The sequence below is a fragment of the Leptonotus elevatus genome, chromosome 1 (genome assembly GCF_054856555.1).
Source record: "Leptonotus elevatus isolate MCC_2025b chromosome 1, RoL_Lele_1.0, whole genome shotgun sequence".
Lineage (NCBI taxonomy): Eukaryota > Metazoa > Chordata > Actinopteri > Syngnathiformes > Syngnathidae > Leptonotus > Leptonotus elevatus.
In genome coordinates, this window is record NC_141239.1 from 41,533,565 (window position 1) to 41,605,653 (window position 72,089).

The 72,089-nt window shown below is 40.7% G+C and overlaps 3 protein-coding genes across 3 annotated transcripts; 1 reads left to right on the forward strand and 2 right to left on the reverse strand.

Annotated features, from left to right (window-relative positions):
* Positions 1-10,791: 10,791 nt before the first annotated feature.
* On the reverse strand, positions 10,792-43,774 carry ngfra (nerve growth factor receptor a (TNFR superfamily, member 16)). Its single transcript, XM_086078029.1, has 6 exons — positions 43,532-43,774; positions 39,801-39,960; positions 31,774-32,136; positions 23,358-23,601; positions 21,316-21,560; positions 10,792-12,825 (listed from the first exon to the last, which is right to left on the reverse strand). The coding sequence occupies exons 1-6, from the start codon at positions 43,568-43,570 to the stop codon at positions 12,773-12,775; spliced, it is 1,104 nt and encodes a 367-aa protein (XP_085934155.1). The 5' UTR covers positions 43,571-43,774; the 3' UTR covers positions 10,792-12,772.
* Positions 43,775-56,944: 13,170 nt separating this feature from the next.
* On the reverse strand, positions 56,945-63,964 carry LOC147182237 (GTPase IMAP family member 8). Its single transcript, XM_086084019.1, has 5 exons — positions 63,943-63,964; positions 62,448-63,122; positions 61,220-61,930; positions 60,016-60,639; positions 56,945-57,579 (listed from the first exon to the last, which is right to left on the reverse strand). The coding sequence occupies exons 1-5, from the start codon at positions 63,962-63,964 to the stop codon at positions 57,002-57,004; spliced, it is 2,610 nt and encodes an 869-aa protein (XP_085940145.1). The 3' UTR covers positions 56,945-57,001.
* A 1,686-nt stretch (positions 63,965-65,650) lies between these two features.
* Positions 65,651-67,603, forward strand: LOC147182238 (migration and invasion enhancer 1-like). The gene is made up of 4 exons (XM_086080507.1): positions 65,651-65,816; positions 65,957-66,054; positions 66,131-66,207; positions 67,098-67,603. The coding sequence occupies exons 1-4, from the start codon at positions 65,785-65,787 to the stop codon at positions 67,179-67,181; spliced, it is 291 nt and encodes a 96-aa protein (XP_085936633.1). The 5' UTR covers positions 65,651-65,784; the 3' UTR covers positions 67,182-67,603.
* Positions 67,604-72,089: the final 4,486 nt, after the last annotated feature.

Genomic DNA, 72,089 nt, shown 5'->3' on the forward strand with positions numbered 1-72,089 from the left:
TCTTTTTTTTTGTATGTGGGTGAGTACGTGAATGTGCGTGTGTGCGTGCGAGTGTGTGTGTATTCGTTAGTTCACCAAAAACCTATTAAAAAAAAATCCCATACCGTTCACCTAAACCGAACACCGCCGTCAGGAGACCCGAGGAAGGACCAAAGAAAACAAAGGAAAATTGTTATAGTAGTCCTAACCGCACCGGGTTAACAACTTTTTGCAGCGCAACATTTTCACTATCGAGTTTTATTTATTATTCTGCTTGTTTCAGCAGTCTCAGTAGCACCGGAATGGGGGTCACAAAAACACGTATCATAAATACTGGGCTTTTTCAATACATTAAAGTTCAGGTCATAACAGAAGAAACCGTCCACTGTGTTCTATGTCAAAATCTAGTTTATCTTATCATTAGATTTAGCTGTCTTGATCACACAGTTGCTTCATTGAGTCAAAAGAAAGACCAACATTGGCACTTTCTCAAAGAACTTGACGAAACATCCAATCAGATTGTTAATCGAAAGCTATCCTTTGGCAGGTCACCTAACTAACATCTCCCGACAGATGTTAAAGGCCTCGCATAGGAAAGCCAGGCCTGGGTGCGGATTTGTGAAAGAACACCAGAGGACGTGACAGAAAAAGGAAGCAAATTCACTAATTCACCCACAGCGTGATTCCGCCAGGTCGGATTAGCTTTCAAGCCTAATTAGTGGCTGTCGGGCCTTTCTCCGAGACTTGATGGATGATTCCATGTGGGAGTTAACATGACACACTCCGCCGCAACTCAGTGTTATCTTCTGTGTCCAGTTCCTTGAGCTCCAAAACGTTACCTGAGATGTGAGCCTCGCTCGTCAGCATGTGGTGAGCAGCCACTTGGTGTTTGGGCCGGCAACACAGCTTGAAATGGCTTTCATGTCAGCTTTTCGCAGCCTGCCACATCTTCATAGCTGACGCTTTGATTGATGACTCGGGAGTCACCTCTGTTTTTTGGAAGGGGTCGTCTCAAGTTTGCCGGCGTCCCCCTGGGTGGAATTTGCCATATCCTGTAAGCGTAGAGCGTGCTCAGGCAGATGTTTGCGTTTTAAATGTACATGAACAGGCATACAGGTGCAATAGCGAAACCGACAAATGGGCTTGTACAGGTCCAAAGATTAAGAATTCAAAAGTGTACAGTGAGTAAGTGCAGAGACATATGATCTCTTGAGTTCTGGTCAGGGTTTGAGCAGAAGCATTTTGGACCTTCTGGATGAAACGGCTCTCTCATCCATTCCTCCATTTTCTCCTATTTATGAGTGACACTAGAAAAATATGTTGTTCTAGTTCTTGTCGGCAGCCGAGCAGCAGCATTTTGGAGTCGCTAGAGGGTCGTTTGCCACTCAATAGAGCAACTCTCCATTGATCCAGCCATTCAGTCAAAGCTGAACTGGAGTAATATGATCTTCTTGTTCTCATCAACACACCTCAGCATTTTGGACCCGTGAGATACAGTGGCTCCTTATCCGTAAATCAATTTCCTACTGCTTACCAGTGAGGCTAGTACAGTACTAGAAAAAAAGATGCTTGATTTATTCTAGTCAGCTCTGGAGAGGGCAAATTTTAAGGCCTAGATACACCAATCTGACATCGGCCAAATGTGACCAACGCCTATCCCGTGGCGTCGGCCCAGACGTCGGCACGTCGCATAGAAAAATGACGTAAATGCACATCGCACTGACCCCAAATATTACGTATCTTCAGCGCACAAGAATTTCCCTCCTTACCATCGGCGGCGGTAGTCATTATTCCCAGGCTTGGGGATTAACGGAATACATGTACCATCATTACATAATCAGATTACAATTTTTTTTTAATTACAAATGGGGATTACTTCGAGGGATTACAATTTCTACGATGAGAGAGATAGAGAGAGAGAGAGAGAGAGAGGGAGAGATGATGTATTTATTTATATTTGTTCTTAGCTAAAGCACAAAAACAACTAATACATGAATTGATGTTAACTACACCCCCCCCCCCCCCGAAAAAACACAAAATAAATAAAATAATAAAGATTGGAGATGTTTCCATGTTGTGCTTTAAAAGAGCTGTCAGCATTGTGTTTTTGGCTGCCAGGTTTTTTTGTTTTTTTTTTAATTAATATTAAAGCTGTTCACCAGTCATGGTTGATTTTGTCTCAGTCTTGGTCTTCACTCAGCTTTGGCTCCCCAAAGTTTTGTTTTTGTCTTGGCCTCTGTCACTTCTGGTCGTGGGCAAGTAGGGTTAGGGTAGGGTTAGGGTTTCCAACCCTTGGTCTTGGATAGTGTGGTCTTGGGCTCAACATTAGGCACTTGATGGAACAATTATCCATCAGTTCATCCATCCATCCTCTTTCCCAAGAAGAAATCACTGTACACTCTAAAAACAGTTGAGTCAAAAGTAACCCAATTATGGATCAAAGATTTACCCATCTACTTTATGGGTCAATTTGATCCAACTTTCTGGGTTGTTTTATACAAAATGACCCAATGTTTTGACCCAAGTAAAGGATCTGACAAATATTTACGAGTTGTTTTACACTAAAAGACCCATTTCTTGTCTCAAAGTTGGGTCAAGTAGACCCAAGTAGATTTTTAACCCATAGTTGGGTTATTTTTTTACCCAACTGTTTTTAGAGTGTGAAAATATAATCTTCCTGTTGTATTCAGCACTTGAGCGTCCGTTTTTTGGTCTCACTGGATGGAGCAGCTCTGCTTCCCTTCAGCCAAAAACTTTCTACCACCTTTCTGCAAAGCTAGTGCGAGAAAATGATCTAGTTCGTAGTCAGTACTCAAGCATGAGCATTTTGGGATCTAAATAACTTTTTATTTTCACAAAAGCTACGTTCTGGGAGTCTTTTTAAGAGGAGTTATTGTTTGAATTAGAGAAAAAGTAGTGAAACGATGTAGTCAGCACTCGAGGAGCAGCATTTTTTGGTCCACTGGAAGGACTTTAGAGACTTGCTGGATCAGCGATGTACACTATTGGAAAGCCGAAACGCAGCATTTTCTCACACAACAGAATACAAAATATTGACTTTTGAAAGTCAGAGAAGTTTATTTCAAAGTTTCCTCATGTCGACTATCATGTACTGCTTCTCCATCTAATGGTGCCCGCAGACTGCCTCAGCTTTAATCACCACTCTATCTCGTTAAGAAGAGTCAGCAAACGGCGAGCGGTCAGCAGAGGATTGGAGCATAGAGAAAGTGACTTGTGAAATATCTCTGCAACAATACGGAAAGGCGGTTTTTGTCCCGCAGTAATTATCCGTTACAAGTGTCCCGTCTGGTCTGTATGCCATTTTGACTAATGGCTCCTCCTGAGCAAATTGATGCTGCAAAGTAGGAATCAATCAAAGCCGCATCCTCTTTAAGTGGCTCCACGCTACGCGCCGTGCGGCTATCGTAGAGCGGTCTCCCTGCGGAGTATGTTTTTAGTAGAATAGTTTTCAAGAGGCCTCGGGTTAGCACCGCTAATGAACAAAGCCTAGCGATATTGCTAACATGCGCGCGCTGGTGTGCTGTTTCTAATAAGGTCACATCAACAACGCAGATGGTTCTTTGTTTCAGTGACAGTACATTTTGGGCAACCCCACCCCCCCCCCCCCCACCCCACCCCCCGGGTCTGAATACGTCGGACAAGGGAGGCCTCATGGCAGTGAAGAAGTAAGACTGGTGGGAGTGAATGGAGGCAAATGACTATTGGTTAAGCACAATAAATGCCTTGCTTGTTAGGCAAAACTGCAAACATTTGCCTTTGATTTGACAAGCAAGCACATATCCAGATGTCTGCTTTTTTTTTCTTTTCGAGAAGGTTTCATTATGGGATCAATGCAGTCTGAAGGAAACTGTTGATTTAGCCAAGTAAGACCCGTGTTTTTTCAAGTGCGGTGGAAGGGCAGCCATGACAAACAAAACGTTCCATAAGCCCTCCAGCCGGCTCTTTCATCCATTTTTATAAAGAGGATTGTTGTGTAAAAACTGGCTTCACAGATGACAAGAAGATGCAAAACAATGGGGAAGTTATTTAAAGCAACGCTCAAAAGTATTCATGAAGCAGACTTAATGATGGGATACTGCAAGGATCCAAACTGGGAGGACTAATAACCCAGCAGCAGAAGCTTTGCAGTCGTTCAAATCGTCAGATGAAATCCTAACTAAGACTAACTAAGTATGACAAACCCAGATACATTTGTTAATTAGTTGATCCAGTATTACACATTTTTAATTGCATTATTTTTACTCATGAGGTACTCATAGTACCAATTAATTCATTAATATATTTTTTTAATTGGATAATTTTTTACTCATGAGGTACTCACGGTACTAATTAATTAATTAATTAAAATAAATTAATTGGTACTGTGAGTACCTCATGAGTAAAAATAATGCAATTAAAAATTGTTTAATACTGGATAAATATAAGAAAAATATAAATATATAATAAAATAAATAAATATAATAATAACAAAATTAACTAAGCCAGATAATACAGGCTTCGCATTAAATGATACAGTCATCCGCAGTTATTTCAACCACTCAAATATTCTAATCAACTCCAGATGAAAAAATAAAAATCCACGGTCCTCCGCATAGTGTTTGACAGCCACCCAAATGTAAACTAACCAACATAAACGAAGAAGAATTAAAGTATGTGTCTGTGGTTCACGTCATCTGTTTCCAATGAATACATCAGCATGGGTCATCTGTAATGCTTTATAAGCACTCCAGCATTCCCTCAACAGTATGGTTTGTGCCTAAACCCCCAAAAGACATTAATCACTCACTCATCATAAATGCGTGCTAAATGTCCACATCTAAAGGATCCATGTGTGGCATATATCCACTGGACACTTTATTAGGTACACCTGCACAATACAAGACCCATTATGTCCACAAGAAATATCTGCCTTTGTAAATATGGAGAGATACTCAGTTAGCGATATGTTTATGGTTGTACTGGTATTTGGCGGTTGCGGCAAAAAAAAAATTGTGTGTCTGCATGTTTTTATTCTGCAAAATATGCCACTTATGGTTTCCACTTCCATGAGAAATAAAACGTAATGTGCTGCCAAATTTCTTTAATATCACTCAACTATTGACTCGGACATATGGTCGCCCCATAATGTTGTGTGTGTCCATATTATTTCGCAGAACGATGCCACTTTTTGGTTCCACTTGACATCAATTGTAATATACAGCTAACATTGTTTAATATTATTACAAAACACGCATTGCCCATGAGATATGCTCGCTCCACAACATTGTTTGTCCAATGCTACACCAGATATGATTTTCAGTTTAACTGGACATAAATTTTAGTATACCATAAAGGTAACAGTGTTGCGTTTTTTTTAAAGGGTCAAATTTATTTATTTGTGTATGTATTTATTTATTTAAACCATAATTATTCCAAAAAAAGCATTGAATCAGACATGTGCTTGCACCAAAATGTTGTGTGTATCACCACTTATTCCATTTAAACTCGACATAAATTAAATTGATATCATTCCAATGAAACCCCGCCTACTGTACGAAGCCAGCTGGGATGGGCTCCAGCACCCCACGACCCTTGTGAGGAATAAGCGGTTAAGAAAATGGAAGGATTATTCCAATGAAAGTGTCGGCTCAGAAATGTCGTCATTGCACAAAGTTGTGTATGTGCATATTTGTGTTCCCACGAGCTACACCGATGGAACAGTAGTTAACCACGTTTTGCTAAATTGTTTTACCATTACGGTGTGGCCAAGGGGGTCCTTCAGCGTTCCCTACGCAGCTGCTAAATGGCTTTGTCCAAAGGTGGGAATAGTTTGGGATACAAGAGGCTCATATTTACCCCAAAAAAGAAATTTTCTGCGCGTCAGTGCACAGGCAGGTCAGCACGCTAAACGAAAGCATGTGCGATTGTTGTTGTAGAGCACGCTTCAAGTGTGACAACACAGTTGGACACCATCTTGCCCTTTGCTTTTTCTTCCTCCGAGCTCACGTTTTGCATCTCATGTACAACCCTGCGCTGATGATGTGTCAATATTTTCAGTTCTGCACCGTGGTCACAAACCCGGTTGTTTAGTTGTTAAGGGCAATGAGCCACAAAACCTCAGTGACATGATGCGATTTTCATGAAAATAAGGCAGACGATTATTTTGTTATTACGATCATTTACAATGACTTTTTCTTGCTGCACTGCACATAAGACATACAAAAAATAAGAAATCAAATAATGTGAGTTGAGTTGCGTTTGTGTTTTGTCCTTATCTGGAAACACAAGAAATTGCTCATTTATATACATGACTACAAAGATAGAGATCATTTTACAATGAACATGTCATGTAGCTTTTCACATACAGTATCTCCAAATATTTCTGAAAACACACAAATAAATAAATGTACATCTAAAGACAAAAATGGGCTTACTTCTATCTTAAAAACATGCAATTTTTTCACATATCTCCAAATACTGGTTGTAGGGCACTGACAGATAAAGTGTTCCGTTGGACAAAAAAATTAAAATAAATACTGTAATTTGTTAGAGCTAAATTTTTGGGGAAAATAAATGTATTGGATTTATATTAAATAGAAAATTATGCTTTCAACCAAATCATGAATATAACGAGAGAGAGAAAATAAAAAAAATAGCTGTAACAAATTACACATTTCCAGTGGGGTTCTTACATGAAAACACAAGCAAAATTGACTATTAAAAAAAAAATAGTCTTTTTTTTTACCACAAAAATAATGCAGTTTTTAAAATATCTCTGAATATAGTTGTTTTCCCTTCTTAGCTGGAAGTATAAAAATAATAAATCACACATCTTTTGACAAAATATAAAAAAAATTAAGTATTTTTTTTTTTTCCTGATATGAAAACACAAGAACACACCTAATTTACCATGCACATATAGTTTTTCACACATCTCCAAATTTTGTGTGTGTTTTTTTCCTATTATTTCAAGTACAGCACATGCTTTTTCTTCTTCTTTCAGTTCTGCTGAAACTGACTAATAATCAGACCACAACAACATCTGATGCCGGTGTATTGATACAATATACACTTACATACTTGCACTACACACTGTTGCTCACATTGATTTGAGCGTGTGTGTTGTGCTTGGCTTTTATGTCATTCCAATTTGGGAGTGTGAGGGGGGTAGCAGGTTCACATGTTCGGGCCATCTTGGACCCGACCAAACATCTGCAACCCTGTAAGTTCTGTGTTACCACGGTGATAAGAATGTAGTGTGTGCGGAGGTGGATTATGCTGACTCAGTGTGACGACGGACATCTTTCTTTGTGGTTTGATCATCCTGATTGAAACCATTTTCCGTGACGTGCCGTCCCCCAACTTGACCCATGCTTTGACCATGTGTCAGCACATCGACTTTGGTTACCTGTCCACTAACGAGTCCATGGTGTTTCGATAAACCTAACTTGAGTCATTGATCCCATTCATAGTGATCCATCATAATGCTAACTCAAGTTAGTCAGTTCAATTGAGTTGTGAGCTTTTGCATGACTTAGAGGTAAAAAACTTTTCCCACCACACTAAGAACCTCTGCAGCATTTAATGAACACCATTGCGTTGTACTGGGAGCTGTTTCTAATATTTTGGGCCTTTAAACACGTGTTTGTCGTTTGAACTGTGGTTTGGCCCGTCGGACTCTCTCGGGGGTTGTGGGAATTATCCCAAAAAGCCGAGACGGGCGAAAAATGCTTGTATGGCGTTTTCATCCCATTGTTGGCTTGACTTTTCACTTTCGACAAAAACACAGCCGACTCATTATGCAAGAACCTCTGCTTTTTTATTTATTCTAGATCTCAGATTTCATGAGCACACTTTATACATTTGTTGTTGTTTTTTCATTTTATTTTATATCAACTCTAAGAAATTCACATTTACACAAAGCATTGTACATTATTAGTGTGTCAGTACAGTGACAAATATCCCTTTGTGGTCATTAATAATTATAATACTGTACTATGAGAGACAATCACAGTGAAGAGTCACATGACATGTTCTATTTACTCCCATCCATGTAAACAAAATGCACATTCAGCAAAAAAGAGGAAAACAAACTACAAAAAAAAATAGACAAAGCTCGCAGGCACTGCGGTGCGACTCTTTGAGTGCGATAGTCTAATAAGTGCTTCAAAAACAATTGAACAAAAAAAAAAGTCTAACACAAAGACATGAAAAGCATCAGTGGTAAACAATCACATTTTTAATGCACTGTAAAATGTCATCTGGTAGCATTAGCGATGAACTGTGACCGGATTTTGAGATTATTGTGAAAATTTGCGTGGATGTAAAATCCTGTTTTCCTGTTTTCCTTATCAAATTACATTGATGCTTATTCAAATAAAGATTTGGTTTGTTTGTTTGTTTGTTTGTTTGTTTGTTTGTTTGTTTGTTTTGGTGGCAGGTAACTGTTTTTTTGTGGTGTTTGTGAGCAGGATTACATGAAATCTTTACTACTGCATTCCACAGAGCTGTGAGAATATAATAATTTGGCTGCAGATCTGGATAAAAAAAAATGTTTTTTTATCGTTTTAGGCATTTTCCTTAACAAATTGCCATGTTTGGTGCTTTCCGTTCCATATCAACACTTTTCTGAACACATCTTATTATTTTTACGTTTGTTTGTTTCTTAGCAGAAATACGTGAAATTTGCTTTAGGGAGAACATGTACAAATTTGTTGACAAAAAGAGTTGATGCCGGAGAGTTTTACAATTTGCAAAATGCGAAGACCTTAAATTTGGTACCAGTCTAAAACGTTTTCTTTTCCAAATTTGGATTTCTCTTTAATCCAGGTTTTATGTTGAAAAAGTCAAACGGGATGCTGTAGGTTATCTTTTGCCGTACAGACGATATGCAAGCAACCATGTGAATATTAATGACATCTTCCAAAATTTTATGAATTTGCCTACTGCTGCCATTTCTATTAGGCTTCACATTTTTACTCCACAAGCAGCCACAGAGAGATCAGGTTTTATTTTGAAGCTGTTGGCAGCAAAGTTGGACTCTCCACTCAACACTGTAACAGTTTCTGCTTGAATGCCACACAAGGATGCGGATGAATCACGCCCACGCTGCCTCTCGACAGGAGTGTGATTCATATCCTCGCCTCGTGCGCGCGTGTGTGTGTGTGTGTGTGTGTGCGCATGTCCGTGGCCGCTGCTTGTTAGCCTCCGACTTGACCACAGCCGTGCATGAATCACAAGTTCATGTAAGAAATAACGGAGCAGACGGTTAATTGTATGGGGACGCGGGCGGCCATTTCATGACTCATTCTTCTGCGTTAGCTCACTATTCCGAGCTCAATCGCACCAGCAGTGCTGGCTAGATTGGATATTACTAATTACAATTAACTAACAGACTTATTCATGAACTAAGTTATCTTTGTATACAGGCAAGTATGAATTTTAAATTGCACTCCCTGCGTTTGCTGCAAGACGCTAGGCAGCATTGGATGAGATGCATCGTAAATAAGAGCAAGAAGCAGAGGGCAGAGAAGGTCCCAAACTGAGCTCCAGAAGTCATTGCTCCCACAGAGCAATATGTATATTAGCTTGCGAGTATTGTTGTATGCTCTGTTTCTATTTGTTGCTGCTCTGTGTACAGTATGTTCAAGTAGAGTTGTTGTTGTGGGTTTATAAGTAACAACTTAGCATTAAGCTAGTATACTTTTGTTAGATGAAATTATATGGTTGGAACATAGAATGTTTAATTTTTTACTTTATTTTGTCAGTGTTACACTAACTTTAAACTAGGAGTGACGAATAAGCATCTTGAAACAAACTCGCTTAGATCGTATTTGGAGAACTGTATGAGTGAGACGAATGAGAACGGGCGCTAAAGTCCGTATCCCACTGAGGGGTGGATATTTGCGATGCAAATTAATGTTGATTTCACGTCAGGGTTCGTCAAGGTCGAAACGTTCTCTAAACGTTCTCTAAATAATTTCATTTTGAACGTGTTCAAAATTCTTGGTGACAAAAAATTCCTTGATCCTTTTTTGTGGGTGTACTCGTGATAGACATGGATACTAGATGTTAATTTTGCTAAAATAAAATGGCTTCCGGGGCTGAATTTTCAAAACAGTCTGGCAGATGCTGTAGATTCAAATGTAAATTTTAACCAGGATGAACCCGCTTGTATTACAGTTTTTGAGTATGCTTAACTCATTCACTGCCATTGACGGCTATAAACGTCAAAAATTCATTTGAACTATTTGTATTAGTTATCACATTTTTTTCCACTTTTGCTAACAAGAGTATAAAAACCGAGAAAAAAAATATTGCACATTTAGAACAGATATAAAATGTGTGATTAATCGTGAGTTAACTAGTGAAGTCATGCGATTAATTAAATTAAAAAAATATAATCGCCTGACGAGATGATTATTGAAAATTAGGGACATCAGGCGATTAAAATTTGTTATTGTAATTAATCGCATGACTTCAATAGCTAACTCACAATAAAGCACAAATTTTATATCTGTTCTAAATGTACAATAAAACAATTCTAGGTTTTCATACTCTTGTTAACAAAAGTAGAAAAAAAATGTTAAACTAATAGGAATAGTTAAAAAGATTTTTTGACGTTTATAACCGTCAATGGCAGTGAATGAGTTAACGTGGAAGTCAACCTTAAACATTTCATGGCAATAATATGTTTTATGTGACCTCACTAGTCTAAACATCACATTCTGATTAATATTACATTTGTGCAATATGAGTTCCATCAGTTTTTCTCCATCTCAGGGGGCGGCCATTTTGCCACTTGCTGTCGACTGAAGATGACATCATAGCTGCTGAGGTCTCAATCACAGCTCACCTGTTTTCTGAAGTTGAGCTATGATTGGTTGTTACCTGAGCCCTGAGCAACTGTGATGTCATCTTCAGTCAACAGCAAATGGCAAAATGGCCGCCCCCTGAAATTGATAAAAACTGCTTGATTTTGCAGCTTAACTCAAATTCCACAAATGTAATATTAATTAGAATGTCATGTTTAGACTAGTGAGGTCACATATAACATATTATTGTCAATAATTATTATTTTTTGATTGACTTCCCCTTTAAGTCTTCATAATGGCAAAAAAGTAAAAAGTAACGTCTCCTGTCCACCAATGACAATACCTGTGCACCACCAGCTTAAAACGCATTGAACATACATTACTGAGACTATAAAAGGTATTACAGTACCAAGAAAACATTTCTTCGTAACGCTTTACCTTTTATGTGTGTAATTTTAATCTTTGATCTTTAAAAGGTATTTATATATGTGATTGAAGGGGGTCGACATTAAAGTGATAAAAGGTTGCCTGTGAAGTGAAGTGCTTTCATATCGGTGCATCCATACAGTAAATGTCAGCAGCTGCTCGTGTGGATAAGACATTGAGAATGTCATAGGCACACACACGCACACACCTGACGAGTGGGTGAAGGATGGCGCAACCGAGTGGTAATTGCTGCCTTGCCTGTAACCACGTCTCACTAATGGACACCCGCATTGTTGACGACGGTCACACGTCACAGGTTAAACGCCTCTTCCCTGTCAATCAAACATAGATGGCAGTCACAAATCATGACTCTGTTTCGAATTAGCTCGAACTGGCTTGTGAGGTCTTTCGCACTGCCCGTTAAAGGCAGATTTTCTACCAAATGTTCTCTGTGTGAAGGGGAATAGCGGAAAAACGGGAGCAAGTTGGTGAATTTTTAGCCTTCTCGCCGCATTTTTGTTCTGTGTGAAAAGTAGTGATGGGAAGACGAAGCTGCGTGAAGCACTTGTGATATTTTTTGACTCCCCTAGATGGTGCTCTTGGTTTAAATATAAAGGCTAGTGCAAAGGAAATTGATTACATTTCCACTGCATCTTTCAACCAAGAGTGGCATCTAGAGGAGTAAAAAAATATTACAAGTGCTTCGTGAAGCTTCATTTTCCCATCACTAGTGAAAAGCACCAACACGAAATGCAGGGTTGAAGGCTTTTTCTCAAATGTTCCATCTTTTGTTATAGAATCAGACGCAGGGCAATAGATGTGTGAAAGCTGAAATCCGGGGCTGGGATTTGTATCTTAACACTGAATGCTAAACTTGTTTTGTACCTATAACCGTATCTGTGCACAATTTCCAAAAGTTTAATGATCAAAGGTCAAATGAAGTCCTTGAACACATCATGTTCACCTTCCACGAGTCCACTCAATTTAAAGCAAGATGCTGCCTTCAGGGTCTTTGCTTACGTCATAACACGTCCTTAGGCTTCACTCACAATGTGTCGGGTCGGCAAAAACAGAGCCTGCTGAGTCAGCGCTACTGAAAAAAATGAAACTGGACCGCTGCAGGAGGTCCGAGTGGAGAAGGTTTCGCAGAAGTGGTTCTGTCACCACGACAACGAAATGCTTGCGAAAACAGAAAGCGAGTCTGATGTGAGTCCGAGAATCTGTAGGAAGATGCATGAGTTGAACCTTCCAGGCACCGGTGGGTTTCAACTAAGGCTAATTCCTTGCGCAGTGGCCAGGAAAAATGGAGTTAGTCGGGAAAATGAGCTTGTGGGATAATTGCTTAGATGCACTTTTTCTTTATCTACATAAGTTGATACGCTAAGAGTCCAGGCACGTGGTTCTATATGAGACTCCGCATGCAGGGATGAAGAGTCAAGAAGAGGCCCGTCCACGGCAAGTCTTGGGGCCCAATTCCAGGTCCATGTGGGCCCCTTGTTGCTTTCTTGAATGAAGGAGCACCATTTTAATGGTCTTCCTCCTCTTCTTCTTCCTCAGACTTCAGGAGGAGGTGTGACAGGCTCGGGACTGCCGTCCACCCTCACCACTGCAGGGAAGAGACAGGAGAAAATGTCAAACTTGAGCGAGACGTGTCACTAATTTGTGCTGATATTTTTAATCAGATGCTTTGCGTCTTTTTTATACCCACTGAAACCTTTTTCACGGCTTACTGTCACTGCAGTTTCAATATTTGTCAAACTGCCGTTGTGATTTGAGTTATGATACTGTGATCCTTCATGTGCTTTTTTGATTATGTTTTTACATGGCCGAAAAAATTACAGGGATCAAGAAGTATGAGGTTAAAAAGAAGTATCATGACTACGTCATTGCTTACGTTTTTAATGGTACATCAAAACGCCAATTGAGGGTTGAGCATTTTCTGGCGATTTCACCTTACAGTTAATGTTGTTCGCACAGGCGGGGACAGATGTGTGCAGCGGGGCAAGGTGTGGCGCACTTAAAATCGGCACATTCACCAACGTTGAAAAATAAATAGCTACATTTGTTCGCACCAGCTAATAGGCTTCGGGAACGGACTGCAAAGTCACACACAGCGTCCTGTACAGGTCTGCCGCCACCCGGAGATAGCGGTAAGTGTTTCCGTGTTTAAAACTGTTGATGGCAATCGTGCTAGTATTAGCTTAAGTATTTAGCACGGCCACCGGGATGTCGTTGAAAAAGTGGAAGCGTTCGAGGGGCTCTTATTAAAAAAAAAAAGGGAAGGCGCTGCCGGAGATTGAGTGTCTCACCTGTACTGCAACACACGGCAGTTCTGTCTTTTTTCGACCGGCCTAAATGTTGTACACTAAGGGAGTCGACGCCCCTCTCCGGTGTGAGCAATGAACCCGGGAGCTGCGACCATCCGGTGCAAACTCACACGGTGAAAAGCCAGCAAGAAGAAAAGGCGGACTCTCACCGCCGCGTTCGCTGTTTAATTCAAACAGACGCTTGCTTGCAGCGTTTTTTTTGCTTGCGTCACCACGACCTATTTTTGCCATATTCTTTCGGCTTTAATTTTAATTTGGCCGAAAATGGCAAAAATAAATAAATTTTCGGTGGCCGAATATTCGGTGCATGACTAGCGCTAACCACTATACTATTCTTTCAGTTAGGTTCAACTTGTGGTTTACACAAGTGTCAGCCAGAAGCCTTTCTGGGTTTTTAAGACGGCATTGCAAATGTGAAGGATTAATTGATTGCTTTGAATTAATTTGGAAAGAATGTTTACTGATAAAGGCTATTTTTGCCACTAACCCATGGAGGTCTCATAGAAAGTGGAAAGGCGGTGCATGGGGTGGGGCCACACCTAATGACGTAAAAAAGTTCCAACAGCTCGTTTTCTCAGGTTGGGAGGGGCTGGTGCTTAGAGAGCAGAGTGACCTAGAATTTCTCACAGATGGGCGAATGGAGGAAAACGCCACTTCGGTGATGGTTTTGGTGAGGAATTAGCATTTTAACATGGCTAGAAGCTCCAAAAAGTTGCTTTTTCACGTTGCTGTCCCTTTAAGTTTGTACTCATATTGTGGATTATTTTAAGATATAACAAGATTTTCTACATTTACAAGCTAACCATTCGTAAGACACTGCTCCCTTATTAGCCTTTGCCCTACGTACGATTGTTCTAGTTACGGTATTTTGTCTGAAAATATGACTGTTTTTGTCTTCCTTTTCCTAATAGGATTTTTTTACCATAATATTACAGCTAAGAAATATCACAACAATTTCCTCGGTATTTATTACTTGTGTCATATTTGCGTGACCTTGGTTTCCCTTGTTACGTAAACTGTCTTTCCCCAAGGGGGCACTGTGTTTTCACTGGCTCTATTCAAACATGATCAAGTGGCATCATTAGCCGAACAAGGATGGGATTCCAAAGCTGCTTTTTCCCACAAACCTCTTAACCTGCTTTGCCACCAGTGCCAGTGCCATGGAAACGCCTGAGGAATGCAGAGGCGTTCTTTATCAATGCTCGCTTTTGCTGAAGAAGAGACGCAAAAACTATCATGTGTGGAGGCTGCTTTTGTCTGCTTCACACGTACATTGTCGTTCATTCATCCTCACCGATGATTATACTGGAGTCTTGCATTGGGTTCTTGAAGGATTAACAGCATAAAAGACCATTTACTGCTGTTTTTTTGCGATTCTTTTGTGTCTTAATACTCAAATGCTACCTCGGAAGCTGTGAAATTTGCAAGTTGCATCCGCCATTTCCAGGGACGAGGGGAGGAAAGCTAACTTTGACAGAGTTTTGCGTCTTATTGTGAGTCATCCAAATGTGCAGACATGCTCGTCCCACACGCAATGAGGAAAACACAAGTTCCTCGCAAATTAGCGCCGTCCATCTGTTTAGCATATGGGGTACAAATTTGCTAGCAATTGGACAACATCTCGAGCATGAGTTTACAGGGATAGTCACTCTAAAATATCAGTTTCCCACAAAATGGCAGACTTCCTGTACTGTATGTTTTTATTTTTTTGTTTTTGTTTTTGGTCTGACTGGGGGACTTTGTGTGGGTTTACTTACTCATCATTGACCAAAGTACACGTTGTTAAGCAAAACTTGTACAGAGGTGGATCTTCAAGTAATGAGTTACTGATGCTTCAAACTAAGATGGCAGACTTCCTGCCATTTGTCTTTTTGAGCATGGCTTTTTTGAGACATTAGGTGGGTTCCATCCACCTATTTGTATTCGAATTTTCAAGAGTTGGGAAAAAGAAACTGAATGGAAACGCCCGAAATTCGAAAAAAAGGTTTAAAATTCACCAAAAAGTTTTTACGCTTGGAGGAGGTTGTTTTTGAAGCGTATCAAAAAAAGGAAAATGCGCATTTTGGCGATGGAAACGTATGTAGTCACAATAAATGGCGGATGATAAAGTAAGATATGTTTGGGAAGACGAAGAAACACGATTATTTTCATGACTAATTAAAGAAAAAAAACATGAATGCAATTGTAGAAGGCTTTATTAAGATCAGCTCTCAAACTACTTCCGTTCCGTCCGTCAAAACCAACATTCCCACCTGGAACTCCCCATTGTCCCAAAGTTCCATCACTACAACGTCATCTCGCGGCGCATAATCGCAAAAGAAGAGCGGATGGAAACGGGCATAAGTCGCATGTCCGTTTTGCGCATTTTCACCAAATTCGCATAAAAATTTCTAAACATTTGGATAGAAACCTGACTAGTGTTGAGAGCCTGCTTCTGATAGACATGCCTACCAAATTTCCTGTTGCTAAGTGCAGCAGGCTTCAGGGTTCTGAATCTACATTGATTTTGAGTTTTAACGGAGAATCAGCTAACTTTGCCTCCATGCTTCATACTACAAGCAATGACATAAAGTCAAATGATTTACAATTCGTAAATCTCCCTCCGGTATTTGGGGTTCAAATTTGGTAGCAATTGGACAAAATGTCTAGGAGGCGTTTGTCTTTGGAGGACCCCTGGGAATGAACTTGAGACTTTTTTGGTGTGGATCTACTCATGATAGACATGACCGCCAAATTACTAAATGAAACAGGCTTTAGGGTGCTAATGAGTTCACATTTAAAGGATCCCCATAAACACCCAAAATAACCTTTAATTTGTCCTTTCAGTGCTAAATTTTCCTCTTCTCTGGTTTGGCTTCTCGAGATGGGAAAGGACCCACTAGCAGTACTCGTGACTCGAATAAGTATCTCAACGTGTTACTCTATTAAATGTACTTTTTTGGAAACGACTACCTCGTCGTCGTCATGGTGCTACTTGGCGAGCTAACTATTTTTCTGGTGTCAAAATATTTGAGAATTGTGCTCGATCGTTTTTTGTGTGTCACAATAAGACTCACTCGCCAAATTTCACATTGCTATGTAAACCTGACTTCAGTCTTATATAAATTTGGCCTGAGAATAATAAGAATGACAAAGAAGCAAAGCCATTGCAAGAGAGGCACTTGGCAATAATAACAGCAACAGTCCGACTGCTAGCTGCACCGTCCCGACGATCAATGCAATCCACCTCCGAGTGGCTCAATCAAAGAGAAGCTTTTGTTACGCACTGGTTGGCTCCCACCCCCTCTCACAACAGAGCTTGCTGGCTGACAATAAAAGTGAGGCTTTCATGCTAAGAGGAAACAATACACTTGCCTATTATAATTGCGGTGCATAATTAAAGTACTACATCATGTGTTTGTCTCTCTGGCATACTCTCTCATTGTGATATTATTGCACTTCATACCTGTCATGGATATATATACCTTCTATTTGTTTTTATTTAATCAGTGAGTTATTTGACAACATTTTGCTTTCAATGTTAGAGTTAAAATGTAAGATTTTGTCTTTGATCGGAAGCCAGGAGAGAGGAGAGGAAAAAAAGCGGCAAAGTGCGGCACAACAAAAGCAGCAAGCACAAAGAGTGAGTCATCGTGTGTGCGTGTGACTGTACACTCGCAGAACACAATATTAGGTACGCCTACAAACTCTAAATGACAGCTATTAATTGAAGAGCTGTGAAACCAAATTACAAAAACAAGTTTATTATTTTTGATTGACCCTGTTAGAGAGCTATTTATTCATATTGGTTTTTAACTTTTTGCTCAATTACGTTATTGTTCTGCTATACAGTACTTACTTAAACTGTGATTTTATTTTTTGCAGTATTATAAAAAAATTGATAAATAAAAATTGTAATTGCTACAAAGTAGGGTTTCAAGGCAGGGGTAGGGTTTCATGTTTGGGTTAGGGCATTGCGTTTGGGTTTCACATCAACTGCCAAGTCGCCATCGCTCACCGAGATGCTCGTTCGCTCACGTAAAAATAATAATTGTGAAGTTTAAAGACTGAGATAGGGTTTCAAATTCAGGTTTCAAGTTATGATTTCAAACATGGGTTGGAATTTCAAAGTGTGTTTTGCATTAGAGTTTGAAGGCAGGTTATTTGTAGTTTGCTCTTTTTTTTAATCCTTTTAATGATTGTGATATGTAGTCTAATGAATATGCTATTTAATACAGTTGGTACTGCAATTTACAAGTAACTCAACTTATTTCCAATTTTTCCAGGTACAGTTTTTTGCACCACTGTGTAATGAATACGGTATTAGCATTATCTCGACAGCTATATCCCGTGGAGCCTCTTGCCTCATTAGAGGCTGAGAGCTGTGACAGAACGCCGCTGCTACGCATCGCAGTTTAGTCAGTTTAGTGTTTAGCACGTGCTAATTGGCAATAATGCCGGTGGAAGCCATTACAAAAGTGAGCTGGCGTGCTGGGGTGGACGATTCTCTCATGACTGAATGACACATGCTCACAAGTCCAAATAATAGGAACAGACCTCAGAGTAAACATTATGATAGGAACTTTCATTGTATATGCTTGTTTTCAAATCCTAACTTTCTATCTTAATTCTATATCTTGAAGCCCTTACTTAAAACCCTGCCCATGGCTTGAAACCTCAACCCTAATTCTTGTTTAAAATGTTCATTTGAAACACTAACCCTATAGTTTTATACCCACCGCACTGAGTTGAAACCCTAACTCTGATATGAAATCCTTACCCAAATTGAAAGCTAATTGAAATCCCAATTTAAAACCCTAATCCTGGCTTGAATCATAATTTGAATCCATAAATGTGTCGTGAAACCATAACCATGTTGTAAATCTGAATCTGAACCCCAAATTTTAAACCCTATCCCAGCCTTTAACCCCTGAATAAAACACTGTGGCTGGCTTTAAAAAGCCACAATTAAAACCCTAATTCTGGTTTGAGATCTTTAAAACCCTAACCAGGTTGTAAGACTCAAAATTGAGAACCACAACCAAAGCTGGCATTTATAACCCTAACTCTGCACTGTAACAAATTTCTGTAAAATCTACAGTAAAAAAACAAACGAGAGCATTTTCTTGTTTTTAAATTTTTAAGTATTTAACTGTATAAAGCAATGCATTATGGGTAAAAACAAAGTACAGTAATTTGCTGTACTTTGTTTTGGCACATATATATGTGGATTACAGGTAAATACTGTAAAGATTGTTGGATTTTGGCGAGTATCTCTATAGAAGAAGCAAAAAGCAGACCGTGTATTGTCACTGGAGCAAGGACAAGAATAATATTTTAGCCCAAGGGCAATCTGCATCGTCTCCGTTAAACAGCCCAAATTACAGCTAATATTCATTTATGCACTCGGGTGCAGAACAAGAATTGATTTTACAACAAGGTCGGCACGCCACCCAGTGCGTGAGATCGAGTCCGGGCTTCGGGCTACCAGAGTGGAGTTTGCATGTTCTGCCCGTGCCTATGTGGGTTTTCTCCGCGTACTCAGGTTTCCTCCCACATTCCAAAGACATGCATGGCAGGTTCATTGAGCACTCTAAGTTGTCCCGAGGTGTGATTGTGAGTGTGGATGGTTGTTTGTCTCTGTGTGCCCTGTGATTGGCTGGCAGCCAGTTCAGGGTGTACCCCGCCTACTGTCCAAAGCTCGCTGGGATAGACACAAGCAACCTATTTGAGGAATAAACGGTTTTAAAAAATTGATTTTACAATGACATACTGTATTATGTACAACTTTAGTTGCCAGTAAATTCCGGTAAATTACATAGAATACAAGAAACAGTTGTAAACTAAATTACAGTGAATTGCTCAATACACTAAGTAACTGTAATTTATATACTGTAAGCACGTGTAAAAAGAAAATACCAAAATTAGCTGGTCATTTTTTTCCACTTATTTCCTGTAAATTCTACAGTCAATTAAATCTGAGGTATGTCTTGAAACCCACATTTGATGCCTTATTCTTGGCTTGAAACTGTCATTTAAAACACTAAATTTTACTTTAAACTTAAATTTGAAACACTTAGCCCAACTTGAAAACCTAGTTTGAGGCCCTGAATTCCCTAATTTAAAATTCTACTTGAAACCTTTAACCCTACCCTACTTTAACCCTATAACTTGGATCCCTTAATTTAAAACCTTCACCTTTGTTTGAAACACTCATCCTGGCTTGAAACTGTAACTTGAAACCCAACACCAGTCTTGAACCCTAAACTTTGCTTGAAACCCTACCCCTTGTTTGGCACCCTCACCTTGTCTAGAACCCCTAATTGGAAATCTTTGCTTAAATACAAAATCCTGTCTTGAAACCTTAATCATTGCTTAAAAAGGTGGTCAAACAAATATGCTCAGTGTAAATATCATATTCCTCCACGATGAAAACATGTTTGGTTGAACTTGTATGCATGCTGAGGGGGTTTTCCCTGCATGAGTCACCAGTGAAGGGTTGATGGGGGTGTGGTATAAAGGGGGTCGGTCGGTGTGGCGTGTGGCATGCTGGGGTTGGCGCGCCTCGTTTCCATTAAATAGAAGCACCTTTCTTGGCAGAGAGCCTCCGCATACATATTGAATGAATTTAAAAATTATACAAGGCTCTGAATGCGCTCAAGCTTACACATCTGTGTCCTACATTTGACCTGACACACATCAAATACACAGTGATGTTGAGCGTTGGTTGTAATATTTGTCACTTAACCACAACCAACCAGCACAATCAATTCACTGAGCAATTGGTTGGGTGTTGAAAGACGGATGGATGAATAAATAGGTGTTGAATGGGTTTGGATGTAGGTGTAGTTGATGCATAGGTGGATCTTAGATGGTAGGCTGATGCTTGGTTGAATGGATGGATGTTGGATGGTTGGATGATTGTTGGCAGGAGGGATGATTGGATGAAAAATAATGCATGGATGTTTAATGATTGATAGATCCAACATTTTGGTGTGAAAGATGGCTACATATCAGAGACTTGAATGTATAGATGTTGTACGGTTATAGCTGCTTGGATGGATGTAGAATAAATATACGTTGGCTGGCTGTGTGGATGGTTGGTTGGATAAAGTTATTTTACCTATTTCTTCATTTATCTAAGTAAGGCAGCTGAAAACAGATGATGGATGGATGGGTGGCTGGTTGGATAGATAGATGTTGGTTGGATGATGAAAGGGAAGTCATATAGATGTATGGATGATAGATGGATAATCGATGGATGGATGGATGGATGAAAGGGAAGCTGGATGGATGGATGGATAATTGATGGATGATGGATGGATAATTGTTGGATGGATAATTGATGGATAATGGATGGATAATTGTTGGATGATGGATGGATAATTGTTGGATGGATAATTGATGGATAATGGATGGATAATTGTTGGATGGATGGATGGATGGATAATTGATGGATGATGGATGGATAATTGTTGGATGGAAAGATGGGTGATGGATGTTGGTTGGATGATGCAAGGGAAGTCGGATGGATGGATGGATACTGCAGATGCTGGATGGTTGGTTTTATAAATGGGGTGGTTGATTATCATTCATCTGCCATCCATCTGTCATCCTACCACTCAACCAATCAAGCAACCAGGTAGGATGGATGGATGGATGGATGCTATGTTGGATGTACAGCTGGTTCGATTGTTGGTCAGTCGGTTGGTGGTATTGTGTTGGATGCTTATTAGTTTTTTTAGTTGATAGAACGGAATGGATTGACAGACAAACACACATGGACTCACCTATCTGTTCCTGTGTGTGTGACCGCGGTGGCCGAGGCTGTACGTCGGCCTGCGCCTGCTGCTGCTGCTGTTGCTGTTCCTGGAGACTCTGACTGTCCACAGAGATTCCGCTGTCACTGTGAAGCTTCTCTCCCTCCGGCATCACCGTCTGGTTGTTTGTCGCCGTTGACGCCGCGGCTGACGCCGCGGCTGCCGCAGCGGCGCGATTGTTAGCCGCCTGCTTGTTCTGCTTGCAGCTGTTCCACCTGTGGACACCAGAGGCAGTCACTCAGCCTGACCAACCTTGACCGTAGTTTTGAACACGAAATTTGTCTTTAAACCATCATTTCAAAACGCTAGCCCTTGTTTAACACCCTAAGACCAGCTTGAAATCACAATTTGAAACCGCAACCCGTTTGGAGCCTTTACCCCAGGACTCAAACTGCAAACACGTCCGTGCAAACAGTCCACCAATCAGGAGCAAGCGTTCACACAGCGAAATTTGCATATGCCACTGATAATAGCCTGCCTCCGTGGCTCGAAGAAGCAACAAACCAGGAATGAGCGTAAAACCAGCCAACCAATCAGGAAGGAGTGTTCGCACAGCAGAAAAACAAACCTTTAAAACCTTAACATTCTAATACTATCTATTTTGGAAGTCCAATCCTGGCTTGAATCCTTACTTTGAAACCCTAACCCTAATTTGAAGCCTTAAACATGTTTTAAAACCATAACCCTATCTTGAAACCGTACTTGAAAACCCAACCCTTCTTTGGGCGCACTCACACTAGGGCCATTTCTTCTGTACCATACTGATTGCCCTCCGTCCGGCCCACACTCACATTACTCTAACCAAACCGTGCCTGGGCCCTTAACTGGGGATCCGAATCGTACTCGGGCGTAGATAGATTGCGCTCACACTACCTATTGAATCCGGACTTTAGCAGCAAGCGTGCTTGGGCACGGTACATTGGCCCTAGAGTGAGTGCGTCCTTAGAAACCCTAACCCCAGGCTTACTTGAAACTGACATTGGCCTTAGTTTAAAAGACTCATCTGGTTTCAAACTTTAATTTTAAAAGATATCTTGAAAAATGTACTCTCGCATGAAACCATGCACGCCCGGCCATTGTTGAAAGGGTCCAGACGAGGCCAGCCCCCCAGCAATATTTTGGCCAGAAACCAAGTTTTCATTCAGGAACCAAAGTTGTAACCTTCTGATTAAAGTCTGCAAAAGTCACAACCTGGTAACGATCTGTTTACATACCTGCTTCCTGTAGTTATCGTCGCCAAGACAACCATGACAATTTTCCCTCACCATGTTTTCTTATTCTGCCATAAAGCAGGACATTCTGCGCTGATTGTTATTACAGCAACAATTATGTTGTTTACATATGATGGTCATGTTATACAGGCTATGCCTGAAGCCATTTGTTTTTGCTTTGGATTGTTTACACTGGGGGGGGGGGGGAGACAAACCTGTGTGTGTGGTTCTGGGTTAATGTGATAATTTAAACATTTACTGTATGTGTGTGTCCCCTATCCCCACCCTAGCCTCATAAAAGCGGCACTTGAGTTTCCCTGGTTGGCACTTTTCAAATAATCAATGTGTGTAAAGGGCCTGTGGATGTGTGTGCGTGTGACCCCTATAATGTATTTTGCGCTGAGTGTTTTTGTTGCTTTTCTTCTGAAAAGGTTGTTAGTGTTAGTAGGTCAGAGCCTCCAGCTCGATGCATTAGTCGCCCTCAAACCTCCATTTTCTCTTCTTTTATGGCACACCTTCATTCTTAGTCTTCAGTTTTCGGTGTTATTTGTAGCCGTAGCTTGAAACTTTCAGTGAAAATCCAACCCTGGCTTCAAACCCTGAACTTTGTTTAACCTTAAACCTGACTTAAAACACTAATTTGAACATCTAAGGCCCCTAATTGCTTTAAACCCTAATCGAGGCTTAAATCCGAAATTTCAAACCTTGTTTTGAAATCGTATCCACTCTAATGCATTTTTGTTGCTTTAAAAAAATATATATTTTAATTTTTGATCTGTGTTTTTCTTGGGCACAACTGACCTCTTAAAGGCGATGTACGCCACCAGACCCACCACCACGGCGGCCAGGATGGAGCAGTAGATGGGGATGAGGTTCTCGTTAAAGCCATTGCCCAGGAAGAGCGGCGAACCGGCGCCGGGCGTGGTCGTTTCTCCACCGAGCGCTGGGCCCTCCGAACCATCGGGGAGGAAGTAGTTGGTGAAGGCGGGCGACGTCGGGTCCGTCTCGTAGGAGACAGACGGGAAGTAGGTGGGCAGCAGGGGATCTGAGAGAGGGAAGAGCGCATCAAGGCAAGGCACGGCGAGGGAAGTTTATTTGTATAGCATATTTCATACACAAGGCAACTCAATGTGCTTCACACAAAAAAAGACAACAGCTATAAGCATCAACAAACTTAGCAGTTAACATCAGGAGATTTTCAGTGGACATTTTTCACTTTTCAATTGTAACAGTTGTGATTTGATTGTTGAATTCCTCTATATATTTCGGAAAACTGTAAATCTATGCAAAAGTGCAACTTTGATGGATATCCTTTGTCATCAGTGGTAGCTTTACGTTTTAAAAAAAAAGGCACAGTTTGCTTGTGTTATGTAATGTACCACTGTTAGTGAGTTAGACTGTTAACACACACACCCCCGCCCCCACGCCTCCATCACAAAAAAACACTAGTTTTAGAGTTTAGAATTCCAATAAATACTGTAAATAAAAATAAATAAAGTAAATAAAAACTTTACAGGAGTGTGCAGGATTATACAACTTTTTTGGGGGTGAAATCTCCAATTAGTTAGTTAGTTTGTTAGTTAGTTAGCGGGGTTATGCTCCTAAAAAAGTTTTGCGTTACAAAGCTGTGTGCAGGATTATGTACTTACATTAAATGCCATGTCCAAAACAAAAAAATAAGTGAATTCTACATAAAAACTACTTGGTTACTTTTATGTAACTATTATAACTACAGTTTGTAATAGTAGTTTTGTAAAAATATATTGTAAATTGTTCATTTTCAAAAATTACATTTAACATTTTAAAAAATATAGTAAAAAGCAAGTGAGCAGGATTATGGTGAAAAAATACATACACACATATTTTAAAAAGACAATTAGTTAACAGGACTGCATAATAACTAATCGTAATGTTACCCAAAAACTACATATCATTAGTTTGACCCAAAAAAACAACCTTTTAGCAAGCACTTAGTAACCCTAACCCTAACCTAAGAGTTTGTTTGTTTTTTACATTCGGAAACACCATTAGTTAGTCAATCAGTCAGATAGTTGAGTAGAAACAGCTGTTAAATTGTTCATAAATAAAAAAAAAAGTCAGTTGATGAACAGGCAGGACTACAAAGAAACTGTTAATTTTATGTTTATTTTTAAAAAGCATAATTACATAATAACTACTCTTAACTTTATATGAAATCCACTAATTATTTATTTTACATAAGAAAAACAGTAGCAATATGATTTAAAAATATATGTTAATGCAAACTAGTTTATTCGTTTTTAGTAAAACCTACTGTTAGTAAACAGAATTTAATGTAATAATTACATCTTCTTTTATATATTGTACTATTAGCAGGATTAAAAGTGAAGTCGCGCCAAAAATGTTCTTTACAATATTACGTTCTATGCCGCCCTAATAGTTAATATTGCGTTTGTGGAATACGAATTAAGCAGCAAAATCCACCCGTTTGTCCATCTCAGGGGGCGGCCATTTTGCCACTTGTTGTCCACTGAAAATGACATCACAGTTGCTCAGGGCTCAGGTTGCGATCAATCACGGCTCAAGATGGGCCCTTTGACATCGATCAAATTTTGCTGCTTAATTCATCTTCCATAAACACAATATTAATCAGAATGCTTAGACTAGCAAAGGCAAATATAACAAATTGTCAAGATAAATTTGGGGTTGACTTTCCCTTTAAGAAAACTACACTTTGTTAAATATGCTAAACTTTGTTAAGTTTGGCATATTTAAATTTGACATTTACAAGAAAGTGCTGTTAGAGGATTACCTGAAAATACTGTGATTTTTTTTTTTAAGCGAGAAAAATGGTTAGTTAGCAGAAAAACTCCTCTTACATGAAAACTGTACTTTGCTAGTTTCTTCCAATGGTGCTATCAGAACATCATTCTAACCAGCAAACAAACGCTGTTTTCTCAACTTGACTTTGTTCCTCTCGGAAGTTCCAAAAGCTTTTTCGGACATTTCTGAGGCAGCATTGCCTTCTGCCCCAAGGAAACAGTGAAGCCGCAAACTCTGCCTGGTAACAAGTGGCTGTGTGTTAAATAATGGCTGCAATCAAAATGCTCTTGCGATGAGATCTTTTTTTTTTTGTTGTAGCACATTTTTGTCGCAGCTGTTTTTGAGTTCTGCTTGTGATGTTGCACAAAGGAAATGTTTCTCAGCAATCCCTCTCACCGCCAACCAGTCCCCGCCCGGATCAGAACCGTATGGATCTATAGATGAGGGCTGGGTGGCTTGAGGGGGGCATGAGTTTGGCCGAGGGAATGTCTGGTTCCTGTCATCCAATTTTTTTTCTCAACTAATGATTGGTTGTAGTTTCCATGTTCCCAAAGCACAATGAGCGCTCCGGGCGTCCGCCATTAAAGTCCAGTGCGGTGAAGCTGTCAGGCCTGCTCGTGATTCCATCCCCCTCAGGGCTCTGGTCTGCCCGAACCCTCCAGTGCGAAGCGGTTGGAGAGGAGGTGGGGGGGGGGGGGGCTGCTCCTCATTAGCTGCAAGCTGGAGCAGGAGGGATTAACCCTGCGAAACCTCCCAAGAGTCCTTCAAAGCCAAAGACGGCAACGCTACGACTGCACTTTTAACATTGGTTAAATATTTTGTGGTTTGGATCGATTACAGAAGACACTCAACAAATTTACATCCCAATTTCCTACATTCATCCCAGGAGTTCTGCAGCTTCCAGATTACAGTTCTGATCAAATGAGCTGGCACTTCTCCAAAATGTCAAGTTACTGGCCATCTGTATGTCATTTAAAAAATAAAAAAGGGACAGTGCTGGAAGGTTATTGCTGAGCTTCTTATCCTAATTCCCTCTGCATTAATACCTCCTCCTACATCGGGGTGTGACTTTATTCATCGATGTGTTTGTTTCTTTTGCGCGCAATTTAGTGGGATTACAAGTTAAAACAGTAGCTAGTTTTATGGGAAAACAGAATGTTACTTAATTGGGCATTTAATGACATTTACTCTTATGTATGTAAATAAAATGCTCTTAGCAAGATTAGGATCAGCTAATAAAAACCCTTAGTTAGCTTCTTAATTACACAGTATTAGGTTTAAAAGAAACTAGTTAGCTAGATGACATTAAATATAATAAACGCTGGATGTTTTTTAGTTAGCATCCATCCATGATTATGTTAAAAATAATTTGTTTGATATTAAATATACAAATTAATTAATTAATTAACGCCACTTAATTTTACGTTTACAAGCTTTTCATTTGTTAGTGACTGGATGTAAAAATAATAATATTAATAATACTTATTACAATCATTATTATTATTGTTATTATTATTATTAGTAGTAGTAGTAGTAGAGATGTTACTATTGTCATTATTATGTTTTACATAAAAATTTTTGGTTAATGTTACGGAAAACTATGCTACTAACGTCTTGGGGTTTTGTTAGTGAGTTTTCAGGATAGAGTAGAAAGTAAAACACTACAATCGGTAGTATGGATAAACACAGTTTGTTACATAACTTCTACTTAAATGTAATTAGTTTAATTAGCTTTAGCTTTAAACAAATATTAGTATATTATCTGAATTATATTTATGTTACAACTTATTTTATATAAAAAAACAGTTGTTTTTTTGTGCTCACTGTATTTTGCTATTTTCTAAGCCTTCAATTAGCTCAGAAGTGCAATGATGACAGTGGCTTTGCTTTCCCACATGCAAAAGGTAAGTATACTGTCATAACACATTCATTAAGAAAGAAATTCATCATTCGAATGCAAATGATGTAACTGTATATCAGCAATTAACAATGTTAATTAGTTAGTTAGTTAGTTGGCTAGTTAGTTAGTTAGTTAGTTGGTTAGTTAGTTAGTTAGCAAGACTGTTAAAAATAAACTAGTTAGTTTTAGGCAAAATAACTGAGTTTGTGAGCAGGATTACATAAAAATAGTTATACTTACTAGTTATACTTACTGTTAGTTACTTTTATGTACAGTAAATATGACTGATAGTTAGCAGGATCATGTAAACAGCATTAGTGTTAGTGTAATTTTATCCTTATTTCCTCTATTCAGCTCCTCCAGGGTACTGTTAGTTTGTGTGTGACTTGCTGAGCACACAAACAATGCACTGCAATATGCGTCCCCTTAAGCGCCCTGTGATGTGGTCCCAAACATGTCATCTGTATCCTCTTCTGTTTCCACTTTGTAATTGATTTGCTGCATTGCTTACACAAGAACGCCGCCTCTGGCTGCCCGCCGGGGGCGCCTACGAGCAGCAGCCCGGTACGGTGCATCAAGAAAAGAAAAGACACCCTCGCTGGTGGTTGATGACAGGGCATTCCTGCCTGCCTGCCGGATCACTTTACAGAACGGGTAGAATATATCCTTCGCAGACAGCGAGGCATCATGCACGTGTCTATTTAAAGCTATTGATTGCCCCCCCCCCCCCCCCAAAAAAAGGGCAGTCGGCGAGCATTTCATGACCTTTCTGCCGCGCGTCGTCAGGTTTCCTGCGCTCAGCCCGTGCATCATCTCGCTAATGCACGGCCGGCTAATGTTATTAGCGCAGTAACACAAGCTGGCAAATGGAATAAAGTGAAGGTGTGTTAACAGTGAACACTGGTAATGTATTTCTGCGTCCGTGCAACTCTAAACAACAGTATGGGTTGAATTCATACCTCAAAGAAAGCCTTGATGGATTCCAACCCTCACTGGAAATGAATCCGATTTATTGCATACAATGCGGACCCAACTGTGACACCGGTTTTACAGGGACCGAAGGGCCCGTATCCAAATCCGAGATGGGTGGTGACCCAATTGGTAATTGGTCAACTTTACTTTAGCGGATTTGATGGGTAAAACATGGCTGCATACCTCAGCGGGGCTACAACGCAAGCTCGTCTATTCATTCGGCTTTTGCTGGCTCGTGAAACAGCCCGGCGAGACGCATTTATGAGCAGGGTGTGGACCAGAGAAGGTATTGTGCGGAGCTCCACGTCAGGGCGCACAATGGCGTCTTTATCAGGCCCCCCCCCCCAACCCCCAGAGAACACTCGCCCCTCTTTGGCGGCGACGCCTCGTCCGACGCATCCCAGCTTCCTTTCCAGAGGAAGTGTGGTGGACAGAGGAGGGGAGTGTTGATGAACAGAGGAGCTGCTGTCCAGGTTGCCAATTAGCTGAGGACGCTCAGTGGGCGCTGGCCAAGAAGGGGAAAGTGAGATGAAGGGTACGGGTATGGAGGAACACAGCACCTGCTGGCTGTGAGACGACATCAAGGCCAAGGTCTTAATGATTCTTATAAATGACGCAAATTCCATGTTTTCTGGGCAATGCGTCATCACAGAAGGGCGTATTGACAAGATAATGACACATCCAGAAAGCACTCATCATAATTCCTCCAGCAAATGATTAGCTTTCTGGAGTCCTTCACATGCTAACTCACTCACTTTCAAAGTTAGAATCAAATCTGAGCCAGAGACCAGTTTGATTAATTGACATGAAATTGATCAGGCATGTCAATCACGGCAAGATGTACAAAATTTCTCAAGGGTTCATGCCAGAAATTGAAAAGAAAGTTTTGTTTTGAAGCCGCCATTTTGGGTAAAACTCAGAGCCTTGATTGACTCCAACCAGGAAATTCACTCAAATGAGCCATGACCTTGACTAGACAGGTGGGTGAAGCTTAAATATGAAACTTTTTTCCCTCTGCCATGTAATATTTGCGTCAAAGTTTAAAGATGATCTAAATCCTTAATGGTCTTGACAAACATCTCCAACATGTTACTTAAAAAAAAAAACGTGTTAGCTAGTCTTTATGTCATCATGCAAAAGTGCACATTTACAAAATAACAACAGATTTAGAAAGCCATACTTGCGGGCTATAATTTGACATACAACTTAATGTGTTTTTTCTCGGTAACTTATCAACTTTTACCTTGCAGTCCGAATCAATCTGCACCAAAAAAATGAATGAGCCAAGCTTCCTGCTTTGTGTCCATCGTGTTTGGAGGTGACAAAAGAAAATCAACAAGAAAATTAAGGATTTTTGCATGTGACTTCTTTGACTTTATGTAGCCATAACATTTGACCCAGACGTTAAGATTTTGGTGTGTGAAAAGCTCTCAACCCAGGACATTTCGCAATACGTACTCATTTTTAGCCACTACCATCCGATATCTGTTGAAGGAACGTGTCCTAATACTTTTGTACTATACTATTGCAAAGGGAGAGGATGCAGCAGGTGTGCTCACACATGTGATAAGTTTAATAGAAGGTTGTGGAGTTTAAAAAAAAAAAAAAAACAACGCTTGGCCGTAGAAAGTGTGTATTCTATTGATTTTGGATGCTCATGTGCGTGAGTGTGTTGATGGAGGTCACTCATTGAAACCTGAGCCCCGGTCATAGGAATGACTCTGATCGACCCATCATCATCATCACCATCATCATGGAATAGCGGCACAGAGCTATGTTGCGCTCTCATGTTCATATTGCTTCCGCTTCCTCCGTCGCCTCATGCAGTAATTGATTCATAGCTTTTGCCATCGGTGCACTTTGGTATGTATTTTTCCTTCTTTTTTTTTAAAGGGTAGTTATGGTTGAATAATAGATTTGGGAGCATAGTTGAATGTGTGTGCTTTAATTTCATTGGTTGGTCAACTTTTGTGTTGCTATCTGTATGCTATGCTAGCGTCCATGAAATATCCTATTTCATACTACAAACCACAAGCCCTGGAGAAATTCTAAGCAAAATTTCTGGCATGTTCATGATTGTCTCAAAAGACTATTGGGTTTAGGCTATGATTCATTGTTATGTGGAAAGGTTCTTTAGAAAATAGAAAAACTACAAACAGCAAAGATTCTCCTGATGTCTCCTCGTGAATTTTTAATAAGATTTCTGTGTCGAGGACAGCTGCTGTCAAGTGTGATCTTCAAATGGCAGGAAGTGAAAGTCCTTAGCGTGAAAGAGGTCAAAGACGAGGGAACACATGAATGTGTTGCTCTCCCACCAAGAGGAAGAGCTCAGTGGAAGTTGTAAATTAATTTGGGCCCGCGGGGCATCGAATCCAACATTATCAGAGGGCTTCAAAGTGGACACGCTCAAGTTCAGAGACACAACAATGATGAAATAGCAAAGAATTCCTGATTAAAGCGATCGTCTATGGGAAGCCTTCAGAGCTTTCATATGGATATAAGTTGGGTTTTTGTTTGTTTTATTCTTCCTTTAACTCGTTAGGGAGCGCATTGTGTCCGAAATGGCGGCTCGTAAATTAGGCCAATGTCTTTTTTAGTAGGTCATTCACAATGGCTGAATTGAAAAGCAACTGGGCAGCACGGTGCTTTAAGTGCTTTAGTGTTTCTGGTCAAAGGATAAGTGTTAGAAAATGATCTCAAAGAATCTCCAGCTGGTCCAAAATGCTGCCGCTTAAGTGCTGACTAGAACAAGAAGATGATCTTTCTCCACTGTTTGTTCCCCTGTACGTTTTTTTTTAAATTTAAAATATTTTGCTCAGGCAGCACGATGGTGCTGTAACTACTGAGTTTGCCTCACAGTTTACGGTTCTACTTTTGTTCGTTTCATTGAAGTCTTTAAAAGTGTGAGTGTGAATGGTTGATTGTCTACACGTGCACTGCGGTTCATTGCCGACTGCTCCAGGGTGTACTCAGCCCGCTTGAGTGCAGACTAGAACTAGAAGATCATATTTGCCCATTACGTTCCCTTGCTACAACTTGGAATTTAAAATCCTTCTCCTCAGGGAAGTACAGACGCTTGGACGTTCAGCCTGGTTCCATCATGTCTCTCAGCTCCCCGTTGAGAGCATGGCTCTTTTTTTCCCTACCCCCTTACAAGCATCTTCCTTTCTCATACGATCTCGGGCCGCTGAAAAAATACCGAGAGGTCTTCCCATCCTGTCTCCTTCTGTTGGTCATTGTTTTTCACGTTTCATGGCGGGTTTGTGGCTGCCGGTATGATGCTGCTGCCCAAGTGCTGACTAAAACTAAAAAAGGTCGTATTTCTCCAGTATAGCATCATTGCTAACTCCTCCTTATTTTCATAAGCTAACATCCCCTGTTGCCCATATAAGGACAGGAGACTAAAGAAATCTGAAGAAGGACTATTAGATTTAGTAGTTTCAATGTGCAAGATTCCCTCGCAGTCTTTTCAGGTTCTGTGTTTGAATCTCTGGTTGCTGACTAGAACTAGAGACTAGAAGTGCGCGACACAAAGCTACTTACTGTGGCAGACTGAGTCGCTAACAGGAATGCAGAGTGCCAGCTGGATCTCGGTCTCGTCGTCGCAGATGGTGCAGGGCAGGCAAGGGTCCAGCATGCTGTCACGGTCCGAGAAGGTGAAGTCCACGCACTCCTCACACACCGTGTCGTGGTCGTTCTCGCAGTGGGCGAACACGCCCTGGCCGGCCGGGCACACCGTGCACAGTTCGCAGCGTCCCGACAATTCGTCGGAGTAGAAATTGTAGCGGCACACGCAGATGGCATCGTTGGAGTCGGTGCATGGGGTCTCCATGCGCATCAGGCCCGTGCACTGCGTGCACGCGTGACACTCCTCGATGTGGCTGTAGTTCTCGGAGAAGGTTTCGCCTGAAAATGGGAATGTAGGACACAGGAGCATGATGATGAGCATGAAATTCTGACAAGTGACCATAAAGGACAAGATCAGGAAAATGAATCAGCAATTTGTCATTTTGAAAATGTTTAGAAATTCAGCTCAACTTCATTTCATTGTACTTTAAAAACCAACTGGAAAAAAAGTGTTTCTATTACTAATTAATATTCTATTCATACTATTTCCTCTGCAGGGTGTCCGGGCTCTGCCTTAGAGATAGGGTGAGAAGCTCGGTCATCCGGCAACAACTCGGGGTCGAGCCGCTACTCCTTCGCACTGAGAGAAGCCTTTTGAGGTGGCTCGGGCATCTGCACTCTAAAAATGGATTGTTAAAAAAAACTACCAATCTCATAGGTTAAACTCATATTGGCTTGATTAACCAATAGATTGGTCAGGCGTTACAATAGAAAGTAAATCTAGATAGATCACTTGGAAATATATTTATTGTATCCAATTTATTGTATTATAAATGTATTCATTAATTATTATAAGTGATTACAATATATTATAAAAAATATAGTGTTTAAAAATGGATTAATCACTGGGTGTGATCAGCCGAGTGTCTACCCTAAGACTGGGAGGTTGTGGGTTCAATCCCTGGCTGGGTCCTACCAAAGACTATAAACATGGGACCCATTTGCCTCCCTGCTTGACACTCAGCATTATGGGTTGGAATTGGTGGATAGATCACCAAATGATTCCCGAGCGCGGCCTCTGCTGCTGCTCACCGTTCCCTCAGGGGATGGATCAAATGCGGAGAACGAATTTCGCCCCATCAGTGGTACGGTACAAATTGGTCATTCTGACCAAGATATTGGTTAATCTGTGTTAGAGGCTGACATTTTTTCGCGAATCCCCTGGGTCACGGGATTCCCGAAAAAAATGTCAGCTTCTAACACAGATTAACCAATATCTTGGTCAGAATGACCAATTTGTATCAGGGTTTGGTTCGAATGCCTCCTGGATGCCTCCCTGGAGAGGAGTTCCGGGCATGTCCCACCGGCGGGAGGCCCCGGGGACGACCCAGGACACACTGGAGAGACTATGTCTCTCGGCTGGCCTGGGAACACCTCGGTATCCCGCCGGAGGAGCTGGTTGAAGTGGCTGGGTAGAGGGAAGTCTAGGCTTCCCTGCTAAAGCTGCTGCCCCCGCGACACGACCTCGGAATAAGCGGTAGATAATGGATGGATGGATGTAAAATAGTGTTGTATGTATGTTAATATTTGTGAAATAGTGACATTTTTTAGGGATTATTTTTCTGCCCAGTTACCTTTCAATAAACAGATTTTTACATAATATGTACTGTACTATATTTGAGTTGCCAGAATAGAATCTGAAAAGCATTTTTTATACAATAGTGACATTTTTTGTCATTTCATTTCTCCACTTTTAGGTTTTTATTTTCCAGTTTTTCAACTTAAAAACTCAGCATGTCATAATGCATTTAATTCATTTGATAGTTTTGCTGTTGTGACAATTTTGTAGTTTATTGTAATGCATTAGAGAATTACTGCATTTTTGTATAATTGTTACCTTTTGTTTTTGTTTGATTTATTTTTATTTTACATTTTTTGCCAATAAATCATTTATTCAAAATAGTACATCATGAAATTTGACAATTTAGTCGCAATTCAAACAACAGCAACAAAACAACACCTATGTTTATAGCTAACTATTAGAAGCTCTTTTTTTTAAGGGTTGCATGGAGGAAAGAAGGTGCACCAACTCTGTTGTTAAATGGGGGGTTTGTATATTTATTTATTATTTATGAACATTTTTATTTCCCAATTGTTAACTAAAATTTACTATTTTGACTGTTATCTTATAGGAGGGTGTGGGGGTGCGCCAACTCTGTCTGGGGGTTAAAAATACTTTATGTATCTATGTGTATTCATGTGAATTTATCTTTTTTTTTTCATTTAATATTTCTCAGAGGTTCTCAACACCCATTCAAAAAGGATGTGATGGAGCTACGTGGGTGCCCGTGTATAACTTACAAAAATATATGGCACCTGTCCGTTTTTGCTGGTTAAATGCTTCTTAAAGGCTGCTCATCTTCCTGCAGTGGTGTAAATCACGGGCGGGCTGAGCGGGCGGGGTTGTAACAGAAGTAACAACATGATGTGTGAATGTGTCAGACTGCACATGGGAGTGTCATGTTGATTAACAGCAGTTTAGGCGCTGCGAACGCACTACCTCACCCTCATCGTTTAGCTATGTTGTAGCACATGTTGCAAATTGAGCCAAGGCTGGCACCGCAAACACCTTGAGAACAGCGCTGATGTTCAACAGAACCAGCATTTTACAGGCTCAGGTAGGGCAGAAAGGGGGGAGGGGGGTGTAGTCAAGAATGTTTGACCGGGAATAATCAGAGGCAAGGTGGTCCACCAAGGTCTATTACAGAAGTGTTGTTTAGAAAGGACCACACATTCTCATGTTGACAAATGAACCAAGCACTGGAATGTTACGTATTCGGATTGGGGGGGTTGCGCCAACTGGCTCCCCCTTCTGCGATGCCTCCTTTAAATCATGTTGGAGTGCCATTAGTGTCATCAATAATGCAACATTGATGAGTCTCACAATTTGGTCGTCTAAGCTCTTAGCCTCCGCTGCGCAAAAACGATTCAAAGTTTGTCATTTTAAACACTCATCAGTCTAAAAGGGGGGGGGGGGGGTGCGCATGCTACGGCACACCTGAGGTATCAATCTGGCCTCCTTCGATATTTACGTGCAAATCTTATCACAATCGGTGAAACTGGTACCGGGGGCATGTTTTGTGTCACTTTCTGGAGGTGCGCTAAGTAAACCAATTCCTGTTAGCAACGGATTTTTTAGTAAGCTAACAATGGACCCCTCGCTAATGTAGTGATTCACGAAATTAAATCAATTCAGTCTATATTTGGCTTGATTTTTTTATTTATTTTTGCCAACTCTGTCACAATTTAGAAAGGTTTGAGAAACACGGGACCAAAAACTAAAGAAGTCACTGAATATTTTCCAGAAAAAGAGTCTAAAGAGAATTTCTCATGTAAGAATGGACTAACAGGGACTCCCAAAGTGTGGTGCGCGCACTTCTGGAGAAAAGGTGGTGTGGCTTAAAAGGTTTAGACCAGGGTTAGAGAACCCCGGTCCTCGAGAGCCGCTGTCCCGCCTGTTTTCCATGTCTCCTTACTCCAACAGAGCAAACTCATTACCAGCTCATCAGCAAGCTCTGTAGAAGCCTGATAACGATCCTGTTCATCAAATCAGCTGTGTTGGTAGAGGCAGACATGGAAGACAGACAGGACAGTGGCTCTCGAGGACCAGGGTTCCCGAACCCTGGTTTAGACAATAGACATAAAGAAAACACTACTCGTGTAAAGAGAATTTCCTGCGCAGGAATGGGAATGATGGGGTGCGCCAACTCATTGCATCGGGATTTTGAAAAGTGTGTCTTTGGGGAAGGCTGGGATTAAAAAACTAAACGCTGGATAGCTTCCACCTAAATTGCGGTAGGAAGTGGTGGGAAAGAAGAGTGAGGTGGAAATTTCCCATGTCTCCTGAACCTTTGCGCTTCCAATCTTGAATCCGGGTCCAATTGGCTCTTAATTGCTACGCTGACCTGTCAGCTTTTGCGGAGGAACTGGATGCCGTGGCTCGAGACGGAAGAGAAGACAGCTGATTAATATTTTAACAGTGCTGACACTGCCACTCGACTTAGCGCAAGTGAAGGGGGGGGGGGGGGCGGTCATGTGGGGGAGGGTTGTCTAGTGGGGGTTACAAAAGAAGGAAGTGGGAAAGAAGTGGCGCTGCGGTAACTAAAGATTGGCCGCCAAACAGGAAATTTTGCACTTTGCAGTTCATCAATGATTCAGTCAAGCACTTCAGCCGCACGCGCAGGTGAATTGCGCCATTCTGTGGCGTTCCCGCGAGCCTCGGCCACATTAAGACCTTCACTCGCCACGTGCCACAGAAAATTGGAAGTAATCTCTCAGGGGATGCTTGCGCATAAGTACAGCTCGGCTGAGAATAATTGTTCCTGATAAGCTCATGAAGGCGTTTAATTAGTGGCAGGAGGAAAGCAAGCGGCATTCATGTAACAGTATGCATGATGAATGAGCACATTGGGCCTTCAGGTGCTCCGCTTTCTAATTCAGTGAACCTTTACGTTCTCAGAAATTTCTCTGTAGAACATGAGTTAAATGATGGGCTGAAAAAATATACCTATTCGCATATGTCTGTAACGCACGCCCAAACACCATGCTGCTTTTAATATGCCATTTTAGCAAAGTAGTAGCTAGCGCTGGTCACTGGATGGTGGTCGGCCCGGCTCCACGGTAAACAGCAATGTGATGGAGGACTACAGAAGAGGTCAGGTGAGAATCTTTGTGGGGTTGATGCTGGAGAAAGCAAGGTGGTAAGCTAATATTGAAGCTAATGTTTGGAAGCTAATATAAGGTTAACTGGCCATCTTGGCGAAAAGCAGCATACCGGAAGATTCCAGTTTAGCTTTGACTGGTAGGAACAGCTACTTTGAAGCCACTAACTGACGTTGAAAGCTAATGTTTAAGCTAAGGTTTGACGCTAATGTTGAATCTAAGGTTAGAAGCTGAGGTTGGAGTTAAGATCGGACGCTAATCTGAGAAGTAACATTGGAAGCAATCTAATGTTGTAGGCCATCTTGGAGGCTCCTGTTGTAAGCTAAAGTTGAAGGTATCATTATAGTTAACATTGGAAGCTAACATTTGACGCTAACTTCAAAAGTTAAATTTTAATGCTAATGTTGGACGCGAATAATACAAGGAAGCTAACATTGAAAGCAAATGGAGGAGCTAATGTCAACGCTAACCTTAGAGGTACTGTTGGAAGCTAACATTGGCAGCTGATGTTGAAGTTAACGTTGAAGCTAAAGTTGGAGCTAACATCGGTAGCTCTTGGTCTCCCTTAGCACCTTTGATAGCGCCAGCAGTAACATTGAAAGGCAACTTCATAAGCCAACATTGAAGTAAATGTTAGAAGCTAATATGGATGCCGACTTCAAAAGCTAATGTTGAAAGTTAACATTGGAAGCTAACGTTAGAGGTAGCATTGACACTAAAACAAAGTTTTCCTTAGCTCTAAAGTTAGAGGTGTGTGACTTAATCTTTAGGCAAGGCATCCACTGTAGTGAGTCGCGTTAGTGTTCAACGTTGGCTTCTGAAATTATTCTAGCCTCTACTGTTAGAGCTAAGCAAGATGGATGTTAGCCTCTGGCAATATGCTTCAATGTTAATTTCCCACCCTGCTTTTTCAACCCTACAAGCAGCCTCACCTGACTACTAGAAACATCCATCTCTACACATCACATTACACTGTTCGCCGTCAGCAAGAGACTTGGTGTTTGGGTACAATTTCAGGGCCTTACAGAGAGAGCGGGAAAATGCATGGATATAGGCTTGATTAGGTGCTTATCAACAAATAGTCTGTTAGGTTCTACCCCAAAATTTGTGAGTCAGTTGAGTTTGCAAATGGCAAGGGTCACTTTAATTGTTCATGATAAGTGGATGGTGGTTAATTATCAGTGGACAGATTGTGCAAAGCTGCATTCATGTAATAGTATGCATGATGAATGAGCAGGTTGGGCCCTCGGGTGTGCCGCTTCCTAATACCAATTTATCTGCCGGTACAGTTGGGTGAGTCATCACAACAGGGAGGATGAGGAGGAGGGTGAAGAGGTTTTTCTGAATAGAGAAATAAAAATTGGCTTCTGCTCAATTGGGAAAAGGCGAGAGAACAAACACAAGATCATCGACTACAATTTATGGCCACAACTATGAGGAATATAATACACATGTGATTTTAAAACAAAAAGCAGGCTGTTCAAGTTCATGAATCTTTTACAGTCGAAGAGAGCGGTCCATCTATTTTATGATTCCCGTGTGGAGTAAAGAATCACAGAATTTACAGTGCAGATCAGTTGCGTACTTTGTTGGCTACCGACCAGAAGACAAGCAGCTGTTGACTTGGAAGCAGCCAAAATTAAAATGTGTTTTAAATCACCTCCAGTTAATAAGAAAGAAAATCACCGTTAAATTTCATTAGGCCAGCCACACACAGACCGGCACGGCAAAACCTGACTGTGCCGGACAAGTGCGAACAAATTTCAGACGGCGGCTGCCACCCTCACTCCTGGCAATTGCCCTTTGCACACAATTTGCTGCTGTGTAATAACTGAGATACGTGGTGTTCTTATCAGGAAGCAAGGTGCGACATAGCAGCAAAACTCATGTCCAACAGTTGTCCACTCATGAAAACTGCTGTATGTGGGCAGCCATGTGTCCTCAAGCAGCTATGAATTAGCTGGAAAATATCCCAAACTAGCATACAGAGGCTAACGGCTAACAGTTCAAATTAAGAGGTATTCAGACTCACTGATTTTTGACTTGACACGAAACAGTTCGAACAGCTCCCCTAAATATAATCAGACCAGGCAGATAGTTATTGATGTTAGTGGCTAGCTAGCTAACATTTGCCTGTTGCTGAGGTAAATAAAGTTGAGTAAAGTCAGTGCTCTCAATACAGAAGTTATTCATGGCTTTCTAAATTGGTGCTCGCTTCATCATATAAATGCTCGGTTGGCCGAATTAAAGAATGAAATAATGTTTTGACTTGGAAATTCACTGCTTTGCGCCACTGTGGATGCATTTAATTTCCTTTTTTTTTTCCAGCGTGTGTTTGGTTTGGATAAACTTTACTCTAGAAGTCAGCCAAACGCGGGGGATAAAAACCTGATTTCGTAACATAATTCAACACAGATTTTAAGTCTGTTTTGTGAAAAGTGAAGAAAAAAAATGCTTGTGGGTGAGCATTCCTGACAAATTCATAACATCCCACGTGTTAAAATGAGAAACACTGGTGTTTTTATTGTTGGGTTGCTATTAGCGTTAGCATACTAGTTCTGATAAAAAAGAGGAAGTTTTGGTCTTGACATGTCAGCCACTGAGACAACATAATGGGCTGTGGTTATTTCTAAGCAAAACACATAATAAATAAATGTCCTCTTATTACAAATGAATTATGCAATTATTGGTACTTGTTCTGGATTGTTTTGTGCCTTTAACATTAACTTAGCATGTCCCTTTTGCTTTTGTTTTTGGAAAATGGATTTATGGAGGAAGTGTGGGTGTTGATGTGAGGTGCGTCTTCAGTACAAATGACCTTTGTTTTCAACATGGTTTGGACACTAAAGTCAGGAATTAAGAATGTGTATAGCTTTTTAAAGTAGTTAAAAGAGACTTGCTAACCAGGCCTGTGGTAGCCACGGAGGATTTATGACTGCTTTTGTCCACCCAGTGCACCAATGCGGTACATCTATAACACTTCTGTTATACTGCAAGTCAAATTGACCCATTTTATTGTTGAAAGCAGGTCCAATTAACCCATTTCCTGACAGAACATTCAGAATGAAAAGAGGTTGTTACTCAGGTCAATTAGCCTCTTAATTGTTAGCGGAACATGTCAATGTGTTCTAATACTTTTTGCAGAAATGTATCGGAGTCATTACATGATGTTTTTTTTTTATGTAAATCTAAAATATATTTCAGAGGGAGTTCAGAGGATGGATGGGTCACGTAACCTGTGATCATTTTGGGTGTAGCAATAGAAAGAAACACAAACTTACTGTCGAGACACTGCTCGCAGACGGTCTGCTTGGCGCCGCACGGCCTGACCACGCCCTCGCCGGGCGGGCACTCGCGGCAGCACTCGCCGTCTTTTGTGTACTGGCCCGAGTCACAGGGCAGCTGCACCGCACGCTCGCTCTTGGACGCTGCCGACGCCACCTTGAGGCCAAACGCACATGATAAACATCAGCGACAATTGAAAGGAGATGGCATCATCAATTCTGTGAGCCGTCTTCATGGAGGAGTCTCACGAGAGTCCACTTGTGACACACAGGTTTGGGGAGCAACAAATTACATGTAATTGGATTATGTAATCGAACTACAAAATGTCTTTCACTGTAATCCCACTGCTCCAATCCACAATGATTGATGTACAATGTGTGTGGACATGTTGTTAGCTTTTTACATCATTCTGTTGGCAATGGGGATGTAACGATAACGGCAATATCGCGATATTAAAATTGCCACGATATCGTCGTCATCGTGTTACGATATTAATAGCAGCACATCTGTTAAAAAAAAGCAAGCTTGTGATCTAGCACCCTCTGGTGGTTAATTTATCATTGCAGTTTAATTTTAACGAGGAACATTTTGGCCACTGTGGTGGTCATTAGTGATGGGAAAATGAAGCTTCATGAAACACTTGTAATATTTTTTTACTCCTCTAGATGCCACTCTTGGTTGAAAGATGCAGTGGAAATGTAATCAATTTCCTTTGCACTAGCCTTTATATTTAAACCAAGAGCACCATCTAGGGGAGTAAAAAATATCACAAGTGCTTCACGAAGCTTCGTTTTCCCATCACTAGTGGTCATCACTCCCATAAATCATACCGGCAAATATTTTTCAACATCGAAGTAAAAAAATATTGCTTTTTGCCCGCTTCAGCCGAACTCAGCATTGTGAACTACATAGACATTGATACTTTGCTCTGCTGAGCTAATATGATGAATAAAATGATAATGATGATTTGACGTGACATGACATTCTTTGTCACTGCTGTTATGTACAAAAACACAATATTGTGCTTTTTTTCCCAGTATGAGGGGTTTTTTTTTACATCATGTGTTTTTATGCAGTAATGTTAGCTATTTTTTTCTATTGCCAACCTCCACACAATACCGTGATAATTATCTTATTGTTTGCTTCATATCAGACGTTTGGAAATCATTACATTCCTATTGGCTAGTTTGACTTTTGTATGGCAAAGAGAAAGTGCTGTAATGAGCGGTTTGGAAAATGGATGGATGGATGGATGGATGGCTGGATGGATGGATGGACAAGTGTGAAACTTTACAGAAATGTTAAGCCAGTGAAAACTGTCGCGTGTCACGTGCTGTTCTAAAAGTAAAGTTTCTGAAGTTCAATTTTGTGTACTCTTACTATATTGTCCTTGTTTATCTTAATCTTAACTATTACATCTTGAAATGCAAAAATGGTTAAGAGCATTTATTCTAAATGAAGATCAAAAGTAATCAAAAAAATTCCAAATGTAATCAAATGTAGTTAGTTATATTACTTACTAAATGAAAACGCTGCAGTACTATTACATTTTCAACAGGGTAACTTGAAACTGTAACCAATTACATTTCCAAAGTAATCTTCCCAACACTGGCGACATGCACATTGAGTGGAAGAGGCTATTGCGCAATACCAGCAGTTAAGTGTGGGTGTTGAGCCACACCTGCGGGAAAAGTGAAGGTATTGAAACCAGAGCCTGACTTTTTTTAGGCCGTTTCCGATTTTTGCACTAAACATTTGAGTCCAAAAGTGTTGTTTTTTACAAACTTTTTTTTTTTTTTTTTTAAATACAAACCAAACCAATTTTCTGGTTTTGGGTTGTTTTGTGGGTTATTCATTTGACCCAACTTTTTGGGTAAAATAAAGAACTCAGAATGTTGAGCTATGTTTGACCCAAGTGTTTTTAGAGAGTGGCAGAATAAAGTTCTGATAACAGATTAATCGGCAGATTAATTAAAAAATATATTCTGCATATAATGAATAAAATGACTTCCTTTTTGGTACCTTAGCGCTTTTGCATCCCCTGCAGGTGTAACTGAAAGGTTTTTCTTTAGTTTAGAAAATGTAAATTATTTTGTTTTTACTCTCACATTTCCCCATAAAACGCAAACTTGCAGCCTCACCAACACTCCCCTCCTTCCACTGTGACATTTTCCCCGGATCCGCTTGAGCTTAGGGTGCGCTTGTTTTGCATTCACCCTGATTTCATGCTCACTTTAGGCACAAGCAGGTGGGAAGGAAGGGGATGAGGTTGATTCCTAAATTGAATCTGTGACCACCCTTTTTGGGCCAGCTGTCACAGCACAGCTGGTTGACAACGCGGGCGCGCCAATTTCGCCAGCTGCAGCGCGCCTGCTTCGCTGTCAGTCAAAAGTCCCCCCAGCCATCAAGACACGTTTTCATTCGCGGAGGCAAACTTGAACTGAGTGGGAAAGTGTGCGACCTGTGACGAAAGCTGTGTGGTTTAAAAAAGTTTGATACTCCTCCTTTTGGATGGATGAGTTGCGTGAGAAAAGTTACGATTTCAGACTGTCCCTGAAGGTGACACAAGACTCATAACTTTCCTAACAGGCCCTAATATTGACAGATTACGTAGTCTACATTTTTATGAATGAATTCAAGGACAATTCATTAGTCTACATTCCGATAACTAAATATCAAACTCACATTGCAATCACATCCAAATATGCTGCACATTAACTAACGATAAACAACATTTACCACAAGTGTGAGTATAATCCATCGTTGGGCCCTAAAAAAAAAATGCCCTGAGACCGATTTTGTGCCAGCGACCCACAGTTTGGGTAACAAAATCTTACATTATACTACACATACTAAAATATGTCACGTCGCATCTACATGTAATACACATCAAATCGTGAAAACAACTGTGCACATAAATGACGAATATTATTTATAACAAATATTGCCCACTGACCTATTTCAAGCCCCCGATCCAAAGTATGAGAAACTTTGCTTCATCATTTAACCCCCCCCCCCCCAAAAGAAAATACACTTTTAATCATTTTTGTTAAAACATTCATTATAACAATACGATATATTCATATACACATGACAGATATGATGTGGAAAAGAAAAACATCCTTCGCTCTCCCAATCTTGTGCCTCTAATTTGATGTTTAAAAAAAAAAAAACACCATGCCCAAGGAAAAACAACCAATCAGGTCAATCATATCGCACACTAGTGGGCGATGTCGATCACTCCATTAAAGATAAATGCTATTTTGTGGTGACAAGGTAACATCTCTGTGGGAGTAAATCCCGCCCTCTGTCTCTGATTGGTTGTTTTTCTTTGGGCGTGATGGTTTCTTGTATATCAAATTAGAGGAGAGGCAGCTGCTCCTATTCATTACCTCCTACTGTCATGTAATAATGACAAATATTTTTTTTAAAAAAGTGATTATTTTGTAAAATTGCAAACTTCCCCTTTAAACAATTTCCCGCAACGCACCTAAAGGCCTCTCGCGGTTGGGAATCACTTATCTACCATAAGTTGAAGTCACTCAAAAAAAGTCAATCCGTTTTCCTGACCCTAAAGAAAATTGCCTGGGGATCCATTTTGGGCACCCTGCCCACACTTTGACAATCCTTGCTCAGTCATCTGAAACTATTTTGAGGCACAAAGTAGCAAAGAAGTCACTCAAACTTCTAAATAAAAAACATTTAAAAAAGTGACAAAGGTACTCACCAGGGCGTACATGATCACAAGCGCGGGAAAGGTTGACATCCTGTTTGTGTGTGTTGTCCGAAATAAGGCAAAGAGGAAGAAGAGGAGGACCTATGTTCTCATTTTCATCCCAAACTGATGTCTTCCTTTCTTTCGTCACTGCAGCATCAAGAGTTGGAGGAGGAGGAGAAGGAGGAGGAGGAGGAGGAGGAGGAGGAGGAGGAGGAGCAGTGTCCTGTCCGGAGTGGGGCTCGGATGCAAGTGCAATGCAGAGGAAGAGTGAGTCCCCCCTCGCTCTCACTCGCTCTCTCTTTCTTCCTCCCTCTCTTTTTTGCCTCCCACCCTCCCTTGCAGGTGCACCACATCGAGGTAATAAAGACACGCTGCAGTCACGACGCGCCTCGCTTTACGACACGTTACGAACGTAGCGCAGAATACTGCATTTGACACGCGGCGCAAGATGACACGCTCACTTACCGCCGTACTGTTTTCACGTGGTTCTTTTATAATTATGGACCAGAAGTGTTGTCCCATGCGAATATGTACTCGAAATCTGACTTTACAAGTTAGACAACGGCACTTTCCGACTTGCGAACAGATTAGAATGACGTCATCGTGTTAGGAAAATGCAAAAATGTGAGAAAGGAAGAAAAAAACACTCACTCGTGCACTTTATGCACGTCAGTACCATCACCCAACATAAGAGGGAGACAATGATTGTCTCATTCACACAAATTTTGTCAAGTCTGTTTTTATGAATAAAAAATAATAATAATAATAAATTAAATGCTGTAAAAGGAAAAGTATTTAATCAACTCCTGTATTTAAATAAAAGTAACAATAAAAGTACAGAGCCTGAAATGTATTTCAGTACTATTATTATTATTGCTAATTGCATTTCCCTTTTATTTGTATTCCTTTTTCATGAATTACGCCTACATTTTTATCAATATTTATTTAATTAATGAAATGATTCTATTCATCTTTTATTTTGTACTTAAGATAAATTCAATTAAAAATAAATTACTCTGTGTCAATCAAAACACAGCATGACTCCCTTGCAAGTGGACCTGATCATGTGACCAGTGGGGCGCTGTAAAGATTTGAGGAAGTGGCTGGAGGTCACTCAGAGGTGCCCATGGGGGTGAGGGTCTCTGAGAAGTGGATGTTGTCCTCCTGGGATCAATACGGGATCTCAGCTATGTAACTAAATCACTCCCTCTGCAGTTTGCAGTGCCAGGGCGGGGGGTAGTTGGGGGGGGGGGGGTGTCAGGTGGCTGGTGCAATAACTCAGCCAATTTTGAATGATAAAAAAAGCATATTTAAAATGAGGTTTCAAAATCATGAAAAGTCCAGCTCTTTTCTGTGCTCTCAAACGCCGAGAATGTGTCCGCTGACTGTAATGAAACCACGTCTAGCTGAACTGGAGAGTGTCAATCAAATATCACTTCTACAGCCGGGGCACATGCCCTTTTGGCACTATTGCCCAAAGTGCCCCTTTGTCCATAAATTTATTTATGCATTTTATAGATTTTTTAAAAATACTTTGTGAAAGTAAAATTCAGCAACATAATTTACATTAAAAAATATATATTATTACGTTATCCTTGGATGTCGTTATACTACGAGACGCGCCCCTTTCTGCCAGGTCGCTCGCCACTACACCTGCGGTCGGTAAATTGGTCTCTCTGTTTGTATTTACGTAGTCTCACTCACAGCAAAAAAAAAAAAGCCAAGGTCATAGAATTCACAAAACTCAAGTAAAACATGATCACAGAGCATGCTGCGTGCTAGCCTAGCTTCAATTGAAATGTAGTGACACAAGTTGTAATCAGCCTCGCAACTACGATGAAGTCGTACATTTTCGCGCAGTTGGTTCTGAGGACGCGGGGAAGATAAAAAAAAAACACGATCCTTCCCATCCATTTTCGCCGCGGCAAAAATCCCCGGTAAAACTAACGTTCTTCTTCCTTTGGGACGGGGCATGGAGCTTCTGCTCCAACTACTGATGCGTTTATGGTACACAGAATATGTCGGAATTTGTTACTCTCAAAATCTTCCTGAAGACTCCAACTTGTAGCGTGTACTCAATGATAGCTGAATTGAAATATACTTCAAAATATAAGTGGAAATTGCTACATGATCTTCGTTTTTATTTTAACTAACAGCTCGTTTTGGGGGGTTTGCAGTCAGATTAAGGTCCTAATAAGGAAAAGGTAGCAGTGTGTTCAGAAATTAGGAGGACAATGAAGAACCAAAAAAGAGGAAGAAAAAAACAACAACAAAAACCAACAATGTAGCTTGCTGAGATGTGGCAGTTAATTACCTGAATCAAGCTAAATGTAAAGACATTTTATGCTACTTGCACTATAGGAAAATCCTAATTGTGTTATTTAAAATGTAAATTTCATGTACATATTACATAATCATTTTTATTTATGTCAATTTGTGGTTCATAAATGATTCTTCATACACAAATGTCAAAGGTTTTTAAGGTGATTGGCAAACAACAGTTTTTATGTGTGATTTATTGTTTAGCCATTATTTCAATTAAGAATTTTACAATGGACCGCCACAAAATAATTTAAACTGGAAATTATTTTAGAAAAATGAATCTCATAGTTATGTTAGTAACAACCAAATAAATGATATAGAGCAAACTTGTCATGACAGTCGGGGTTCCTTGGTAGATATGACTAATTTACTTGAATCACTATTGTATTGAATTGAATTATTTACACTTCACTGTATTCCTTAAAACAACCATATATGTTGATTGAGACGTTTTTATTTTTTTCATTTTATTTATCTTTTTTTTTTTCATTTTATTGTGTGCTCTATACAAAAGGACCTTTATGAGCAAATAAAAAAATATATATAATTGCTATTAATTTCAAGCAATTTTAAGGAAATTTGCTATAATTGGGATGTATAGGTCTTTTAAAAAAATCTCTCATTGTTTTTTGGTATCAATGAGTATGGAAGATTTGAGTATATGTATCAGTCTAAAAAAAAGTGGTATCAAACTTCCCTAATATTTGTTATACATTTTGGCAACATGTATGATTTATTGAGAAACAAAATTTCACTTTACCTTTAGGTGATTAATTTTTTTCTTGCCACTATGAGCGTTATGTAACATTTTTTCCCCTAACAAAAAACATGTGGGATATAATTGACTACAGTAAAGTACACAAAATAAATGATATAAATAAAATGTGTTGAATAAAATTTGATGACTACATAGAACCAAATTGAATGTATTACATTTGATTAATACAAGAAGAAAAAAAATTCATTACATAATTAAATTAAAACAAATTATGCAATTAAAATGTAGTCCAATGTGGACAAGCAGGTTTGAAAATAGTTGGATAAATAAACTAAGACAATTAAATAAATAAAATAAAACCAATTAAAATGAACAACAATAAATTTGTAATTAAAAAAATGCAATTCACCACAAAAGATTCAGATACCGTTGCATAACTAATAAATAATGCATACGTTTCCCAAACTGAAGACATATTTTCAGGACCTTTGTATCTAAAATGTTGTTGAATTTAGTAATGATCCATATTAGTATTATTTGGCAACAAAAAAAAAATTTTTTTACACAGCTCCTGTATTGCACCACATTGTAATGTGCAGATAATAAAATGCACTGAAACAGACAGAAAAATGCACGAACCAGATTGCAACACCAGAGCCGAAGATTTCCAAGGAATGTGTTAGTGATCACGAGGTGGATATAAAGTGCAGATGTTGGGAATCTTCACAGACAGTCTTCACCTGCTGCCATTTGGAACGCTACACTAATGGAACACAGCCATTTCTTCTTCTTTGGTTGCACCCAGCATGCATTGCAAGGCGCGCCGCCAGGGAATTGAAGCGCAGGCCAAGAGGGAAGATCGGGACGGGTGGGGACGGGGAGGCTCACCTGTGAATGGTTACGCTGGTCTGGAAGCCAGAGTTACGCTCCCAGTAACAACAGAGGAGCCAGACGCGCTCATCCGTGGCGAATGTAGACGAAGCGTCGACGGTACAAGCCGCGGGGATGTTAGCCAGACGCGCCGAAAGGCATCTTCATATTGTCATATTCATGGCTCGGCTCCTGTCTTAAAAACTCAGCTCGGGTGTCAGCTCTTCAAAGAAAACGGAATGGGAGCCCACGATGAATTAGCCGCCATTGTAGAGTGATGATCCAGATAATCTTTCTCGCCGTATTTCACGTTTATTTAAAACAGACGCCAACATGGACGCCGCCGAGGCCTTTTTATTTATGCTTCCTCAGTCTTTGAACTTTGAACCACGTTTGGTCGGGATCCTCCAGGTCAAAAGTTGACAAAAGACTTTTACCCCGTTGGAAGTCATGTCAAGTGAATGCTTCCGTTCCGCACTCAAATTATTGCCATCATAAAACATTTATTAACAATACAGTCAACACTTGAGGAGACATGCAGTCCTCTCCAAAAGTACTGGAACGGCAAGGTCAATTCCTTTGTTTTTGTTGTATATTGAAAACATATTGGGTTTCAGAAGCCACCCACTTCTCAGGTGAGCAAAAGTATTGGAACGGACATTATGAAATGAACTGAAAGTGAATGACATTTCATATTTGGTGGCTTAACCCTTACTTGCAAAAATGACCTCTAACCTGCATTAAAGTTAAAGTAGCAGTGATTGTCACACCCACCTAATTCTTTCTCCGCATTTGACCCATCCCCTGAGGGAGCGGTGAGCAGCAGCAGGAGCCGCGCTCGAGAATCATTTGGTGATCTAACCCCCCAATTCCAACCCTTAATGCTGAGTGTCAAGCAGGGAGGCAAAATAGGTCCCATTTTTTTAATAGTCTTTGGTATGACCTGACCGGGAATTGAACCCACAACCTCCCAATCTCACTCTACCACTAGGCCATCTTCACCCACCTGTTGCATTATTCATTTGAAATGCTCTTCCAGGCCTTTACCATGGCCTCGTTTGTGTGTTTTTCCCCTTTCAAACTCCTCTTCAGGAGGTAAAACGCATGCGCTGTTGGGTTACGGTCTGGTGAGTGATTCGGCCAATCAAAGACTTTTTTCCCCCTTGATGAATTCCTTTGTTGTGTTGGGCCTTTTGGTCAAATTGGCAGTGTGTGTTGTCACGATAGATGCATTTTTTCTGTAAATTGCCAGACAAAACAGTTTTGTAGACTTCAGAATTCATTGAAGTGTTTTACTACAATCATGATTTTCATCATCAATAAACTATTGAGCCAGTTCCGGAAGTCATGACATTACCTCCATCATGCTTCACGCATCAGCTTGTGTGCTTTGGATCATAAGCAGATTCTTTCTTTTCCATACTTTGGTAGCGGTTAGTTTTGGTCTCATCAGTCGATAAAAATTTTCATGGCTCATCTTCTTACTACTTTACTAGTTTGTAAAATCCATTCTGGCCTTCCAATTTGTTTTGCTGATGAGAGGTTTGCTTCTTTTTCGATCTGTGTAATGTGATATCTTCACCCCTGCCCTGTGGACGTTGGCAGTGATGTCACTGACTGCTGTCTTTGGGTGTTTCTTCACAGCTCTCACAATGTTTCTGTCATCAACTGCTGTTGATACCCTTGGCTGACCTGTTGGATTTCTGTTACTCAGTACACCAGTAGTTTCTTTTCACTCCAAAGTGTTGTATTGACTTTCACTTTCTTTGATCCTTCCTCGGGTCTCCTGACAACCTCACGATTCTAGCTGGATTCTGAAGTATTCGGTTTAGCTGAACGGTATGGGATTTTTAATAGGTTTTAGGTGAATTCATGATTACACACTCACACGCACGCACACATGCACACACCCGCACATGCACATACTCACGCACATACAAAAAAAAGAAAAAGAGAAAAAAATTATGATGACATGTCGAATCTGTAAGATTACTGATGAACAACACTGAGCTCTCTCTAGAAGAAAGAAAGAAAGAAAGAAAGAAAGAAAGAAAGAAAAAAAAGAAGAAAAAAAAGTGTTGTATTGACTAAGCCCAATGTTTGCGCAATAACTCTGATCGATTTCCCCTCTTCCCTCTTATTTAAAATGGTTTACTTTTCTCACATAGGCTGGTCTTCATGTTTGCTTAAGAGCAAATGCATTTATCGCAGGTGAAACGAAAACCAACTTTGCTTTGGCTGTCACTTGAAAGTGGCCCTGGATCTTTACCCAGCTGAGCTGTCAGTCATGGGCAGAGAAAGAGAAAGTTTGTAGTACTGTACTCTACTATAATGAAATGGGGAGAAAGAGGCAGGAGGAAGTGGAGATGCAAACGTCCCCCCCGGGTGAAGTTCTTGCACAATGAGACAAGTTTACTAAGCATTTACACAACAACAGAACGGAGCTGTCTATTGGAAACAGACTAAATCCAAAATGTCCACCAGACTCAAGCATTCAAAGCGATGTTTTCCTGGCGGAGGTTTTAAAGAGAACCGCCCAAAAAAAAAAGTGAGCAGCTGTTGCAGATCCACGTAGCAAAATGAGTTCATAAACGTTGGTTTACAATGGAGTTGTGCAACGATGTGCTTTATTATGCTAATTAACACGAATTCTTCAGTTACTCGATCTGTGATGTAACAGTTCACCAACATTCGCTTAAGTTACCTCTACAAAAGCTCCAACATATAACACTTGAAGGTTTAGACTGATGTGGGTAAACACAGTACTCACTGTTTTACATTTGGTTGTGTTATATTTAAGACCTCTAACTGTCTTTAATACAAATATTTACAGTAATTGTGACATTACTACTGTCTTAGTGTAGATGTCAGTGTAGTGGTGCAACATATTCAATTCACAATATACAAATTCTCATGTGCATATATTTTTTATCTTCTGCAAAGAATGCCTAATTTTACTGTGGGTCGTGATCTGACATTCCATTCATTTACATAAAAATAGTACTGGGTTTAGTTTTTTTTAAATTAACATTTATTAGGGTAAATTTGTATTTGACCCTCTGCATGTTTAGCTATACAGAATATGAGTTTTATGCAATTAATCAAAAAATAATAGACAAAATGACCCCCTTGTGAAAAAAAAGAAAACGTCACCACTTGCGGGTGAAGAATGCATATCAGTGTGTGTGTGTGTGTGTGTGTGTGTGTGTGTGTGTGTGTGTGTGTGTGTGTGTGTGTGTGTGTGTGTGTGTGTGTGTGTGTGTGTGTGTGTGTGTGTGTGTGTGGTGTGGGTGTGTGTGTGGGTGTGTGTGTACGTGTGTGTGTGTCTCTGTGTCTGTTTTTCACCACTAAACTCCATTTGTATTCATTTGTCACCCTTTTGTTCTCTCATGATCTCATTTTCCAGATGCCGCATATTTCTCCACGTACAAGATATGCATTTCAATAAAGTTTTTGCATATGTTTCCCTCAACTGAGAATGGCAGCCACTGCAATTTGATATAGAAATATATGAGGCCTCATCTGAAACAGTGGAGTTTTGGCATCTTGGCAGCCATCTTTGTTAATGTTTGCACCCTTTTTGGTTGGGCTAATGGCCGCACTAACTAAACCTACATTCAGACAAAATTAGGTAACACAATCTTCACTTTCTTATGTTAAATGCTTCTTAAAATAAAGAAAAGTTGGGAGTTATTGCAACATGATCAATGTAGAATATAAATCAATAAACAAATGAATAAATCAACCTCTAGCATCTTAAATATATTAACTAATTTGCTCCCAAAAACGTATAAATACGTTCTTTTTTAAAACATTTTACGTGTCCCAAATATGTATTTATACATTTTTTTATGGTTGGGGGGGAAGGGGGGGTTAATGCTAGAGTATACAGAAGGCTTTGACGCTGCCTCTGAACTGAAGAGAGAAGCTTAAAAAATAGGAGTTATTACAAACACGGCCAGCAGGTGGCAACAGAGTATAAGAAATCAACCAGGGCCATGTTGCAAAAAGCTCTAATTGCTGCAAAACAGAAACAGATAGCAATATACTTTTTTCCTAATGAAAGAAGAGACTTATCTTTCTTTTGGTAGGTTCCATGTTTAGCAATTGGATTGTGACATAATATGTTGCTACGATTTTAGTGTCTTATGCTAACATTGTACAAAATTAATACTATGCTTTATAGTAAGAATGGGGGGTTGCATTAATATAATATGTGCAGGGGTTGGGAGGGTTACTTTTAAAATGTATTCCGTTACAGTTACAAGTTACCTGCTAAAAATGTTTTAGTTAGTAACGTAATCCAAGTACCATAATACTAGTAATGTAACTTGATTAATTTGGATTACTTTTGGATTACTCCAATAACTCCAAAGACAAAATAAAAATAAATATCACCACAATATATATTCTATACAATGTGCCTCTGCTATTTGCGGGTGATAGGGACCCGGGCAGCCTATAAATAGCAAAAATCCTTGTGTAATTAAAAAGCATGCAGGCTATAGATTGATTGACGTTCAAATGCTGTTTTCGAACTGTCACTTAAAGCATAGATAGATAGATAGATAGGGGATGAAGATGACGATGTGTGACATCAACTGCAAAATGAACTTTTATCCCAGTCACAAGTTTAGCCGTGTATATGTTGTGCATGATGTTTAAATAGTGAATTGGTGGGAGGAAGATTTGTTTGGAAGGTGTAACTCACATTATGGTTGTAGGCTAGCGGGCTAGCTAGCAAGAAGCTACAGCGCGTAGCATGCCGCTGGACTCTTAGCTCAAACTTTCGCACCGAGTAAGTTCCAGTGAATACCGGTCGCCATTTCCTGCTCCCGTCCGTGAAGCTTTTTCAAACTGCCCGCATGTTGAGGACACGACTAGTCAGTTTGTTCGCTCTTGCTCGCTCTTGCTCGCTCTCACTCTGTCGCTCTGTTGCTCTGTCTCTCTCTCTCTCTCTCTCTCTCTCGCCCTCTTTCGCACTCTCTCCCATCGTAGAAATTGTAATCCCTCGAAGTAATCCCTATTTTTTAATAAATGTACCTCTAATCTGATTACATGTTCTTTCCTGTAACTGTAATGGAATACAGTTTTAAAAATTTGCAATCTGTCTACGTAATGGCGGTAGATGTATTCCGTTAGTCCCCAAGCCTGAATATATGTGATAAGCGGTTCAGATGATGGATGGATGGATGGATGGATGGATAAATGAATGAATATTACGTTACTGGTGGAATGCCCTCTCATATGGGAAAGGAGAGACACAGTCATTGATGTACATTTTAGCCATTTATTGAACATCGGGAAAAGAGTAAACACAGTGACACACTCATGCACATGCTGCTGTGGGCCACAGCTCACACACAGACTCCTTAACGTCACACGCCACCCAACCAGACGGTACAATTCCAGGTAACTTGCTTATTTAGGAAAAGGCAGCAGCTAAACTATATTTGATTATTAGTGTTACAACCACAAGTTGTACAAGTTTAAATGTTTAGAAATGTCCTCTGCCAAGGATGTCGTTTGACATTAATAGTGACATGGGTAAATTGCTGTGTCAGCAATATTTGCAGGCTTCCTTCCGCATGTCAACATAATGGCTTAGATGCATTCACACTGTTTGCTTGGTCGCGGGGCAGTTATTTTACTTAATTGTTTCCTGAACTTTGCCCTTGAGTCTTTTTCCCTCTCATAGATTGATGGCCAGTGCTCCATGGCATGTGCGTGTGCGTGTGTGCGCGTGTGCTCGTGCTTGTGCGTGTGTATGTGTGCGTGCGTGTGCGTGCTTGCGCTCGTGCATTTTGGCCAGGTGGTGATAACAAACGTACCTCATTTACTTCACCACCATCACCATCAAGTCCACGTGACGCTTGAAATTAAAGCCATTACCCAAGCATTCCAGAGAAATTGTTCCCACTGCCGAGATTGGCCGTTGCCAGACGTTCTCAAATGAACATTCCCACTTGGCTCCATTCATGATGAGTTTACTTGCTACCTTCATTGAGTTCCCCACTCAATCAGATGCAAAGACAATTAAAGCAATGAACATTCCTTCGCAGACTCTTTTTTTATGGCAAATCTTCAAATTCATCATGACACATTAGGTGCAAAGGCAACAAGTGTTCATTCACCTGCCAAGGGCACAGTAGTGATGGGCATGACAGTTATTTTAAGTGAACTGAATCTTTATCACGCATTTAATGTTATGTTGCTATATTTGTTGTCATGAGTGTGTTTCTATCAAAAACAAAAGTACGTTCACTCACTGAATCATTCCTGAACCGGAATTGGCAACACGTTCGCTCATACGTTCGTGAACCGGAAATGGCAACACGTTCACTCACTGACTCGTTCACTCGCTGATCCGCGTTGGCTAACGCCAATAGCATGGGAGTACGTTCGCCTGTGACGCTGGCTGCTGATTGGTCGTTCCCGAAGATTGACGACATGAGCGTGGCTCAAGAACGAATCACTTCAGGAAGTGATGCGTTCACTCACGTTCACTGAAAAGATTTGTTCTTTTTTAACGAAACGTACGTGAACGACACAACACTAGGACACAGTACATGGGGCTTGTTTAAGCTAATTCCTTCGCGACAGTTCATCCAAATGCGAATTCTGGAATTCACCTAAAATTGCTACTTCAAACTAAAATGGCTGACTTCTTGTTTAATTCTGGGCATTTTTCTGTGTCCTATTATGATAGACATGTTTAACAAATTGTGTTGATCAATCCAACCAGTGTAGGGGGCTGAAGTATTGTTTTCCCAAGGGCCACTACGAAGGGAATTCGACCAAAATGGCTGACTTCCTGTTCAATTCCAGTCACGGGTCCTTGAGAATTTTTTTTTGAGTGTGTCCACCCGATTTCGTGTTGATCAGTGAAATTGTTGCCGGGGGCTATTTTTCCGCCCCTCTGGACAGGGGGCACAACTGAAGGGAATCGGCAGGCTGGTTTTCTGCTTTTTAATGGAGACGAATTAGTAGCAGGGAACCCCTGTGAAGAAACTAAAGCGAGGGGAGATTCATCCTCCTACACTTGCTCCAGGCAGTGGGACCATCCTAACAAGAGTGGTGGATTGTATGAGGAGGAGGAGGAGGAGGGGGGCACTGTGATGTGATTTAAGGGGGATGAATATAGATACAGGGACAGTGGGGGATGCGGGGAGATGGGGAAAAAGACAAGCTGGCCGAGTGATGGGAGATGACACGTGATGATGCATGTGTGGGTGTCTGTGTCTTGTATGCGTGTCACATCTCTATACTTTGACATTATGATAGTCAGTCCGATACCCAATATAATTTCATGAGGTCGAAATTAGAGAATAGAATCAGATTGGACTTTGTCATACATTTTAAAAAGACTCTGTCTCTATTTAGCCTACATTAATCTGACAACAATGCATATATTTTGTGTGTGTGTGTGGGGGGGGGGGGGGGGGGTATCCCCCACAATCCCAAATGAAAGCTGTAATAATTGTAAATGGGTGCCAGCTGTTTTTGGAATAACTTGTGCCGTATTTGATTATGTTCAGGTCACCTGTGGAGCAGAAGGCCGCTGACTGGACTGCTTGTACAACAGCACCACCAGGTGGAGAAATGTGTTCATAGCTCTCTATGCGCCGTTACAATAGGAAATCAACCTGGAGAAAAGTAATTTTTTGATGATGCTATTATTATGTTTATTATTAGGCTTGACCAAAAGCTTAAGGCAACCATAATACAAACATTTTGTTATATTAACCACTGGCTTTAAACTCTACTTTTATAAACTGAACGTTTTGAAACTTTAAAGCTATTGAACGTAGAATATTCCATTTTGAATCGCTACTGCCACCTGTTGACGAAAAATTAAACTGCAACTACCATTCTTCACATACACACCACGCACATTACGTCACATCCGCAGACAGAGTGCGGGAAATTCTAACCCAAATCCAGTCTGAAAACTATTGGCCAAAGGCTTGCAGGAGTACCCATTGAGAACAGCTAAGGTGTTAATCTACTAATTAGAAGGCATTTCAGTCATAAATGGACGAATAAAAAGTTAATGTAAAGTTATTTTTGAGAAAAAAGTTGCAGCTTTAATTTTTACTTGAACCCTAACCTTTGTCTCTAAACCTTGATACCTTTATTTGAAACCTTGACCACAAAACCCTAACCCAGTCTTGAAACCCCACTTTGAAACCCTCACCTTGGCTTGGAGCTCTACCTTGGAACCCTGACTTGAAATCTTATTTGAAACATTACACCCTATTTGAAACTCTAACCCTAATGTGAAACATTAATTTGAAACCCTCAACTTAAACCTGACTTCAAACCTTACTTTGAATCACCGCGGTCAAGGCTTAAAACCCAAATCTTAATTTGAACCATTAACTTGGACTTTAAAACCTACTCCGCAACACTAATCTTGAATTAAAACTTAAACTCTTTCTTGTAACTAGTGATGCACCAAATATTCAGCCAGCGGAAATTTTCGGCCGAAAATGAGAAAAATAATAATTTTCGGCAATCGGCCGAAATAAATTTGGAGCCGAAAAAATATTGCCGAAATAGGATGTTGTGGTAACGCAAGCAAAACAAAATTGCTGCAAGCATATGTATGAATGTATGAATTAAACGCCGGGGTGAGCGTTCCGCCTCAATGTTAATTCATGAGCAGTAGCCGAAAGCTAGCGTCTTGAGGCTAACACGCTCGATGCTATCTCAAATCAGCGGCGAGGAATAATGGCAACCGCACAAAGTTGCAGTATCGTGATCTCCGTATGGTGTGCGCGGAAGTTCTTATTCTGCAACTGAAGTTTCGTAGCAAATTGTTTGCTGCTGAAATGCAAATAAAGCCCCCGTTGAATAAGCAACACGGCGCCCGGTTCCTTTACACGATAAATTAATTGATTTCACATGACCGAGACGAGAACAGCGTTATCAGCAGCGACCCAAATCAATTGAGGCTGACGAGTGACGACACTCGAAAAAGTTCACAAAAGTAAAGCTTCATCTCCAGATTATTACGTCCAACAATGTGCAGAAAAGCAACTTTATTTATCATAGAATAATAAACGCAATGACATGACACTGCACTGTGTGCTTACTGTATGCTTGTGGTTATTCTTATTCATCCACCTCATTTATTTCTTAATCATTACTGTAGTTGAGTGTGTATGTGTTGAAAATGCACTGCAGCTAATGGTGAATCTGAGTGATATTAAACATTGTTTTTTATTTTGATAAATAAAAATACAAAAAGTAATTATTATGATTTTTTTCTGCGTTTCGGTTACGGCCAAGCATTTCTCATTTCCGGTTATCGGTTTCATTTCGGTGCATCCCGACTTGTAACCCTACTTTGTAACCTCAACTCTTACTTGAAACTCCTAACCCAGGATTTAAACACTACTTTTTTTTAACCGTAACTGTTTATTGAAACCCAAATTTGAAGCAATACCCCTTTTTTGCAACCCGAAATTATTGTTAAATATAGTGGCATGAATTTGACTTCTTTTTTTTAAATTGGTGTGCAAGTGTACCTAATGTTGTGTCTGCTGAGTGTCATTCACTGGTGTTTATTTTTTGCATCTGATCTCTTTCATGACCTTCCAGCTGAACTCCAGGCTTCTCCTCACTTCTGCCAGGTCCTCGCGTATCTCCTCCAGCACGTCCAGCTTGGAGAGTTTCCTATCGATAGACGAGAGCAGGAATTCTTCTGAGGCGGCGGTGGCACCCTCGGGCTGGGGCGACGGCGGAGTCGAGGCCTGTCGCTCCCACAGCGTGTGAAAATACGAGTCAATGAAGGCCTCCAGCTCCTCCAGGCTGCTCCAGTCTTCAGTCTGGCTGCAGAGGGCGCGCTGCAGGCGGGCGGGCCCATTGGGAAGTGGGCCCTGATGGGCTGGAGGCAGCACCAGGAGCATCATGGGAAGTTCGGGTCGGTCAACGTGGTGCCACGCTGGCATGTTGACTGAAGTTTGCAGTCTGTCCTGAAGCATGGCCAGCAAACAGGAAGTGGCGTTCCACCTGTTCCACGCGGTGGGCGGAAGTGCAACTTGTTTGTCAGACGATGAAGACTCAATTAAGTCCAATGAGGGACACTCCATGGAGGACTCACCAAAACCCTCAGTGGGAGGATCTCTGCACTTCAATGCAACTGCAATGCAAGCAAAAAGTTCATTGTGAGGCATGTGTGACCCATAAACATACTTCTATTATGATATCCTAACCCTTAGTTTAAAAAACTCTTGTTTGAAACATGCATCCAGATTTAAAACCTTACTTTGAAACCTTAACCCAGGCTTGAAACCAGCTTGTGAAATCCAAGTCGGTTTGAAATGCTAATTCAAAATCGTATCGCTGGCTTCAAACCCTAAACCTGGTTTTAAGTTTCTAACCCAGTTCAAACCCTAAAACCCTAACCCTACTTGGACCTATAAACCTTGTTTAAAACCCTAAGCAAAGATAGAGACCCATATTTCAAACGCTAACTTGTCGCCCTAAAGTCAAACCTTAAACATTTCTTGACAATAACATGTTATATGTGATCTCACTAGTTTAAACATGACATTCTGATTAATATTACATTTGTGGAATATGAGTTATGAAGCAAAATCCAGCCGTTTTTATCCATATCGGGGGGGGGGGGGGGCATTATGCCACTTGCTGTCGATTGAATGGCATCAATGTTGCTCAGGGCTCCGGCAACGACCAATCACAGCTCACCTGTTTTCTGAAGCTAAGTTGCGATTGGTTGTTACCTGAGACCTGAGCAACATTGATGTCATGTTCAGTCGACAACAAGTGGCAAAATGGCCGCCTTCTGATAATGACAGAAACTGCTAGATTTTGCTGCTTAACTCATATTCCACTAACACAATATTAACCAGAATACCGTATTTAGACTAGTGGGGCTGCATAGAACATATTATTGTCAAAAAAAAAAATTGAGGGGGGGGGGCTTCCCCTTAACCTACTTTGAAACTTTTAACACTGGCTTGAAAATGGCTCAAAGCCCTAAATCTTGTTTAAACCCCTAACAAAAGCTCAAAACCCTCATTTCAAATGCTAATCCTGACTTGAAACCATACCTTTAAACTCGTAAACCTGGCTTGAAATGCTAAACCTGTTTCAGCGTCATAACCCAGGCTTAAGACCCTAATTTGAAACCCCATCCCTTGCTTGAAGTCCTAATATAAAACTTTAACCCTGCATTAGTGGCTTGAAACATTTACATACCCTAAAACTTTCTTAAAACCCTAACCAAGGCTTGAAACCTTAATTTCAAATGCTAAGCCTAGCTTAACAGAATCAGTGACAAAGGGCAGCCTTGGCGGAGTCCAACCCTCATTGAGAACGAATCCGACTTACTGCTGGCAATGCGAACCAAACTCTGACACCGGTCGTACAGGGACCAACAGCCCGTTATCAGGGGGCTCGGATTCGTTCTCAGTGAGGGTTAGACTTCGCCAAGGCTGACCTTTGTCATCAATTCTGTTCATTATATTGCATCTCTGCTTTTTGCAGATGATGTGGTGCTGTTGGCTTCATCAAGCCGTGATCTCCAGCTCTCGCTGGAGCGGTTCGCAGCCAAGTGTGAAGCGGTTGGGATGAAGATCAGCACCTCCAAATCCCAGACCATGGTCCTCAGTCGGAAAAGGGTGGCGTGCCCTCTCCGGGTCGGGGATGAGATCCTGCCACAAGTGGAGGATTTCAAGTATCTTGGGGTTTTGTTCACAAATGAGGGTAGGTTGGAGCGGGAAATCGACAGGCGGATCGACGCAGCGTCTGCAGTGATGCAGACTCTGTATCGGCCCGTTGTGGTGAAGAAGGAGCTGAGCCAAAAAAGTGAAGCTCTCGATTTACCGGTCGATCTACGTTCCTACCCTCGCCTGTGGTCACGAGCTGTGGGTCGTAACCAAAAGAACAAGATCGCGGATCCAAGCAGCCAAAATGAGTTTCCTCCGCAGGGTGTCTGGGCTCTCCCTAAGAGATAGGGTGAGAAGCTCGGTCACCCGGGATGGGTCGAGCTGCTACTCCACCAAGACACGCTGTCTCTCGGCTGGCCTTGGAGTGCCTTGGGATCCCGCCAGAGGAACTGGTTGAAGTGACTGGGGAGAGGGAAGTCTGTCCTAAAGCTGCTGCCCCCCGCAACCCGACCCCAGATAAGCAGTAGTAAATGGATAGATGGATGGCTTAAAACCCTAACTTTGGCTCAACACCCTTACATAAAACCCTAAACTATGATTGACAGCCTAGCCAGGCTTGAAACTCAAAATTCTAATATTAACACTGGCTTGAAACCCTGACTTTAAACCCTGAACCTTGGACAAAAACCCTAACCCAGGCCTGAGACCATAATTTGAGACCTTATCCAAGGCTTGAAACCCCAATGTGAAACCGTAACCTTTTTTCATTTTTTCATTTTTTTAAACCATAGCCATCGTTTAAAACTAACCCTGTCTTGACGCCTTACCCAGGTTTGGAACCTCAATTTGAAACCCCAGATTCATTCCTGGCTTGTAGCCCTAATTTGAAACCCTAATTTCTTCTGTGACATTGCGCGTGTTGTTATTGTGTTTAAATGACTTACAGTGTTTTGAAAGCTGAGGTCCATCACTGAGCAGCAAACTTGGATTATTGCACAACGTGGCACTCATATAGCATGGTGGCGCAGATGTTGCTGCGGTCGCTTGACACTCCGCCGCTAGCATGCACTCCACCTGTGCCATCAGCTGTCGCACCTGCGACCCGTCTCCTCGCCGTTTGTTGTCCAACACGTGGTACCTGTTCCCGCACTTGTCCACCAGCCCCCTCAGGACTGGCCCCTCACTCTCCAGCCGTTGTTCGATTCCCGTCTCTCCCAGCCAGTCGCCATGACTGAACACCACCACGGCCTTGGCCCAGAGCCCTCCCAGCTGGGCTGCCAAGGCTTCTCCTTGCCCGTCGTTGAAGGCGGCACTGGCGTTGACCACCACCAGCACGGCGCAGGACATCGTCCTGTTCAGGAGGTCGGCGGTTAGAGGGAAGCCACCTGGCGTGTCCAGTACCGTCACAACCCGGCCAGCCACGCGGGCCCGGGCGAGGACGCAGGAGGTGGTCGGGCTGTCGACGTGGAAGCAGTCACAGCCCAGCACAGTGTTGCCGCATGAGCTCTTGCCTGTTTTGCTGCCACCCACTAAGACGAGCATCACTTCGGAGAAGGGGCGGGGCTCGTCTAAAACATCAAAAAGCTGCTATTGAGTGAGTCCAAGTAATCACTGTTGTCTCAGGTTTATTAATACATTGGTGCCTTCAGATGTGAGTGGCCCAAATTTTTGGATGAGAGCCGTCCTATGGCCACTTTTTGCTTTGACTAGCTGTAATGTATGCTGTTTCTCTAAAAAAAAAATAAAAAAAATCCTATATCCCCACCCCCATTTTTTATTTTTTTTGCACCCTATAAAGAAGACAATTTTAAGCCTATTGTTACTTCTATAGACTGGCACAGTAAAGTATTTGCCTGCTATTTTTACTGCTTGTGTTCAAATTCCATTTATTAAAGAGTTACAGTATAACGGCGTGACTATTGATGCTAATGATTAGCGTGTCTGGCATTTTCCATTGTGTGTTAGCATAAAGCTAGTGTTGGCAACGTTGTTCAAGTTTTTGCTCTCAAGTCAGAGACAAAAATTGGTCAAATGACGGCTTTTGTTTATATATATATTTTTTAAGTGACTCTTATCTCAAGGAACCACTGTAGATGCTTTACTTGTAATGCAAGGTAAGGTATCACTATAATGTTTATGTCGTCTCACCAAGGTGTGTCCTGGCCTCTCTCCTCCACAGCTCCATCTTCATCTTCCTCTCCGCCGCTCTCGCCTCCTCCACCCTCATCGTCGTCTCCAGCTGTTCCTTTTCTTTTCCCACCGCCCACCAATGTCCGCCACCACAGCCGGCCACCATCTCCTCAATCTTCCCCAGCAGCTCCCTCACCTGAAATCCATCACCGGCAGTCCTGTTGTTGATCACGTGGGTTCGATTTCCGCAGCGCTCGGCTATCCACCGCAGTGGCTCGCCCTCGCTCTCCACGTGCCGCTCAATGGCCGTATCGCCCAGCCAGTCCCCGAAGCTGAACAGCAGCATGACATGGTTCCAGACATCCCCTCCCAGCAGCTCCAGGTGGTCCCGCACCGCCTGCCGGTAGGTTTTGGAGAAGGCACGGTCCGGACGCACCACCAGCAGGAAGGCGTGAGGGCCCGGAGCACAAAAGTACGGTCCCAATCGGATCTGACGGCGGTCGAAGGCGGCAGTCTCGTGGCCCAAGAAGTTCATCCACCATCCAGGTGTGTCCACCACCGTCAATTGCCTCCCGAAGGCCGTGCTTCGACCCACTGTGCAACGAGCTGTCCTGCCCAAGGGCCGCAACCCCTGGTCCCGGCCCAGGATGGTGTTCAGAGAAGACGTCTTTCCAGAACCTTTTGCTCCCAGAAGCACAATCCTGATGTCAGGCAGAGGGCGAGCCCGCTCTGGAAATGTTGGATGCAAGACTTGAAACCTAATGTTCTCTTAAAACACTATTTTGAAACAATAACACAGGTATTAAACATTATCCGTATAATCCGTAGACAAACCCTAAATCTGGCTTGACATACCAATCCTCACTCTTATTTGAAAATCGAATCTGTCTTGAAACCCTCATCTGAAACCTTAACGCTGGTTTGAAGCCATTTTTGTAAACCCTTGTTTGAAATTCTAACCCTGACTTGAAGTTCTACTTTGAAATGCCAACCTTGGCCTGAAACCCAGTCTTCTTTAAAACCCTAAGCCTACTTTAAAAAACGAATTTCTCTTTCTTTTTTCTTTTTTTTTTATATTATAAATATAATATAATATATAAATATAAATTTAAAATTAATTAAAAAAAAATAAAAATTAAAAAAATATTTTCTCTCTTAATTCTAACCTTGGCTTGGAACCCTAACTCTGGCTTACTGTACTTTTAAGCATGAATCCTGGTTTGAAAGCCTACTTTGAGATCCTTACCTCTCATAGAGGCTCTGTGAGTTTTCATCTTCAAAAACCTGGTGTGGGCGTCCTCCTCCACTTGTCTCTTCTCCTCCGCTACAGCAATGCAGACGCTCTCCGTCATCTCAAACACTCTGTTTCCATTGGTGGCAACTAATGTCTGGATGTTCTGTATTAGCTCCGAGATTTGACTTCCATCGCTCAAGTCAACAAGTTGACACCGCTGTCCACACTGACTCCTCAGCCAACTCAAGGCCTTGGACCCTTGACCTTCCGACTTGAGCTTGGCCCCCTCTAATGAAGTGAAGACCACCAGACAGTGGCACCACACCCGGGGCCCAAGCAGACCCACGTGTTCCTCCAGGGACCGGCGGCGCCTTTCCGTGAAGAGCGAGCCAGCTTTGACCACCACCAGGAAGACGTGGGGTCCCGGGGAGCACAGGACGACACTCCCCAGGATCTCCCGGCGCACCGCACGGGGGGTGTCATCCAAGCCGAAGTCGCACCACCAGCCGGGCGTGTCCACCACCGTCAGCCAGCGCCTGCCCACCTGGGCCAGCCGTCGCAAGCATGACGTCCTCTCCTTGGTGGCGAACTCGTCTTGGCCAAGGAGGAGGTTCCCCAGGGAGCTCTTCCCCGAGTTCCTGCCTCCAAGGAGGACCAGCTTCAACTGGGAGGTACGCCAAGCATCCACTAATAAGACACACAAAAAGCATTTCAGGAGGAAGTAGTTTTATTGGGAAGGAACTTTTAGAACCATCATTCATAGCCCCATTTTACATTCATCCAAATATAAATTGGCAAGTTTACTGCTCATTCTAGGATCTGGGTTTTATTTAAGGAGTCACTTTAGCTTTATAAGAAAGAACCATTTTTAGTAGATATAGTAGGTTACATTTAACATATCTATTTCATTTTTACACTAAAGGTGATAATGCTAAATGTTTATTTTAGCATCAATATTATTATAGTCAAAATGTGTGTGTTCAATGCTCATTTTAGGCTATTTTGGCTTCCTTAGCTTTATCAGGAAGGAATAGTTTTTGGTAACATATTGGTGACCACTAGGAGGTAGCATTTACCAGCCTAATTCAAAGAAAAAAAGTTTTTAGTTAGTCAAAAGTGTAAGTTAAAAAGTTTTGTCAATTTTTTAAAGTTTGTATTTTATTATTATTATTATTATTATACATTTGATAAGCATAAAGGTACCTATATATGTCTAGTGTCTACCTATTTTGCTATACATTTGATAAACATACATTTATATATATATATATATATATATTTGTGAATATTTGACTGCTAACAATATGAGAGTACTAAATAGAATACAGCCTTTTTAATGAACACTATAAAATCATTGACCCAGGAAAAATATATGCTTCATCTCGTTGCAGTCGAACCTGTCTACAGTACATCAACATTGTTCCTCCAGTCACACCCACAGAGGGCTCTTGGCAGCTATTAAACATAGCTTATGAACATTCTCGCAAAGGCGCAGAGTTTGACTTACCTGATTGCTCACTGGTCGCCATTATTTTCTTCTTCTTCTTCTAAACATAAACACAACATGTCACGTTGTCTCTGCAAAACATGTGAGCCAAACTCTGTTCAACCAGACCCCACCATTCCCGATTTTATGCCTTTATGGAGGTCTGAAGGTCGCCAGAAAGGACCACATGCGACTATACACGCCTCTGGCAAGCAGGGTGACAAGCCACCTTCATTGTTTAATTTCTCACGCAGGTTCACCTCAATACATTTTATTCTAGAAACCTGTTTTTGGTGCAAGTCTACCTAAAACTTGTTGAATGTGTTTGTCTGCTTCAATGTACTCCTAGCTAGTGATGGGAAAACGAAGCTTCGTGAAGCACTTGTGATATTTTTTGACTCCCCGAGATGGTGCTCTTGGTTTAAATATAAAGGCTAGTGCAAAGGAAATTGATTACATTTCCACTGCATCTTTCAACCTAGAGGAGTAAAAAAATATTACAAGTGCTTCATGAAGCTTCATTTTGCCATCACTACTCCTAGCTATTTAAATTTGCTTGAAATGTAACACACTTGTTCATAACTAAATGCACCACAAATCTCGATGAGAACTTTCTTGTGGAAAATGCAAAACGGGGATGGAGACAACTATAAGATTCTGTATTTTTTTGTGTGAAAAAAATTAAATAAGCGACTGCAAAATGGTGTTGTACCCTCTGCATGCTTGTGTTCAACTCAATTTGACAAAAAACCCTTCTGTTTAGACTACCACACAAAAAATGCCCTGAGATGACTCTCTAATGGGCATATATACACTAATTGCTGGCCTATCAAGGATGGATGGATGCATGGAGAGAGAGAGATAGAGAGAGGCGGGGGTGGATAGATGGATGGATGGATGGATAAATAGCATCTCAAAACATCAATTCACAAGGGAAGTGACACAAAGTGAGCAGACGCAAGTTCACGCCTTTGTTACCTAAGTGTTTTATTATCAACTGTGGTTAACTTGTTTTTACACTTGCATGACAGATCATTTTACGCTCTCTCAAGTTTTTGGAACAGATTGTTCCCATTTCTATTAGTTCCAGTGATAGCTGTTCAAGAGACGACGTCCGCTTTGATTCTTCCCGACTCGCTCTTCCCATTTCACACAGACCATGTTACGCTTTAACTGTGGTGAGAATCATGAGAAACACACAAGACTTTCTTTTATTCTGTATCTTGTTAATGTTTACCATTGTTAATGAGGGGGGCGGGGTTAAGTTGAGCTAGTCACTTATTGGCAGCTGTCGAAAAAAACAGCACACGTGATTTTGGAACGTGTTCGTATTATATATTAACCCTACTTTACTCTAGTTTGAGCTTCTCGCCAAAACCCCGAAGTAGCAGATTTCTGTCTTCCCGTAGTAAAAAATAAAAAATAAAACCCCTAACCACTTATGGACATCTATCTTTTGTTTTTCTAAATTCTGGGAGTGCCCGAAAGCACATTTAGCAAGAGTGGTGTGGTGTGATGTGTGTGTGGTGGAGACGTCCGTGGGTGGACTACAAAGAAATGAGCAGATGTGTAACGACTAGTGGAGTTTCATTTAAACATTAGAAAAGCAGCCACGATTGTTTCTCTTTTGAACGCAGTAAAATTGTAAAACAAACGTGGGAAATATAAAGAGTATAAAGAGCTCCCGGGTGGCTCCTTGTGACAGACGTCGTCCCTGTCACGTGACCTTTGCGTTTGCCCCGGTGTCACTACAGCCCCGCCCCCCTGCGAAGTCTTTATATACAGTACTGTATGCTAAACGGCCATTGGCTACACTTGTGCTAACCTGTGTTGAAACGCGGAGATCCTCAGCAAAATAAAAAAATGGGAGTGGTGACAATTCGAGTGGAATACTGGTAATCTTATAACATTATTGCGCTCTTTATGTTGTGTGATGTGTGTGTACCATGTTAGTCACCTATAAAAGGCTAAAGGTGATGCGGTTGTTATGTGTAGCTAACTGCGAAGCTAACCGAGATTCTCCCATCACCTCCAGCGGCAACTGAGGCTACGAGCCCCGTTATCGGGAGCTCGCCCGAGTTGTCAAGGACGAGTTTCCCGATGCGGACGTGTCGGGCTTCGTGGGCCGGAGAGGTAAATAATTAGTACAACTATACCCGGAAGTGTGAAAGGAGATTTAATTAAAAGTCACACCCTCTATCTTTTATAGCCAGCTTTGAGATTGAGATCAACGGGATGCTGGTTTTCTCCAAGCTGGACCTCGGAGGATTCCCATATGAGGATGATGTAAGTAGTTTTTAATCATATTTTACGCACGAAAACAGCGTGTAACTTACGGCGTCGATGTAACCCAAATAATTACGTACGCAAATTTGAATGCGCCGTAGTGAAGTTTTGCCCAGCCTTTTTATTGAGCCAAGGTACATATTTCTCGTAGGAAGAAATATCTAAAGCGTCTCTATCAACCAACGCTAACGCAGTAGTGAAGTCAGAACTGCTAAATATTTAAACACTAATAATCCATAAACAAGGGAGTTGAATTGTGACTGTCTCAGAATACTTTTGTGAGTCACAATGACCCGTGAACATTTGTGGTATGCAGTGTTCCTTGTGTCGTCAATCACACCCATGCAACATTTACATTTACTTGCCATTGTGTACACGTGTGAAAGGAGAGCCCTGCCTCTTAAAAGCACATGCATGAATAGTACTTCTTATACATTTTTTGCTTCCATTGTGTTCAAATACATTTTAAAATGCTTTGTTAAAATTGTGTAAGCTTTAAAGGTCTTAGAGCCATGAGTTATGCGGTAGATAAAACAAAGTGCTGGTTGAGCTGTTCAGTAGAGGGAAATGAATGTGCATGTGATAACCTTTGTGACTTACACCGTTCAGTGCACTGTAGAATTGCAGGTATCAATTTTAAACAAAACAGGCTTACTCCAATGTATGTAAACTATTTTCACTACTTACGGTTTCAAAAAAATTATCGAGACTCTCAATCTTGAAGTGACGATTATTCCGCACATACATCCATGCAAAGACTTGAGTTTTACAGCGTTTCTCAGACAGTGGTGCATTCACGAGCGTTAATAGGTTTGTTCTCAAGATATTTTTTAACAAATGCAAAAAAAGCAGGTTTGTAACTTTTTATTGTTTATCCCACATTTATCCAGGTAATGGAAACCATCCAGAAAGCTCGCGATGGCAAACCTCTGACGAAGATCACCAAGAGCCGCGCGCCATGCGTCATCATGTAAACAAACTGGTTTAAAAGGACTAAAACTGCCTTTCCCTAACAGTTTCCTGCTTAAAAAAACAACAACAACGTGATGAAACAGCACAATTGGGCCAAGCAGTCCTTTTGGGGAAAGGCCAGTTCGCCTCCCCCTCGTTCACTCTTGACGCCGAGCCGCTGGGCCACTAATGACTAGCACTGCCTCAAAATAAGCCACGCGGCTGTGCTACGATGAATTCTCATGCCCGGCCGTTCTTCAGCTCGTCAGGTGTGTTCGACGGGGAGGGCGGGTTTTGTTTTAATGAATGCAAGGTCAGTAATAAGTCATGAACATGCCTTTGTCTTTTCTTTTTTTTATATGGCGTAACGGTTTACAGATACTGTACTTGTTTTGGTGTTTGCAATGACTTAATTGGATTGGTTGAATAAAATCTCTGCTTGCAATACTGTTTACACTCTGATTGTGATTTTCTTGAGGGACATCAACTCCCCAGCCTTGGCAACCATTCCTCTCGTGTAAACATGTTTGCCTAACCAGCAACAGGAGGTAGGGAGAAATGAGTACACAACTTTAAAATGATTCCAGCTTTTATTTATTCATCAGGGAACATGAGAGATTAGACTTTAAGTGTAACACGATCGTATGGTTTACCTGTAAAGTCCAGTGTTCACTGTAGGGGGCGCTAGGTTCACAGTCAAATAAATGCCCGGTGTAATTTTTGCTTTTCAAGTTTTCTCAGTCAATAAACTTTATTTTTCCTTGCTTTGTCTAAGCATGAAATAATTTTCCTTTTACCCACTACAACAGAAATGACCAAAACTAATTTCTGTTTTCAAAATATTAAATCCCAAAATAAGTTTATTGTAAAAGAAATATAAAGGCCATACTGGACATTATTAGTATTCTGACCATTTTTTAATGCAAATAAATGCTTTAAAGAACAATATGTTTGTGTGTTTAAGTTGTCAGTATATTATTGAATAAAACATTTTACTTAAAACAAAAAAAAAAAAAAAGCAGCAAAATCAGAAAATATTTTTTACAGTGTAACTACAAGTCAGAAATCATTTACAAAATCTTACACTAAAAAAACTAATTAAAAAAAAAGTAGATTGTGCTTCTTTTTTTTAAAACCTTTTAAACATTTTTATGAAATTGTAACTTTTACATTAAATATTGACAAATTCAAGTAAAATAAAAATATTGAAAAGTAGATGATATATAGTTTTTTTAAACTGGAACATTGTGTTAAATCTAAAAGATCATCTACATATGAATTGCACATTGTCTGCATATTCTGAAAAAAGTCAAACATCTATATAAACAATGAAAAATAGTTTTTGGTTTGTTTTTTAAATCCATCCATTTTCAACATTTGTCCTCATTAGAGTTTCAAGTGTGCTGGAGCTTATCCTGATGGATTTTGTGAAAAAGGCAGGGTACACCCAGGACTGGTTGATAGTCAATTGTAGGAATTAAAAATGAAGCTTAAATTTTTTTTGAAAAATCTATTTTAAAAAGCTCACATACGTTAATATATATATATATATTTTTTTAAGTGCGCATACTTTTAAAACTGTCGGAACTCCTAACAGACAACTTGGAAATTGTCATAACATTTGGTGGAAAATTCAAGCATTGAGTCAGTGGCTGACGGATCACTTGGGGTTCCTTGTGGACCACCCATATTAAATTATGAAATAATTCAAATATGACCTTCAAACATGGCAAACCTGACTTTTACTCAACATTTCCCCGATGCTGGTGTTTGTTGTATGTCAGGTCATTTACTGTAATGATGCACCGTAACAATTCCAGCCTTTCCAAAGAAAATGCTCACTTTGACCACACTATGTGTCTTTATTGGCTCAGGGTGTGTCTTGATGTTGCATGTGTGGAGTCAGCAGATAGCATGCTAAAGCTGATGATGATGATAACTTGCCTGAAGGCAGCTCACGCACGCAGCGACTTTATCTGGGCCCTACTTGCCCTCTTCGCTGAGAGAGGCCCTTCTTTATGATAATTAGAACTTTTATTATGTTCATGTTTTTTGTAAACATCAAAATTAGACGTGAAATAAAATACAAAGTTGTATAATTTAGTCAAAAGTCAAAGTTTTTGTGGATAACTTTGTCTTAAAATGTCAACCTAATCAATTTGTGTAACCAACATTTAGTGTCGAGTGCTCAATAAACCTTAACATCAATGACAAAAGGAGTCTTGGAGCAATTATCATACATGTTTTGTACTGTAAACAAATACAATTAAGGGTAGTTAAACAATTTCACCTTGCTTTTGAAAATATCAAAGACAAAGGCTTTTTTGTGAACATTTATGTACAAACCATTATGTTAAGTTCTTTGATGACCACTGGAAGCCTTCAAATAATTTGTTTTCATGATAAAAACAAAACTAACTATAATTATAGCAAAAATGTCCTTTGTTTTAGTCTTTGGTAATTAATTTAATGCATGATCCTTTGGGGATGATTTTAAATTTGATTTTAAGTAGATTTCTTTTTACCATGGTATTTATTTTATATTGCGCACAAGTAATACACATTTGATTTAAAACTAAAACTAACACTGAAACTAACTCAAACTAAACAAAAACTAAGCATTTATTAAATAACTGAAACTAATAAAAACTAACAGAACCACCCTGAAAACTAATTCAAAATAACTACATTTAAAAAACAAAACACAAAACCAAACCAAAACTACCGGTAACTAAAATGAAAATTCCAAAACTATAACAACCATGCTCCCGGCCAATCGAAGCAGCTCTCCTCATTCCCATTTAAATCCGGGCGGTGGAAGCGCACAAAGTGCTCGACATTACAGAAGCAGAAATTGACTCGCTGGGACCCGTACATGAGATTGGCGCGCACAAAGTGCATTTTACAGGTAAACTGCAAGATCTACCCTTGCAAATGATATTGTCAGCCGTGCATGTGGTGTGCATAGTTAGAGACCGGCTTGCACTATCAATCGATCGTGCATCTGTGGGTGTGACTCGCCTCTTCCCACCACTTGTGCCGCACAGTTGGTGGGGATCCTATTAAAATATTTTTCTAAGATAATGATCATTTCTTCAACGAATTGATTGAAATGATTCAGGATTGTCCCACGCTGTTGTCATATTTAGGGATGAAACATGTTGACACCCACCACACATGTCCGCCGAATCTGTCTACCTGTGCCTCAATTAAATCCACTAAAACCGCAATACGCCACTTGCGCCACAAATTAGACTTGGTTAGTGTGGGTCTATAATCTAATCCATTTTTGTGTCAGAAGCTCCGTCAGCCAGAACAGCCAGCAAGCTAAAGTAGACTTGCCTTGGCATGAAAATAAAGAGGCGGCCATTTTTATGCCAAGCGTCTGTCTAGGAAAATAGAACCCTAATGTCTTTGTAATCGTAAATGACTGAAGAGTCTTCAGTTAAGGCTTAAGCTTGAGCTTTCGGGGGAACTAACACTTTACAGGTGAACTTAATTTGATCTGAAAACTCTTGAATGCACAAACTGTTCAGTTTTTGAGTACTTTTTACTCAACTTACAATTAATTCTCTAACAAGGAGTTGAACAGCAAAATTCACGACATAACAGCTGTTTGAGCCGTGAACGGACCAATGCATTTCCTGGTTTAATTTGAAAAGGTATCAAAATAATAGTTGTCTTTAACATGCTGTTCACATTTTGACGTCATGAGACCAAGATGACCTTGCCATTGTCGGACTTGAGAGTTTTCTCATTGGACTGCTTCCTGCTTGGTACTTCTTTCCCAGGAAGACGTTTTCCTGTCTGGATGAAATTATTTTATCAGAAACGTTAAGTGAATCTTGCTTGTGTTACACTTCAACACAATGACACATTTCTTCTGAGCACATTCATCTTTTTCCCTGACAAACCTTTTCCTTTCCTACTTTGAATTTCACTAAAAGTACAAGCGCTGGGATTTGTCCAAAATGGCCTACTCCCTCTTCAATTTTGGGTATACTCCTTGTGACTTTTTCTTGTGGCCTGTCATAATTTGCATGTCTGCCCAATTTGTTTTTGATCGGTAAACCTGGTGCTAGCTAATTTTCATAAACTTTGTAGGGGGCATTACAGAGGGACTTCCTATTCAATTGAAGACGTCAGGGGCTCATTTTCTAACTTTAAAGGTAGACTACGGAGTGAATTTGCCCAAAATGCCCGACTTAACTGTTTGAGTTTGGGCACGGGTCCTTGAAACATTTTTTTATACAAACCGTAAATCTTGTATTTAGCATAATTTATCAAGGCTTTTTTTTTCATCTAAGTCATGAGAGCGTACCTAATGAAGTGTCCAGTGTGTTCATAGAAGTAAACGGAGTGTGTCCGATGTTGATTTAACCGCATCTAGCGCAATTGACGTCAGGGTCCCCATGACCCGCATCAGACTTCCTCTCATTTATGGCCTTTTCACACCGTGAAAAGCTGCCGCTGGTCCCGACTGACTCATGATAGCCCCTTTCATGCTTGACTGATGATTGGCAGCTGATTTTCAGTTTTTCAGTAATGGTGCTTCTTTGGTCAAAAATGAGGTTAAGCGATTCGGAGAATGAATGAATGGAAAAAAAAATGGGGGGGGGGGATAAATCCACAATTCTGCAGTTGACAAACCACAAGTATTGAAGTTAAGTATGTCATTGCTGCATCCTAAATTTGGAGATATTTTTTGTTTTGTTTTTATTGGACAACAACTGACTGCATCTTGAAATTGTGTGACTATTTTTCTTTTTATGCAAAATGTTTATTCATATTCAGGTAAAACCTTAACTCACTAAATATTTGTATATTTTGCACATCATTTTTATTTTCATCTCCAAATGTTATTTTACTCCAAAACAGAAAGGCGCTTACTTTTTGGTCATTTTTTGAATATGGCAACAAAAACATCTCAA

Excerpts from the sequence above, each read along its gene's own strand:
- ngfra (XM_086078029.1), bottom strand. The coding sequence starts at position 43,570 with ATGTCAACCTTTCCCGCGCTTGTGATCATGTACGCCCTG. Across the intron at positions 39,961-43,531 it reads TTGTGATCATGTACGCCCTG|GTGGCGTCGGCAGCGTCCAA; the intron begins GTGAGTACCTTT and ends TTTGGCCTCAAG. Across the intron at positions 12,826-21,315 it reads ACACACACAGGAACAGATAG|TGGTGAGGGTGGACGGCAGT; the intron begins GTGAGTCCATGT and ends TCTTCCCTGCAG.
- LOC147182237 (XM_086084019.1), bottom strand. The coding sequence starts at position 63,964 with ATGGCGACCAGTGAGCAATCAG. Across the intron at positions 63,123-63,942 it reads GGCGACCAGTGAGCAATCAG|TGGATGCTTGGCGTACCTCC; the intron begins GTAAGTCAAACT and ends GTGTCTTATTAG. Across the intron at positions 60,640-61,219 it reads AGAGGCCAGGACACACCTTG|ACGAGCCCCGCCCCTTCTCC; the intron begins GTGAGACGACAT and ends TTGATGTTTTAG.